At 34.0% G+C, this 72,089-nt stretch overlaps 6 protein-coding genes and 2 pseudogenes across 6 annotated transcripts; 5 read left to right on the top strand and 3 right to left on the bottom strand.

Annotated features, from left to right (window-relative positions):
* The first annotated feature begins 20,358 nt into the window (after positions 1–20,358).
* Positions 20,359–31,927, top strand: LOC132042318 (altered inheritance of mitochondria protein 3-like). Its single transcript, XM_059432902.1, has 10 exons — positions 20,359–20,650; positions 23,362–23,405; positions 23,707–23,806; positions 24,088–24,202; positions 25,198–25,820; positions 26,501–26,774; positions 27,776–28,043; positions 29,321–29,482; positions 30,093–30,560; positions 31,319–31,927. Exons 1-10 carry the CDS (start codon positions 20,476–20,478, stop codon positions 31,592–31,594), a joined length of 2,505 nt encoding a protein of 834 aa, XP_059288885.1. The 5' UTR covers positions 20,359–20,475; the 3' UTR covers positions 31,595–31,927.
* Positions 31,928–32,860: 933 nt separating this feature from the next.
* Positions 32,861–33,903, bottom strand: LOC132042319 (chlorophyll a-b binding protein 3C, chloroplastic-like). Its single transcript, XM_059432903.1, has one exon. The coding sequence runs from the start codon at positions 33,841–33,843 to the stop codon at positions 33,040–33,042; it is 804 nt and encodes a 267-aa protein (XP_059288886.1). The 5' UTR covers positions 33,844–33,903; the 3' UTR covers positions 32,861–33,039.
* A 1,664-nt stretch (positions 33,904–35,567) lies between these two features.
* Positions 35,568–39,433, top strand: LOC132042325 (uncharacterized). The gene is made up of 2 exons (XM_059432908.1): positions 35,568–36,431; positions 38,529–39,433. The coding sequence occupies exons 1-2, from the start codon at positions 35,632–35,634 to the stop codon at positions 39,394–39,396; spliced, it is 1,668 nt and encodes a 555-aa protein (XP_059288891.1). The 5' UTR covers positions 35,568–35,631; the 3' UTR covers positions 39,397–39,433.
* A 4,933-nt stretch (positions 39,434–44,366) lies between these two features.
* Positions 44,367–48,220, top strand: LOC132042324 (uncharacterized; annotated as a pseudogene).
* A 3,028-nt stretch (positions 48,221–51,248) lies between these two features.
* Positions 51,249–52,083, top strand: LOC132042323 (chlorophyll a-b binding protein 40, chloroplastic-like). Its single transcript, XM_059432906.1, has one exon. It carries the CDS (start codon positions 51,276–51,278, stop codon positions 52,077–52,079), a length of 804 nt encoding a protein of 267 aa, XP_059288889.1. The 5' UTR covers positions 51,249–51,275; the 3' UTR covers positions 52,080–52,083.
* Positions 52,084–57,351: 5,268 nt separating this feature from the next.
* Positions 57,352–61,038, top strand: LOC132042322 (uncharacterized). Its single transcript, XM_059432905.1, has 5 exons — positions 57,352–58,181; positions 58,270–58,409; positions 59,412–59,558; positions 59,691–59,750; positions 60,554–61,038. The coding sequence occupies exons 1-5, from the start codon at positions 58,004–58,006 to the stop codon at positions 60,728–60,730; spliced, it is 702 nt and encodes a 233-aa protein (XP_059288888.1). The 5' UTR covers positions 57,352–58,003; the 3' UTR covers positions 60,731–61,038.
* Positions 61,039–62,153: 1,115 nt separating this feature from the next.
* Positions 62,154–63,383, bottom strand: LOC132042326 (F-box protein At5g62510-like). The gene has a single exon (XM_059432909.1). The coding sequence runs from the start codon at positions 63,284–63,286 to the stop codon at positions 62,252–62,254; it is 1,035 nt and encodes a 344-aa protein (XP_059288892.1). The 5' UTR covers positions 63,287–63,383; the 3' UTR covers positions 62,154–62,251.
* Positions 63,384–64,419: 1,036 nt separating this feature from the next.
* On the bottom strand, positions 64,420–67,331 carry LOC132042317 (purine permease 21-like; annotated as a pseudogene).
* Between the last annotated feature and the right edge of the window lie 4,758 nt (positions 67,332–72,089).

Raw genomic sequence — 72,089 nt, 5'->3', positions numbered from 1 at the left:
AAAATTAGAATTTTCTAAAGAATTGTTTGTTTATGTTTCTCATCAGCTAAATATATATTTCATTGATCATTTTTTCTCTTAATTTTAGCAATTTAATGTAAAAAGTACTTATGTACGAAGAGTTAAAATTTACAACAAAAATAGCTTATTCTTTGTACATTTATTAATTTTTTTTTTTTTTTTGGATAAAGTAATTACTTGATGGCTTATTCTCAAATAATTCAGTTGGACATTTATCGTACACATTGTAATAGGGGTGGGCGTTCGGTTCGATTTTTTCAAACTTCGGTTCGGCTATTTCGGTTTCGATTTTTTGAAGGTGGACACGGAACACCGAACCCAACTAGTTCGGTTCTTTCGGTTTCGGTTTTTTGACGTTCGGTTCGGTTTCGGTTTTTTCAATTCGGTTTTTTTGATATGATATTAGAAGCGATTCCATTTACACTAATTCATATTCTCAAAAGCAATAAAACATAAAACTGATAAATTGAAATCAAAATCAAATAAACAGGATACACAAGAACAAAAAACCATAACCATGATATAGGATTACTAGGTGTTATATACATACCCACATGACTTTTCTTTAAGTATATGCGTTTAACCAAGGAACATCAAGGAATTAATGGCAACACAATTATTATTAGAGGGTCAAGGAGCGGGATGACCCACATGACTTTTCTTTAATTATATGCATTTACCGAGGAGTGGGTCCGCACACATGGTCAACACAATTATTATTAGAGTCAAGGAGTGGGATGGCACACATGACTTTTCTTTAACTATATGTGTTTAATCAAGGAATGGGTCCGTACACATGGTCAACACATTTTAAACGCGCTTAAAGAATCTACCGTTAAAAAGGTTGCTTGTCTCTTAAATCCGAGATGCTTGTTCTTTTTATTTTTATTTTTTTTTCAAACTTTTTAACTCTTTTGACAACGAGTTTTGAATAAATTTGCAACTCATCTCGCTCCCTCACAATTGATTTTTCCACTCTTTTGTTTTCCTTTACAACGGGATTTAAAATAAGTTCGCAGCCCATCTCACTCATCTAACATGTATTTAATAAATTAGGCCTTCAAAAATTAATCTAGGCCCCAAAGCAATATTCTTTAGAATTCGTCGGACTAAACTTCTCGATCATCACATGATTTCATCTATCACCATATTTTTACGATTAAAACCCATAAACATTCAACTGATTATCTATAAATACCAGGAGCGTTTAAATGAAGAAGTACAATGACTAATCCACCCAATGGGCAAAACTAACGTCAAATGGACTAAATTTTCTAACATGTGTTCGATACCAGCTAATTTATCAATCTGAAATGCTCACATGCCTTAAAACCAAAATGATATAGATGTTCTAGATAAAATTAGTCATAAATTCCACTATATGCATAATGAGTAGAATATTATAATCTCCCCACAATGAGCCTTGGCAAACCAAAATGGCTACTTTTATACGTAAACTTTGAATATGTACAAAGAAGTGATTTTTATACTCTCAAAGACATGCTAACACACACGAAACAAAAGAAAGATCACTGCTCATGGCATCTTATATCACTCCTATGAAACACTATACGCCCAACGACAGGATCAACTACATAAACATATGCTAAAACAGCCAAAACCACTAAACTCTCAATAAAAATAACTAAAAATGTCAACATGCAGACAAGCATTTTTGCCATATAAAATAGTGATTACTTTCAGAAATTGAGAGTCTTCTAGAAATGGACGACAGAAATCTGGAACCATGGCTACGACTAGACCGATACAGCTCAGAAGACTAAGGATCTCAAAGTTGCGGGAAAGAAATCGATGGAATCTCTTAGTGACAACAATGAACGGGTCTGATGATGGTTCAGAGCTGGTTTTCACGTGAACAAGTGGTTTCTATGGTGGTTTTATACGAGTTCATGTTGGAGCTACGATGGAAGAAGGTTGAGACGTGGTGGTGCTCTTTTTTTTTTTTTTTTTTTTTTTTTTTGGTTGTTTTCTTTAGCTGCTAAAATCCCTATCCCATTCCCTTATGACTTTGTACCTCCATTTTTGTCAATGGGAGTTCAAGAGGTGAAGAAAGGACGTGAGATGCTTCTTGGTTTTATTAGGAAAATCAACAGAAATGGTTCTTGAGGCTCATGCTGACGTAAAAATTTAATTGTTTTCCGTTTTAAGGTTAAACACATGCACTCTAAGTTTGTTATTCTGGCAAATTGGCTGATCTTTTCAACAACAAAGAAAGACTGTTTTAAAAAAATAGGCTCGGAACGAAAGATTCCGCGTTCGGTGAGAGGAATATAATATAGGAAAGACTGCTATGTTCTTAACTTTAGTTTTACTAACAAAAAATATTTTCTTATTTTTAGTTTTGACTTCTTAGATAAATAAAGGAGAAAGAAAGTGAGTGAACCATGTTCTATTCCAAAGCAACCAAATGATTTGCTCAATAATTATGTATAATTCAATCTTATGCATTCGTGCACGTGTTTAATTAGGGTGATGAACATTATGATAATGTTGCTCCGGACATAAGTAGATTCAGAATTTAAAGTTTATGAATTTCTATACTTATGGGTTCTCGTAAACTCATGGGTTAAGATCTATAGATCTGCGACTGGCTTCAAATGTTTTTACAAAATTAAAAACCATATCCAGGACATGGTATGCACTCACATCGCAAGATAGTTTTTTTTTTTTTTTTTTTTTGTTACCATTGAACCAATTAAATCAAATCGTTTCGTAGAAATTCATTGTTGCGGATTTTACCAAAGAGGACAACATTCTCAAAAGTCAAAGCTCAAACCCAAGACATTTGGTCAAAGGTAGAAGAACCTTGTCGTTCCACTCCATTCTTTGATGATAATCATTATAGTATAGTTTCTATAGTCTTAAACACACACAAACGCGAGCAAGTGCACTTTAATTTGTGGGGATAATTTAAAAGATCATATTATATTCTAACTCTCCATCACATTTTCATATAAAACTATTACTATTTGTTTGAAGTAAAACGATAATGGAATCTATATTTAAAGAAGCGCGAGGAAAATTAGGTAATTTAATCTTCACAATCCTAACTTGTACAGGTGTTTGGTAGGAAGAAAAATGTGTTTTCCTAAAAAATAAGAGATGCTCTCAGTTATTTTTTTTAGTGTTTAATTAGGTAGTCAAAAGATATGTTTATATAATATCTAATCTAAGCAAAAATGGAGGGGGTGGGGGAGGAAGGTGGTAGGCGGGGGTTGGGTTGGGGTATTTGGGGCGGGAAGGAGATAAATGCACTTATGAAACTTATTTTTCCTATTCCCATTAGCAAAGTCATTTTCCTGATTTTTAAGAAATTTGTTTTCCTAAAAAAAACGTTCTCAGAAATATTTTAACTAACCATACATGAAAAAATTGGAAAGCATTTTTCAGAAAATATTTTCCTCCCTACCAAACACACCCTTAATCTACATGATATGCTATCACGTCAATATATAGCACCCATAGACTATTAGTTAAATACCTAATTAAACAGTCCAAGATCAACCATAGTCAACCTATAAACCAATAAACATTGCACAAATATACATTTATAGAAACAAATAAATAATATGGCCCCTCCTAATAAGTACGAAAATAATTAAACTATTGTTACATGCAATTCTCGTATACCACTTTTTATTTTTTATTAAGACTAAACCAATAAACATTGCACAAATATACATTTATAGAAACAAATAAATAATATGGCCCCTCCTAATAAGTACGAAAATAATTAAACTATTGTTACATGCAATTCTCGTATACCACTTTTTATTTTTTATTAAGACTAAACCAATAAACATTGCACAAATATACATTTATAGAAACAAATAAATAATATGGCCCCTCCAAATAAATATGTAAATAATTAAACTATTGTGACATGCAATTCTCGTGTACCACGTTTTATTTTTTATTAAGACAAAGCTAGCTCCTTCATTGAGTATAAATTCTACCTCTTTTGCACTCTTGTAGCACACAAAGCAATTTTCTAAAATCTCATCTATATACTTTTTATAGAAGAATGGCTTCTCTTCAAAAGCAGTTAGCTGTTTTCATGCTCCTTTTCTGGGTCGCTACAATTGGTGAGTATGCATACTTATTTATACACACTACAAATAACAAGTATTAGAGACGATCAGTTCTTTTACTAAACAGTAAAATTTCACCGCTAATATCTTATTTGATGACGGTTTAGCTAATGACTATACAAAAGAATCATGTTAGCTACACACACATATATATACATATCGGATTAGCCATTTAGAAAGAACATAACATTTTAGTTAATTACTCGACTGTGTCTTCCTGCACTGATTCTTTTCAATGGACCAAACATGTGCTCTTTATTTTCAATAATCTCTGGTGACTCGAACCCCGATAACCTCTGGTCTTTGGGTGCAATGTTGAAATATGTGTGACTATCTAATCACCCTTTTTTTATTGAGAGCGCACACTTTTTATTTTCAGTAATATTTCAATGTAAATAACTAATTTAGGTGGAGACTTACGAGTTATTTTGTAATAATTCATGTAAATACTAGTTTAGGTGGAGACTCACGTTTCTCCATGAGGAAGCAGATCTCTTTCAACATAGGAATTATCACGAAACGAGAGAATTCCTTGATTTACACGACTAAATATATATCCTCTAGAAGATGCAAAGAATTCTCTTCATAAGGTGGTCATCTCTTAATGAAAAACATCTTTCGTTTCTTTGATACCACTATGGGGTATCTATATCTTAAGTAGGGTTTCGGAGGAGGTCTGACCTGGAGAACAGGGCATGAAGCACCCCTTATGAATCCTCATCCAATAATAATTTTTCAACATATTAATACTCAATTATGTCTTCAACAACGTAAGATTATACGTGTCAATTTTTTATTTAATTACCTGACTTAATATTTTTTTGTTATATATAATTACAGCCAAATATTCAGGATCACCAAACATGATGGTTATGGCTGTACGTGACTTGCCTTTGGATGTGGCTATCATGGAACAAGCTCTTTTTCCAAGTGGAATTATCACTTGCCAGAGATCATGTAAAACAAACAATGATTGCTCAGATGGTATTATTTGCAGGACATGCCATTATTTTCCAGAAGATAAAGCCCGTATTTGTCTTGCTGCTTAATTACGTATTTTCGCCTAATTAAGGTACTAATAATGATGTGCTATGTGTCGTTTAATAATAAATAAGGCGATTTGCAATTGCTTCGGCTCTGTATGTTGCAAATTGTCAACAAATGTTTGTATTGTAAACATGTCTTGATGTATCGTATGTTATTGTGTCGTCTTTATTTTATGAATTAATGTATGGACTATGGTGTGATAATAAGAAGTGTATTAGTCGAAAAGTTTTTATTATGTTTTTGTTTATCTTTGCATTATAAAAAAGGTCACACGAGTGTCGTGATCCCAACAAAAGAAGAATGAGTATATATGTGCTCACTTATAGAAAATCTAATCATTTTAACGTGTTTATTGCTAAAGAAATATAAAGTGTCAATTGAATATATTAACACCACTTTTGTGATGGCAAATTCTTTGACGAAAGGATTATAGCCAAAACATCTGTCAAAGTCAAACATTGCATGTTGAAAGGAGGACATTATTGATTGCAATGAACAGATATATGGAAAGGTATATGTTTATGCAATTGACACTCTAAGCTCGCTTATCTGTATATTTATGTTGTGACTACCGAGAATGCCGATAATCAGTTATGATTTAGATAATGATATTTTAAGCATTATTGCAGGACCCATAGTGTATTCTAAATGTTGTGTTGTGTAATAAACTAATATTACAGTGCATGAAAGGGATTATATCGCATAAAGTGATGTACGATCGCCATGACTCATAATAGTTAAGGAAATATTTTCACCGCCACAGGCTGCTTAAGAGGAGGCTAGTAAAGCTTTTGCATTAGGCCTCCAAAATTTTTGGGACGCAATTTTTTTTAATTACTCCATGCTGCAAAAATTTATGTATTCCTATAAGTGGCGGAGCACAAAACTTTCAGTAAGGAGATTCAAAATATAAAAAAGTAAACACACGGAAAAAGTAAATCCATATACTACTAGAAAATCGCTAATTTTCGATGGATCGGAATTTGGCTCATCGGTGACATTTTCGATGAGTTTTGACCTTATATATATATACGATGTAATCTTCAACGGATGGGGTTCAAATAAACCCCTTGAGCCCCTCTGCCCCTACATACAATAATACCTAGATTCACTCTAAATTAATCTTTATATATATTTAGTGAATTTCTTAATACCTACTCTTTTTAATAGCGTCACAAATAGAAAGTGTAAAAATAACAACCATAATTTGTTCTTGTATCTTTCTTCGCTATTCCGTTTTAGAGAACGGTTTTTCATCAGCATCAACTTCTTCGGTAATGATTGTATCCTTCACCATTTTTCTGCAGACGCCTCATATAACAAAAGAGAAAATCATTAATAAACAGAGGTTTTGAACACTGTGAAGTTAAAAGAAATTCACAGTTACTAAATTTTCAGTTAGTTACGGAAAATCTTACTAAAACTTACTAAATTTACTAAATTTTCAGTTAGTAACGGAAAATCTTGAGCTTTATTATTAGTTGTAACTTGTAATCGACTGTCACGTTTATCAAAAAGGCCCTTTGAGTTCTATTTACATTTGTACTTAATATCAAAATATATTTCAATAAGAAGCTCTAATTATCTTTTGATTTATAAATTGTGATTGATTTATCGGTTTCGTCTTCGTTTAGTTGCTGATTTGTTTTCCAATTGAAACTAGGAGGATGTGCTCAAGTTTTAATATATTTAAGTATCTAAATCCTTTTTATATGTTTGAGGGGATTGTTTTACTACAAGTATACGTCATATCTACGTCATTACATAATTATTACTCTCTCCTCCCAATTTATGTGGCACTTTTTATTTTTCGAGAGTGAATTTTGAAGCTAAATTGCATTAGATTAACTTAATATTAATTTAAGATTAAAATTTATATTTTTGAAAACTACATGAAAAGTAATACCGTATAATTTGTAACTTTTCTCATATCAATTTGGTGAAAAAATATATCTTAAAATGTTGGTCAAAGTTCATGCAGTTTGAATTTCGGAAAACGAAAAGTGCCACATAAATTGAAACAGGGGGAGTACGATTTAACTGGAAGACATAAGTAATTTTAAAATTTGATTTGTGACATTCAAATTTTGCAATGAAATGGTTTGAAAACTGAACTAATTCGTTTTGCAGGAGATCTTTTACCAGATCTATTCGGCTTAGCTCTGATTAGTCTAAAAAATATGGTTAGGAGAAGAAAATTATATGTGGAACAATTTAGCAAAATTGATTTTTTTTTTTTGTTGGTAAAATAGATACTACTTATATATTAATATCTACAAAATTACATAATAGTTTGGACATTCCAGCCATTTAATTACTTGTTCCGAGTTACCATCTGTTGGGTCGTTACATTGCAAAATCATATAATCATAGACAGTTCCTAACATGTCTGTCCAGAATATTCTATTAACAAACATAGGAGGAACTGAAAAATATTTTTGCCCTGCCAAAAAGCTGTTGCTTCCCACCTTCATTAGCCAAGTGGTCCGCTACTTTGTTCTGCTCCCAGTAGCTATGCTTTAGTAACGGATGTACCAACTCTTCCATTATGGGCCTGCATTCAGAAATAATGGGGTTATAAGCCAGATGTCCATTAGTTATCATTGATATTACCTCAGTCGAGTCAGTGGTGATTTCTATAGGCATCGGATTATTCTCCAGTACAATTCTTAATCCCTACTTAATGACTGTTAGTTCAACAAGATTGTTAGCGGTACAAGAAAGTCCTTTCATAAATTGATAACAATTCCTCAAAGTTTGGTAACTTTAAACTCTGCAAATAACTACTTCTCAATAATTTTTCGGATTCACACCCAATATCTAAGTTTTAGATTAAACTAATTCAGTAACATGAATATTAACATGAGAAGCTAAGTCAGATACATATCCATGTGGTTACTAATTAACATAAATGCTTAAGTAGAGAGAGTTTTGAATCACCATCTAGGATAATATATTTTGAACTTTTGGGAAATAGCTTTCACAAAAATTATGAACAATTGATATAATGCATTAATTAAACAGTTACGAATGTGCCACGTGTCAGTCCAGTGACTTAATTCTTTTTCACAAGAGCATGTTTGTTAATAGTTAAATGATCTCACATTATATATTCTAGTTAAATATGCAAAATTAAAAGGAAAGCTTCAGTTAGTTATTCTTCTGTTAGCAACAACATTGGAAAATGAACTATAGTATAGCTATATGAATCTTAGCCACCAAAAATCAATTACGTGTACAAAGCCTATGATTTTGGACCTTTTGGCATTGGTTTAGCGCTCATATAAAGGAATTTTACGAGTAAAGTACTGGATTTGACAAGTGGTTTTTTTTTTTTTTTTAAATTATTAAAACGGGTTGACTTGAATATTTTTTTATTTTTGGCTTAAAAAATAAGTGCTACGTCATTAAAAAGTGGTTGCATATATCGCTTTCTAGCTTGAATGATATGTTCAGTGAAATAATAAAAGATAAGTGATTTTTCTGAAACAAAAGAAAGAAAAATAACCTTTTGATGTGAAGTAGCAAAGACTAAGGCCTCATTTGTTTACGTTAAGATTAAGACGTACAATATGAATACATATCTGAATATTAAGATTTGCATTAAGATTGAGGTGTCTGAATCTGAATACACATATGAATTATTAAAATATTGTCTCTAGATCTGAATACTGAATGATTAAGACTGTTTGTTTTCAATATCTGAATATGCAAAATTATCATTTTAGACATAATTATATAAAGTTCATATAAAATTAGGAATTAAACATATCAATAAAATATTATACAAAATCTCATTTCAGAAAAATAAAATTATTTTGTGATAGAAAATAATATTGCGAAAAATATAAATGAATATTTAATATTTCAACGACACTTTTGCACGAAATATCAAAATTTATCAAATTCGTCGAATAACCAAACTGGCAAAACGGTTATCATAACTTAATCTTGGGAGTACAATATTACTTAATAACATTGAAATTGTGTATGTACGTGATTACTGAAAAGGAATACTGGCATTTTATCTTATATACCTCGCTAAAAAGAAACAAAGAAACAACTTTTAACAAGCAAAATAGATGAGGAAAGCAATTGAATGAAGATCTTATCTAGGAATGTAATTCCACGTACTACTATTACTTGATAATATTGCCACCGGTTTTTCGGAAAACCGATTTTTTTTTTTTTTGAAAATTTACTACATGAATACAATTTTTTTTTTTTTGATAGACAATAATATTATAATATTTACATATCAGCAAAAAATGTTATTAAACATTACATGACAAGTTAAATGTTTTAGAATCATATATATAACGAAACCCTTCAAGAAGAAAAAGATTTGATTGCCCATACAATTTCATACTTCCTCCTTATTCGGATTTTTTTCCAAATTTTTTTCTTACCTTTTCTACTTCCTCCTTATTCTCAACTTCTTTCATTGTTCCATAAAAAATAAATTTTTTTATTTAACACGGGATATTGAATACAAGTATGAATAATTTGGTGTTGATTTTTATTATATATAGTATAATAAAAATGTTATACATAGAAAATTTCATATAATTTGTTTCAGTTAGATATAACTCACATAATTTAATTATACACTATATAAAATTTTATATACCTCGTGATTTTAAGACTTTGTTATTTTGTATAGATCTTATTCATGTCGGATGATCACATTAAGAGCTTTTAAAAGGGAATAAACAAATCATTTAATCGAATTAAAAAACCGAAACCGAACCGAAAAAAACCGAACCGAACCGAACGAGATTCGGTGTCCACTTTCAAAAAAACAAAAACACACTTAAAAAACCGAACCGAAAACCGAAATTCCATTAACTATTACTTGATTCGGCCACCTCCATTAAGTGCAAACAAATGAGGCCTAAGTGACTTTTCTGATACAAAGAAAGAAAGTGACTTTGTTCACCTATTTTCAATAATTCGGAGCTTTTAAAAGGGAATAAACAAATGCATTTAATCGACCATTTAAGCAAAGAACTCGCTTATTTTCCATTAAGGTAAGTACTTTTCCGATACAAAGAAAGAAAGTGACAATTATCCGGAACTCGCTATATATGTACAAGTTTAATTTGGAGAACTCTCACTTAAGACTCCTTGTGTTCTCTTTCACTAATCTAGTATTCCATATATGTCGTTCATGTTTCACTTGACACACTTCTTAAAAAGCGATAAATAAAATTGTAATATTATTATATTACCCCTTAAAGTTTTCAAATATACCCCTGTCTTGATGGAAATTATCCCCCAAATAACCCGAAATTATTTTTTAAACCCGCTCACTACAAGAAAAAAGACATTTGGCAACAAAATTCAATTATTGTTGCAAAAGGTACTTTTGGCAACAATATTTTTTTTGTTATTGCATAAACTTTTCTCAACGGTTGTTATTGCAACGGCGTGCAACAACTTTTTCTTTTAGTTGTCAAAAGTACTTTTTGCAACAATAGTCAATACTATATGGCAACAAAATTAAATTTTTGGCAACAAAAAAAAAGTTCATTTTTAAAAGATTCATCATATATGCCAACAATAAAACTAAATTGTTGCCAAATATTGACTTTTGCCAACTATATTATTTTTGTTGCCAAAAGAGCTGTTGCAATTTTTATACTTTCTTGTAGTGGCTCCATCATTTAAACCCGACCTAACTAAATAATAACACATAAGATCCCCTTATTCCCCCAATACGTAGGTTTGAAATTTGAGGGAATTGGAGGAATAAGGGGATCTTATGGGCTATTATTTAGTTGGGTCGGGTTTAAATGATGGAGTGGATCTAAAAAATAATTTCGGGTTATTTTGGGGGACAATTTCCATCAAGACAGGGGTATATTTAAAAACTTTAAGGATGAGAGGGGTATTTTTGACCCAAAATAAGTTCAGAGGATATTTTTAGCGCCTTTTCCAAAGTAGAGGGTATTTTTGACCCTTTTCCCTTTTTATTATCTATGGTATGGGAGCAAAAATGACAAGGAAATTAGTTAGAAGGGCTCTTTACAAAATGAATAGAGGTATATGACCCTCTGTATACCTGGGCAATTATGAAATAACACAGAAATGATCTATTATATTTTGTAGAGGGTCATTTAATTAATTGACCTAGAAATGACTACGGAAGATGCAATTAAATTAGGAGTGTGTTTTTACTATTTTACCCTTCATTGGTATTTGAAAAAGGGAAAAAGCTCAAATATGCCATGAAACTATATATCCGAAATGGCTCATTTATGTCCCTCGTTAATAATACGTGAAAAGGTCAGATTTGCTCCTATACTCTTCAAAAAGGAGCCCTTAGTTGTATTTTGTTTTGATATATTTGCCCTTACCATCCAACTTTAAGCATATATTTAATTACCTTTGTCCCCACCTTCAAACGAATCAGACCCCATCCACAAAAAAAAAAAAAAAAAAAAAAACGTGGCTTTAAAAAAGTAAGTCTATTAAAAATATGGGTAGATTTTGTTTTAAGTCACATGGAATTTTTTCAATTTAAAAACAAGCCAAATAATTTATTTATTTTTTAAAAAAACAGTCAACGAAAATAGTACATTTATTATATACACCATTTTGTTTAATAAGGACATCTCCTCTAAATTACAAAATTGAGGGTTGTATTTGCACCTTTTTCTCAAAATCAAAGACCATGCATTAAGGACCACTTTGATCATTTTTCTCTTTCGGAACAAGACGGAAATTACGATAGGTATGCCGCTTTTTACTAGAAATCTATATTTTTCTAGTAAATCTGAGTTTTTTTTTTTTTTTTTTTTTTTTTTATCTTCTTGTTATACTTACTCTGTAGATCATTTGCTATTAATGCTTTTTGATTATCTAAAGTATTGGAGAAATGACAAGGGAAAATGTAGTTAAATTAGAGTGATTTTTTACTATTTTATCCTTCATTGTTATCTAATCATAACCTTACCCCATAATTGAGGCGTTGGTAATTTTCTAGAAACAACAATTACTACCAAGGCTAAATGAAAAAAAATTTTTTTTTTACTAACTTTGTTTGAACAACTATTTTTAGAAGACAAGTGAGGGATGGCCACATGCATAAGCACCTCCAGTGTCAACCAACACCCTTCGTTGAAAAATTACCTGGAGTAAATATGTAAAAATAATAAATTATGTATATATTCTATGGGTGGGAAAAAAAAAAAAAAAAAAAAAAAAAAACTATTTTTAGAAAGCACGACAGATACCAAATTAATCACTTTTTAAAATACACTAAGAACCATTTTCATCAAAATTTATATATTTAAGGACCAAAAAGAATCAAAACCCATGCATTAAGGACCATTTTGATCATTTTTTCTCTTTCGGTAACTGCTAATCTATTATTTCTCCTATATATTTTTTTTCTAGTAAATAAAATCTAAGGGTTCTTGATCTTCTTGTTTTATTTCAACTGTGTATATCATCTGTTAGACTGTTACTAACGTTTTGGTTCTTGATTATTCTTAAGCATGGGAGAAATGACTATGGAAAATTCAGTTAACGGAGGAATTAACGAAACACCAACAACGTCAATTCAAGAAGATATTAAGTAAGATGCGTCAACATATTGGTGTTGCTTCTGCTATATCGTACGAGCATGCTTTTGTTTTTAGAAGGAAAAAGGAACGACGTGAATGTATTGTTCTAGGTATGTATCTCATTAGATTGTTTTGCTGTTGAGTACGTACAATTAAATTGTGATACAGTTTGGATTTCGAGAGTCAAATAAGAAAATCTTTGACTGCGATTTATTCGTATGCCCTTTAAATTATTAATTATTGTGACTTATACTCCTTCCGTTTCAATTAGTTTGTCTGGTACTTGAGTTGGCACGGAGTTAAGAATGTAAAGATGACTTTTGAATCTTGTGGTATTTAAATTAAAGATATGTAAAATATACCAAAATGTCCTTTAATTTTGTGATCGTAAACATGTGATGTGGAAAGTTGGAACTAAAGAGTTGCCAAAAAAGAAAAGATCTGTGAACATATTGGTGTTGGTGCTGGTATATTGTTCGTTCATGCTTTTGTTTTGTTGTTGAGTAGTAGTTTATATTGTGGAAGTTAACCAAGTTCTTGGCGAATATGATTATTTTTAGTTTGTCTAGTACTTTATGTTCGATCATCTATCCCTGGATGAGAGTTATAATAATATGATACTCTCTCGGTTTCAATTTGTTTGTAAGTATTACTTTCCTTTTTAGTCCGTTTAAAAAAGAATGTCTCTATCCTTTTTTGGCAACTCATTAATTTCAACTTTCCACATACTTTTAAGAACAAGCTTAAATGGCATTTTGGTACATTTTACATATCTTTAGTTTAAGAACACAAGAGTAAAAAATCTTCTTTACTTTCTATCATTTGGTACATGTTAGTATATATAAAGTGGGACAACGAATTACTAGTAGTATCATCTATCATTTGTAGTTCTGTATCATTGATGCCATTCCAATCCCAAATTGTATCCTCTGTGGCTTTGTGTCTATGTTCTGTACTCAGACTCAGAGGTAGGTCATTTATATTTAAAAACAGATTTACTTTGACTTCCCATTTTCTTTTAAGGGTGTGTTTGGTATGATGGAAAATGTTTTCAACAGAAAATAAGTGATTTTCCTACTCATTTTCTTGTGTTCAGTACGCAAGTGTGAAAATATCATTTTAAGAACATTTGCATATATTCAAAGCAAAACACTATGAGGATTTGAATACGGGGTGCAACTTTTGGTGGTGGGGGAGGTGGGGTGGGGTATGGATTTAATTAGATTGTTTTGCTGTTGAGTAGTAGTATATTTTTGCAAGTTAACCTTAGTTCTTGGCTAATGTGAGAGATAATTCATGTTTCAATGAGGGTTAAATAGGGGGATGAATTAGAAGTCAGAGTAATTGATTCATAGAAATAAAAATGTGGAAAAAAAATTCATATATGGCTGTATTGCAGCAGTCCACTAGTTCTACTTTATTAAGTGATGATCCAACATCTTATTTGCATTGCACAATGCTATATAATGATAAGTACCTCTGTATCATGCAACATTTGCACTAAAATTTTGGGTGAAGCTGCTACCTTAAACATGGAAAACATGGTTGGAGAAATGTCAAAAGGAGACTGGATAAAACCATTAGTATCAAATTGTCAACATCTGAGCATATCACTCTTGAAGAATGATTCCCTAGCTTAGAATAGCTCTTGTTGGACTCAACCGGTAAAAGAAAAAAAAGAAAACTCATGTTGGAATTGGTACTTGTTCAAGGTTTAGTCTAGCTAGAATCGTGAAACAAAGAAACATCAGCAACTGAGAGTCATCTCCAGAAGTCGACCACTTTCTTCTGTGCTAGGTAACTTAGGAATTTTTGTAGATTATCAATTTTTAGATAGATAGTTTATGTACTCAAATACATCTGAATGCGTTTTAGTGAAAATTCTTGTTTTTCTTGCGACAGAACTTCAGTTTTAGTTTTCAATTGTCATTTCCAACTCTACTTTAGACTTTTAAAATCCTTATTATTCATAAAAAGAGATACAAAATATCATTAATTTTTTACATAGAGAACCTACGGTCATGATAGCATCAGTTGCATCTTTTGCTTCTTTCTGGTCTATCTCCAAAGCATGTGAATCATGTGAAAGCTGGCCTGATCACCACGGTTTATTAAAAACTTTTTTATGCAAAACGGACATGGTGTTAAGGTGTCTCTGGGAGCTATTGGATCAGTTTTGTGACTAAACAGGCATCCAAGAATCCGACCTGCCCCTGCCCTGTCCAGTTAAATCTCAAAAACCATCAGTAATTTAAGATATTGGGCAAAATGCACAAATGATCTTTGTACTTTTCACCTATAGTGATATGCTGGTAGCACTTTCAGGTGTTGGCTGGTTAAATATTCCAGCAATGATGTGAAAGGTCAATCATGTACTCCTGATGAAATTCAATAGGGTTTAGTTTTCATGAGGAAGCTAGAAACATATGAGTGGAGTAATCAGCATATTGAGGCCTTTATGAAGCAACAATCTGCTTTGTTACAAAAGGTTATGAACTGCTACTGTTAGCTGGACATTGAAGTAATGTGAAGTAGGATATCTTGTTTCTCTTTTTTGCATGGCGAGACAAAAAAAAAAAAAAAACTAATAATCTGCTGAGTTGTATGAAAAATTATTTGGAACTTTAAGAAAAACATCAAGAAATATAACAAACAATTTTTCAGTTACCAGTGAGAAAAGTGTATGCGGGTAGCTAACTTATGAAGGGAAACTGGTGAGGCTGATGCATTGAGGATCATGAGAATCAAAAAAGAAATATAGATGTACTAATGACTTTCTTCACGAAAGTTGTTTGGTTCTTTGAGCAAGATGATGATGAATTTGATTTAGATAGAAGCTATTTCATCTCTATCTCTCCTTGAATTCTTGCATGATTTCCGCCTGTCTTGCTGTTGTTAATGATTTAGCAAGTTAAATGGAGCACCTGCTTTTGGATCTTTTTTGGAATGTTTCTATTTGTTTGTATGTCTTTTTCCACTCATACTTTTACACCTGATAAATGTTCTCTGCCCCGCCTCATCCTAATTATGGACTTTCTCCCGCTTGCTGATCTTCATGATTTGGTCGAAAAGTTAATTCAAATAATCTGTAACAGTGTTTTTCTTATGAACTGAAGTTAATAGAGAATTTTGGTTGATTGGTTAATTCCGACAAGTAACTTTTATTGACTTCAGAGCCACGGCAGACAATGACGGATGTTGATACTGAGAAAAATCTGAAGTTGAAGGATGGTGAGCTACAAGGAAAGGGTAAGTGTCTTCACATAATGGACGCTCACGGGCCTTAGTTCTATACTTTTCTATTGATGAAAAATAGTGACTTCCATTTTATTTGAGTGTGTTGTAATTCAACTCTGTTTTAAGATTTCAACCTTGCATATGTTGTCATAAACTTTATCTTTACTCCCACCTCATAATTACTTTGACTGATATTTATCTGGTTTCTAAAAAATCCTTCTAATAAATTTGTTTATTTTCAATGCAGAGTCTTCCCAAGAGGTTGCACAGACCCTGACTGTCATGAAAACTGAGAAGAATACTGCAGAGAGAAGAACTATGTTCTGATAACGAAGCATGGCGATGAGCAATGTGAAGGTATTGCTTATTCTTACTATGAATGTAATGTGTATTGTACTTGAATATCCAAAGACAAATGCATGTTATTGGTTGCAGATTTAGTTGTCTTTTAGAATTCGATGATATAATAACTTCTGAGTTATTCATTTACAAAGTGTTTGCTCATCTTGGTATGGGCTTGAAGTTTCTCTCATATTGTACTAAACATATAATAGTCCTTCTATCTAAAGTAGTCATGAGACTGGGTTCATCTTTATTTCGTTTCTACTTTAATATATCATTTGACATCTTTAATTTGTTAATTTATTTTGAAGAATTTGCTTTGTAACATAATTCCAATAACTATTTATATTAATTTTCTTTCATAGATTAATTATCTGAACAATGCTAATTCTTTATAGTGCTTGTTTGTGAATATCAGAGACATTAAACGGGGATAGGAGGACCATGGCCGATAAAGGAACTGGGAAAAATGCGGCTGACAAGAAATTGAACGTTGACGAGCTACAAAGTGAAGGTATGTGGATATCTAATGTATGTTCACAGGGCTTAGTTCTATATTTTCCAATTGCTCAGTTAGTGACCTTCCAAATTTGTTGGTCTGTGCAGCAACTCAGCTCTGTCGCACAGTAATTTCTTTGACTGCTTGATCAATCCGATGTCTAAAAATCCTTGTAATGAATACTTTTTTTTTGTTCAGAGTCATTCCAGACCATGACGGACATGAAAACTGATGAGAAGAACAATGTTCTAAAAAGGAAGCATGGCAATCAGCAAGGTGTAGGTATAGCCTCCTTTCTATGGCACTATAATCTGTATGTGTTTTTGAATATCCTAAGGTGCATGCAAATATGGATACAGATTTAGGTGTCTTTAACAGTTTTATGATGCACACTAAGTTCAGAATTTTTTGTTTTACCAAGTTTTTGGTCATAATGATGTGCTTGAAATTTCTCCCAGGCCTTCTAAGTGGTCGTCGTAGGTTCATCTTAACATCTTTTTACTCTTACATATCATTTGATCTTTAATTTGAACAGTTTGCTTCAAGGCTTATGTAACACGATATCAAGAACTATTTTTTGACTTAGTAATTTTCTTTGATTTGATTGAATCTGAAATATACTACTCGATGATGCTCTTGTTTTATATATCAGAGACATTCAAAGAGGAAATAGAGACACAAAATAGTGACAGTGGAAGAACCAAACGTCATGTAGACCATGCAATTAGGATGATGAGAGCATTACATGGTTCTAATTCCGATGATGATTATGCGGTTTTCAAAAACCTTAAAGGTGGCTTCGATGATCATTTCCGCGAGTTGCTATTTGGGAGTGGTGCTATAGGATCGACAGAAGCTACAGCGGAAGGTGGAAAGAAAGGAGACTGAATGTGTCATTCAAAGTCTTGCAAAGCCCGTAATCAAAGATTTGGAACTGACATTCTTTGGTTCTGATACTGAGTATGACCCCTCTGACGACCTTGATATTAAGACTGGCAAAATCTTGGAACGCATGGAGTATACTCCATGCGCGAGTTGTTTCATCTGCACCTTGCTGAAGAATCAGAGAAAGATAAAATGGCGAGTAATGGCGCTGATCTGAAAAGGAGAGAGACGGAGAACATCACTGATTGTGACGTAAAGAGTAGCCTGGAAAAGGAGGAAGGAGGCAAGAGTGAAGCATAGAAGTTGGAAAGAGATCCTTAGGCCTTTTTACAGTATGCAAATAAAGTAGTGAAGAACCAATTGTTTTGTACTTAATTTTGCTTTAGTATTCTTGCACTAGAATGCTTAGATAATCAAGTACAGTCACCTTGTGACAATGCATTAGTTTTTAGCCATCAATTTCAGTACACCCCTTAGCCTAATATTTTCACCATTTTCCACTCTTTTCTCAAAGCTCACTCAACTGTTATTTGTTTTTTGATATTCTTTTTTTGTCTTTTTGGTTTCCTACCCGGCATTCAGTACCCAAGTAGGGCCTGATTAAATCTAGATTCATGCAGGGAAATCCTGCTATTGGGGCTAAAGCGCTTTCTGAAAAAGGGTACTTCATACCTAAGGCTCGAACCTCGATTTCTGATTAAGGATGAATGAGTACTTACCGCTCCATCCCAATCATTATTGGTTGTTCATTTTGATTATTTTGCCTGTCTAAGCCCATCCACTCTCCGAATTATACATTTTTTTCTCCATGCATTTTGAATTACTATTGAACACCATTGCATGGAAGAGAATGTTTCCTGCTTTACCAATTCTCTGTTTCTGCCTATTAGATTAGTAATTATGTGCACATCATTTAGGGAAAATCTTTTTTGGTTGTTTAATTGATTAGTTGTTCCTATTTTTCTTACAGTTCCAGATTTAATTTTTGATGTTCTTAATTAGTTGGGTTCTTAGAAAAGTGAGAGATACTCAACCATCTAGTTTCTACATGGTGTTGAGCCATGAAACTGCTGCAAACAATCAATTTCCACTTGTACTTTAATTAATTGAAAGTTAAATGAGATTAACTCGGTATCGTAAGGATCATAATCGTATTTAAATTTTATGGAATCTATAGATTTTTTAGCATTGAACCCATTATATTTTAAAGTTAGGATATCTATTATTTATTATAATTTTAATAATTTTTTACATATAAATTTAGATTCCGCATCCAAAGTTTGGGGTTCAGTTGAACCCCAACCTTATTGGCTACATACGCCTCTGATCATAATAATGGAGGGACTAAAAATGCAATTTTCTCTTATTTTTGTAAGACCATAGTAGTGATTAATTACCAAATAAATATAAACAGAATCTTGAGTTATAATTGAGATACACATATATATTAATCAACTTCGTTATGGCTATAGTTGTAGTCAACGTTTAAGCTTGCTATCAACTTTCACTCTCATCAATTATCAATCACTTATCTACTCGCAATTAGGATTCAAGACTTATGATTTTTGAATTTAGGCCAAGCCACTAATTTTTCGAGCTATAATCAATTACTGTAAAGTTTAATTCTAATAGTCTGCTACTTGTACAAATTTAAGAGAGATCTCGAAGGCTCGAAACTTTTTGCTAGCTTTGAAACATCGGCCAAAGGATAGAAGAAGACTAAACATTTACTGTACAATTCCATCCTCCAAATACCTTTTTTGGGCTTCAATTAATACATTTTTTTTTTATTTTATTATTTCAACCAAATATTGGCCTATATGCCTATTGAAAGTGGAAGTTACCAAAATTTATCGGAAAAAAGGTCAATAAAAAATAGTTTAAATTTAAACTCATCTATATTTCAGTCTAACTACCCATCCCATTATACTTTTACGTATTTCGAATAAAATTTATGCTTAAACACAATTTCAACTTTTAAGTACAGGGGATATTAATAGCTCAATTAGTTGGCTACTTACTTTTTTGGTCACCGATCAATTTCTCGCTTTGTAATTTCCTTCCCTTACCTCTATGTAATAAAATTTTAAAGAAAATTTCAAATACCTTTTTCAATTCCAACACTAAGAGCCCGTTTGGATTAGCTGAAAAAAAGTGACTTTTAAGCATAAGTGCTGAAAGTTATTTTATAAATAAATAGTTACTTGTTTGGTTAAAAGTACTTAAAGGGGTTTTAGAAGTAAGGGTAGTATTAGAATTAACAGAAAATATATGGGATAAAAGGGTAAAATTATTGGTCAAACTAAAATAGCTTTTAAACTAAAAAAATAAGTTGGGGTTGTGCAACTTCTTGATTTTGACTTATTTTAAACATTTTAAACTTATTTTAAACATTTTTAATTTAATTTAAATTATTTTTTATTTTTAAACTAAAAAAAGTAAATCTGTAAAAAAGTTAAAAATAACTTATTTTAAACTTAATTTATGATCAACTTAAAAAAAATTAAAAATGAATGTTTTGTCCGACAACTCTAAATACTCTTTTTCCTCCGACTAAATAAAAAAAGAAAAGAAGTGTTATTTTTTTTCCAAAAAAGAAAAAAAGAAATTCCTCTTAGATATCTCCTGTTCCACACGGATTCTTTTTTTCACCATTATAGAGAAACAAAAAGAGCCGTCACTGTGTGTTTCTTTCTTTACATAAAGAAATCAACTCAAACAGATCTGAAAAACCCAAAATATTTACTGTGTCACAGTAAATATGAGTAGCAGAGGAGGTAAAAACAGTAACAATAATGGAGGAATTCCAATTGGTTCAAAAAAGATGATACAAAACTTAAAGGAAATAGTAAATTGTCCTGAAGCTGAGATCTATGCTATGCTTAAAGAATGTAATATGGACCCTAATGAAGCTGTTAATAGGCTTCTTACTCAAGGTCTGTTTTAAACTCTTTTTTTGGCTATTTTTTGTAATTAATTTGTGGGTATTAAAAATTCTTTGGTTATTAGCTTTGTGTGCATGTAATTTTAGCTGTTAATAGGCTTCTTACTCAAGGTCTGTTTAACTCTTTTTTGGCTATTTTTTGTAATTTAGTTTGTGGGTGTTAAAGATTCTTTGGTTATTAGCTTTGTGTGCATGCAATTTTAGCTGTTAATAGGCTTCTTACTCAAGGTCTGTTTTAAACTCTTTTTTGGCTATTTTTTGTAATTTAGTTTGTGGGTGTTAAAGATTCTTTGGTTATTAGCTTTGTGTGCATGCAGTTTTTCAAATTTCAGATTATATACTAGGCTTATTACTCAAGGTCCCTTTAAGCTATAAACCCTTAAAGCTGAGATTATTTTGGTTATTTTTTGTAATTAATTTATGGGTATTGGGATTTTTTGGTTTCTTACTCAAGGTCTGTTTTAACCATTATAAACCCTTTAAAGTTAGCTCTTTTTTTTTTTTTGGTTATTTTGAGTAATTAGTTTCAGTTTTCTGAGGATTATAGAGTACCCTAATGAAGCCCTATAAAGCCTTTAAATTGAACCTTTTTTTTTTTTTTTGGCTTTAGGGCACTAGTTTTATTGAGCCGCCCTTGAAATTGTTCACTGTCTGCAATTATGGGTATTTTTTGGTTCTTTAGTGTTGTGTGCATGCAATTTTTCAAATTACAGATTATATAGTACCTTAATGAAGTTCTCAAGGTCAGTTTGAAGCTATAAACCATTAAAGCTGAACTCTTTTTGGGTTCTTTTTCGTAATTAATATCTAGGTATTGGGGATTCTTTGGTTATTTAGTTTTGTGTGCATGCAATTTTTCAAATTTCATATTATATAGTAGGCTTATTACTCAAGGTCCCTTTAAACTATAAACCCTTAAAGCTGAGCTCTTTTTTGTAATTAATTTTTGGGTATTAGGGAAAATTTGGCTATTTAGTATTGTGTGGATGCAATTTTTCAGTTTTCAGATTATATAGTTAGTACCCTAATGAAGCCGTCAATAGGCTTCCCTTTAATTATAAACCCTTAAAGCTGAAGTCTTTTTTGTAATTAATTTCTGGGTGTTGGGGATTTTTCGGTTCTTTAGTGTTGTGTGCATGTGTTTTTGCAGTTTTTGTATTATATAGCACAATGAAGCAGTCAATAGGCTACTTTTAAGCTATAAACCCTTTAAACTAAGCTCTTTCTTGTAATTAATCTCTGGGTATTAGGTAAAGTTTGGTTCTTTAGTGTTGTGTGCGTGCTATTTTTTGGTCTTTTGATTATATAGGCTTCTTACTCAAGGTCCGTTTGAACTATGAACCCTTAAAGCTGAACTCTTTTTTGGTTCTTTTTTAGTATTTAGTTTCTGGATATTGGGGATTATTTTTTTGGTAACTTTAGTTTTGTGTGCTTGCAATTTAGTTTTCAGATTATATTGCAAAGAAATGGCTTTTCCAGTTATCTTCTGTTGTCATTCTAAATAACATGATCGAGAATTGTAGCAACAATTATGTTCAAAATTTATTGTTCGTTTGAATACAGAGAGAGAGAGAGACGAAGGTATGGGTTGTAAGAATATGGATAAAGCAAAGAAGAATGAAGTATTTCCCTTTTTATGCTTTGCAAATTTCTATCTTTGTTTCGGAGAATGGTGTCCTGTGTCTGTGTTTAATGCTCTTTTTATTCAAGCTTTGTCTAAGAAAACAAAATTAATCTAATGGATTGTGTAGATGTGAAATTTCCTGTTTGTAATGCGTTGTAACTTTTATTAGTAGACATACTCATTTGGTCAGCTTTATTTTTTGGTGTACATTGTGTTCGGCCTGATCCTTGAGTCATCTTTATGTTTCATGGACCTTGTGGTATTTCAGTTTGAGATGACTACCTTTTCACTTGTATTTTCTTTGGTATTTGTGGATTGCCAATCTAAATGTTGATGTAGGTACTAAATGTTTTGGAGGGAATAGAAGATGTTTTGATGGTATCACAACTAATCATGTCCTTAAAACCAAGTATTTTAAGGATATATAGTCTAACTGTTACCATTCTTAAAAAAAACCAAGTGTTTAATAAACCTGTTTTGCTGGTCAAACCAGGCACATGTAGCTAGTTGTGAACTTTTTTTGGATTGTATCTGCTCCCTAATGTTAATGTAAACTGTTGTATATGAGCTGATACATCTCTATAATGTAATTTTTGCTGTGCATCTACTTGATGCCTTTTGAAAAATCTTTTACTTCATCAAAAAAAAACATAGGAACTAAATATAGCTATTTGTGAGCCATTACGACTTTGTACTCACCAGTCAGATGGGAGGTGGAATTTTGATACTATTTGTAAAATGCCATACTTGTAACATTATTTAGAACTTACCTTCAGATAGCATAGGCTGCCTTTGGAAACAAGGTTTAAGCAAGAAACAAGTGTTGGGATCTGAAAAAGCTTCAGATTGATTCTGCTGGTGATTTTAGCACTATTATATGCCTAAGCTGCATAAATTTTGAATTTCTGTTGCTAATCATGTTCTCCCTATGCTTTCACTATTTTATACTGTGACAGTTAATTGAAGTGATATCTTTGTAGTTATCTTGCTAAAAATGCAGTTAATATTTTGTCAATAATTCCCTGCTTGAATAGGTTGATATTTCTTACCCCTTCTAATTGAGTTTGTTTATTGACTAGATACTTTTCATGAGGTGAAGAGCAAACGAGAGAAGCGAAAAGAGGTACATAATCATTACTAAAACATAAATTCCAAAACCAATTTATTTCTAGAATTTTTTGAACTTTATATCTATAAAGTCATGTTTTCTATATTCTTGATGTTCCAAGTTCTTTTTTTATTTGATATACATTGGTGCAATCCTGAGGGCCCTTCATTACACACTCCACTTGATATGTAACTATGTTTCAATGACCTTGAAATGTTTCAACGACCTTGAAAAGGTGCTTTAATTGGATTGTTATGTTGGTTTCTCAAATTGCTTTTCATATTTATAACTTTACTTCTATTCATCTTTGGTTCAGAGTAAGGATACAACTGAATCTAGGTCCTGGACTACTAGTAGCACTCCAAGCCGTGGCAGTAGGGCTGGTGGGGAACGATATGTTGGGCGTGGTGGATCAGGTATGTGCATGTTAATGCACAATTTTAAGAAAATGAAAAATGGTCCCTTATGTTTGAGGGTAGGTTCAAAATAGTCCCTTAAGTATGCACTGAACAGTTTGGGCCCTTTAAGTTTGTCAAACATAAGGGACCATTTTTGTCAAACTATTGAACCTACCCTCAAACATAAGGGACCATTTTTGTCATTTTCTCGCATAATTTCTTCAAGAGAGATTAGATTGAGTTGTGTAAGTCATGTTATCTGATATTGGGTTATTTTGATTTATAACCATCTCTGACAGAGTCTACCAAGCCCGCTCCTGCTTACAGGAAGGAGAGTGGATCACGTACGAACAACTTCTCTTCAACCCCTTTAATTGCAGGAAGTAATACAGATAGGAGAACAACTGCCATCAGGTTAGTACTGTTGTCTTGTCAGAGGGTTTAGGTTCTGTCAGGTTAGTACTGTAGGTGGTAACAGTGTAATAATCCTTCGAACCCCTACTGTATGGTTCATTATTAGCTTGTTTGGCCAAGCTTCCAAAATCTGCTTATTTGAAAAATGCTTTTCAAAAAAGTACTCTTGGAGAGTAGCAATTTGTGTTTGGCTAATTAATTTGAAAAGCATTTTTGCTAATATTGGAGCAGTACTTTGTGCTTGGCCAATATTCCAAAAGTACTTCTGCTTCTACTCAAAAGCACTTATTTGTTCTCTAAAAGCTTTGAACAAACACGTCAACTTTCTAAAATAAGCACTTATTGAAAAAAATAAGCACTTTTGGCTTCTCAGAAGCTTGGCCAAACAAGCTCTTAGTTTGTCAATGTCTCTTTTCCACTAGAGAGAAGCTATTATCATAATCAAGCTGTAATTGAACAACCAAATTTAATTTGCGGTAACTATTTTGAATTGCCGGATCAAATTACTAATTTGAATGTAGTTATCAAAGAAAACAAATATTCCGGATCAAATTACTAATTTGAATATACTTATCAAACAAAACAAATATTAAGTTGAATATTCTCGTCACTATTTGTTGTTTCTTGTACTTTGATTATCGTATTATTTTGTAGTAGTTACTGCTTCTTTGTTTTTCAGCCAGCTTTCTTTTTCATGCTTTTTACAGTATTTTCCATATCTTTTTTTACTGCTTTGAACTGCTTGTCCTTGAGCCGAGGGTATACTGGAAACAGCCTCCCTACCTCTCAAGGTAGGGGTAAGGTCTGCGTACACTCTACCCTCCCCAGACCCGCTATGTGGGATTTCACTGGTTATGTTGTTGTTACTATCCTTTTAACCATGCATGTTAAGTTATTCAGGGATTACATGTATTCATATGTGCAGAGGGAGCGTGTTATTTGAGATCTTTCACTTGTTTTTAAATTTCCTTTTTATGCTTTGAATGGTGTTGCAGTGATTCTACTGGAAACGAAAGTAAAAGATTGGCACCAGCAGCAGTTGATGGTTATTCAGCTGCTTCACAGCCTTCTTCTGGATATCAACCTACTTGGGGCGGGGTGCCAGGTCAAGTATCAATGGCTGATATTGTCAAGATGGGTAGGCCACAAAGTAAAGTGCCTAGTGTGGCCAATAAATCTCACCATACTGTTGGTGAGGTACATCAGGAACAAAGGGATTATTCATCTGCGAATGATGAATGGCCTTCAATTGAGCAGCCATCAGCTGCTAGCCAGCCTGCTGTCTCGGTTTCATGGCCTTCAATTGAGCAGCCACCAGCTGCTAGCCAGCCTGCTGTCTCGGTTTCATGGCCTTCAATTGAGCAGCCATCAGCTGCTAGCCAGCCTGCTGTCTCGGTTTCCGTGTCGCATCCTGAGCTGTCTAACATGTCTTTTGACAGAATTGATCATCAAACTCAGATGGACGAGGCTCAAGAGGCAGATGACAGTGTGTCTAATGAAGACATTGGTTCTCTTTCCAGTAGAAAGTTGCAGGAGGATAATGCGGATAGTGCTTCTCTCTATGACAATGACCTCTACGGATATCAGCACCAGAATCACACTTTTGACAATCCACAAGGTGAATAGATGTGGAAGTTTTGTTTTGGCATGAGATATGCATATCTAGGATGTCACAACTGCATTCCTAAAACAAAAATGTCGAGATCTACTTCTAGCATGCCATATTAAATAACCTTATAGTAATAAAGTAGACCCGCCAAATCAATTCCAGAGACTCGATGCTAAAGCGCCAACCAATACCAACTCAGTTAAACTAATAGCTTGTTTGGCCAAGCTTCCAGAATCTGCTTATTTGGAAAAGTGCTTTTGGAAAAGTACTTCTGTTGAGTAGCAGTTTGTGTTTGGCTAACCAATTTGAAAAGCACTTTTCCCAATATTAGAGCAGTACCTTGTGCTTGACCAATGTTCTAAAACTGCTTTTGGGGAAAAATATTTTTTTTAGCTTGTGAAAAAACAACTCCTGCTACTACTCAAAAACACTTATTTTTCCACTAAAAACTTGGACAAACACCTGAACTTTCTAAAATAAGCTCTTTTTGAAAAAAATCAGTGCTTCCCAGAAGCTTGGGCAAAGAGGCAATAAGCTTTATCAAGAAAAGTAGCATCTCTAGTAAGCTGTTGCAACTTGTACTTTTAAGTAAATATTATTCCTTGGTACAACAGTAGTTTTGTTTCTTAAATGTTTTAAAGTACTACCCTCCCTCGTTTATATAAGAATGTTCTTTTATCTTGTGGCAGTTGAAGATGTTAATGTCTCAGTTTCATCAGTTGCTGAAAACTTGCAACAACTAAATGTAAAGGATGATCGGGCTTTACCGTCTGATATGGATGGTCCATCCGTTGTGATTCCAGACCATCTTCAAGTTCAAACAGCTGACCTTTCTCACCTAAGTTTTGGTAGCTTTGGTGGTGTGTCCTTTTCTGGATCACTGGCCTCTGCCCCTGTGAAAACTAGCTTGGAAGATTCATCCAAAGACGCAGATAGTTCTTCAGTTGGGCATTTGGGCACCAGGTTTACCTTCTTTTAAGTTGGATGTTTCCTTAGTTTGCTGATTTGCTAATTTAAGAGCCTGTTTGGATTAGCTGATAAAATTTAAGTGTTGAAAAGCATTTTAAAGTGCTGAAACTGATTTTATAAATAAGCAGTTACGTGTTTGGATGAAATCGTTGAAACTTTTAATAAGTAGTTGATGTGTTTGATAAAAAATTGCTCATAAGCATTGAGCTGTTCTTTTGTTATAATGACTAAAGAACCCTTAAAAATTTTGCAAAAATAAATTTTAAAGTATCCGTGTAAAGAAAAGGAGGAACGATGGGTACAAATTGAAGAGGAAGTTAGGATTTTGTTTTGGGAAAGATATTTTGAGAAAGATATTTTGAGAATATTAATACTTGGTCAAACAAAAAGTGCTTATAAGCTGAAAAACCATAAGTTGGGGATAACCAACTTATGGCTTTTGGCTGATTTTGACTTGTAAGCACTTTGGTGTTTATCAAACGCGTAGATAAGCTAAAAAGTGCTTATTAGCCAGTTTGGCTAGCTTATAAGCTTTGCCAAACACCCTCTGATTTGCATATATTGCAGAAGTTGTGTGTTATGATACGCTAATTGAAAACTCTGTTCAACTCTTTCTCGACGTGGACAATGATGTCAAAAAGTTTTTCAATCAATTTTTTTTCACGTAGGTATATCTTCTTTATCGGTTGCTTATACATTCTCATTTTATAAATAAATGACGTCAATTGAATATCCTTGCATCAAACTCGTTTTGTTTTACTAATTCGGTTTTCAAGAATTGTTCCATATTTTAGTCAATCAAATAGTAATGTTAGCCTGCAACTCTCTTTCATTAATGAAATCTTTGTTTATACTAAAATGATAATGGTGCAGTAGTAAATACACAATGTTCTCTGTCATTATTTGAAACTTAGATGCCTTTACTAGAAATAATTTTTCTTGTATAGATATATAAAAGGCTAGTTCTTTAATTAGCTTCTTACATTATTTTACAGGGCCGGTGAATACTATGGTGATGAGACTCTCAGAAATGAGTCCGATAATAATTTATTCCATAGAAATAATGCAAGTCCTGGAAATTATGAATTGCCAGCTGCTTCACAACCAGAATCTCTGAAAGCAGAAACTAGCGATGGACATTATTCATATCCGTCCTCTGCTGCTGGCTATTCATACGAAAGTGCTCAACAATTAAATGCAGCATTTAGTCAGCCACAGACTAGTTCTCATATGCAAAATCTTGCTCCTTATTCCAATGAGACAGTAAGAATACTTTTCTGCCTTTTGTTCAGGATATATTGTTTTGTGTACTCTCCTTGGGATGAACTACCTGTTGTTAGCTTTGCAAAAGACTTCCCAATTGTTAAAACTTCGATAATATTACATTTCCAAGTTTGAAATGACTTTAGTCTAACGGTGTGTTCGGTATGAAAGAAAATATTTTTTTGGAAAATGTTATCCAGGAAAATAAGTGGGTTTCTTATTTGTTTTCTTGTGTTTGGTATATAAGCAAAACATATTATCCTAAAAGCATTTGTATATAATCTAGACAAATCCTATAGGAGGTGGGGGTGGGGGGTAGGGGTGTGGAGATGTGGGGCTATGGGGGTGGGGTGAAGATGAAGTGTGTTGGAGGGTGGGGAAGACACAACCAATGTGGAATGCCACTTGCAGAACTTGTTTTATCTACTTCCACTAAGGAAATCATTATTTTTAAGGAACTTGTTTTCCTAGAGAAAATGTTTTTCAAAAATTCTAACCAACCGAACATGGGAAAATTGGAAAGAAAATGTTTTCCTCCATACCAAACAACTTATTCTGTGAATGAGACAAGGAAAACGCTGCAGCAGGAGTTTCAGAGCTGGTAATTGCTATTCTGTTAATTTTTGAGTTATATGAGTGGTGTCAAGACAAGGCATGGCTGCACCGCGAGTTGCAGAGTTGGTAACTGCTTTTCTGTATATTTGAGTGACGAGTGGCGTCTAATATGGAGCGTAGTTGGCTTTGTATTCTGCCACTATCTGATTGTATAGGCTTTCTTTTCCAGTGGAGGGATGCATATATAAGCAAAGTTTTAGCATGGTTCTAGGGACCTCTTCTGGTTAGGTGGTCATTGGCGCTTGAGTGCTTTGGTATATGTTCCACATTAGAAGAAAAGACTTTGTATAGCTACGAGTCCCAAGCAGTAGCTAAGCTACTCTTTTTTTTTTTTTTTTTTTTTGTTGTTGTTGAAACTGGAACTATTCTAAGTAGCTAAACTATTTGTGAACTTTGTATAGCGAATAAGTGCCTGCTTGGTGCTCTTTGATGAACAATATCTTAGCCAAAAAAAAGATGTTCCAAGTAGCTGAATATCTGTACTGCCCCCAACAGAACAGTAAAGAAGCATGTCACTTGTCCACCAAAAAAAAAAAAAAAAAAAAAAAAAAAGAAGAGAGTTACTACAGAAGCATGCCAACCTGATCTGAGTTACCATTATTTGCTAGAGCATAATATCCGTGTTTGCCTAATTTGCTCTCTTGCTATTTTTGTTTGAGTAGGTCTACACAAATTCTTTGCAGAGTAACTTGTTGGCTGCTAACATTCATCCTGGTCGAGAGTCTGAGCTTTCATATTCCCCGTTTTCAACAACACAAGCAATGCCCACACAATATGGCAACTCAATTTCATCTATCAGTGGTTCAACAACTTCCATGCCTGAGGTAATGTTTCTGCATGTCTAATGAACGTTGCACATTACATTTCTATTTCCTGATGATGTGCTCCTGATATATCAGTTTGTTACTGTATTTTGTGCTAACTCATGCTTGTATAATAAGAACAAATATGTGGTTTCCTACTTATTTAGAATCGATTATTCTCGTAGAGAGAAAATGACAAAAATGGTCCCTTATGTATGATGGTAGGTTCAAAAGAGTCCCTTAAGTATGCTTTGAACATTTTGTCCTTTAAGTTTGTCAAAAGTTAAACACTATTGTTACCTTCTCCAAAAAAAAAAAAAAAAAAAAAAAAAAAGGAGAGAAGAAAAGAAGAAGAAAGTTAACACTTTTAGTCTTCGTCAAATATTTAATTAACTAGTGTAAAAGAATTTCCACGTGCTTGGCCCATGAAAAAAAGAATCAGACCCGCACGTGAGGGAGCATGTTGAGAATATAATTAAGAAAATAAAAGCATGCCCTCTCTAACAGCTTAAGCTTTTAGAAAGATGGTCACACATTTCAACATCCCCTTTCAGAGTTGGTGAATAATTTTTCTCCCTTCTCTCTTGTTTTAATGGTATGTAATAGTTGATTGTGTTCGTCTTTCCTGCAGGCTTTGAAGACCGTTGGTTTTTCATCAGGAGCACAGCCTACTCAGCAGATGCTTTCTGGAACTAATGTCGCCACGGGACCCACAGTACCTCAACATCTAGCCGTACACCCGTATTCTCAACCAACGGTTCCTCTAGGAGGACCATTTGCCAACATGATAAGTTACCCCTTTATGCATCAGAATTATCCATATATGCCATCTGCATTCCAACAAGCGTTTCCTGGTAACAGCACTTATCATCAGTCGCTTGCAGCAATGCTTCCCCAATATAAGAATACCGTTTCCGCGAGCAGCTTGCCTCAGTCTGCCAGTGTTCCTTCTGGATATGGTGCTTTTGGAAATACAAATACTATCCCTGGGAACTTCCCGATCAACCCCCCTGCTGCTCCTTCTGGCACTAACTTAAGTTACGATGATTTATTAAGCTCTCAGTACAAGGATACCAATCATTTGATGTCTCTTCAGCAGGTAACATGTTCTTTTTGCAAGTACATCTGTTCCTACTGAATTCTCTCTCCAAGAAATTGAATGTCATCAATATGTCAAACGGCCATTTTGATAGCTACTGTTTTTGTTTGGTCAATTAGAGAAAACGAAAAAAGTGGTCCCTTATCTTTGATAGTGGGTTTAAATAGTCCCTTAAGTATCATTTGAGCAGTTTTGGTCCTTTAAGTTTGCCAAAAATGAGCACTTTTGGTGTCCATAAGATATTTACCCAACTCCGGTTGTTAACAATGAAAATATAAAATATTTAACGGGAACCCACATTTGGAAGTTAAGTTTTGTAGTGTTTGTTATTTTTGGTCAATTTCAGGAGTCTGGTGCAACTTTTGAGGTGCAATTTCTATATTTTTGGTCGATTTTTTTGTGTGGTAGGTGTAGTTATGTATGTTGCGGTTTCTGAAATTTTGACCCCAAAATTTCTAGTGTTGGTTAAATTCTTCTTTCACAAGTTTGATCAATATTTAACGGAGACCAAAAGTGCTCACTTTTTCGCTAACTTAAGGGACCAAATTTGCCCTGTTGATACTTAGGGGACTAATTTCAACCTTCTACCAAAGATGAAGGACCATTTTTGTCATTTTCTCGGTCAATTACATATATCAAGATCCACCTTGGTGGTTGGCACAAAACTTTAGAAATGCACTGTAATTTCAATTTTGTCACTGGCTCTATCTGCCATGTGCGTCGCTTTATTTGACAATCCTGTTTCCGTCCTCTTTCAGAATGAGAACTCGGCTTTATGGCTTCATGGACATGGTTCAAGAACAATGCCAGCTGTTCCTGCCAACACATATTATGGCTTTCAGGGACAAAATCGTCAACAGCCGTCACAGAGCTATGGATCTTTGGGGGGCTACCCGCAGCATTTCTACAATTCTCAGGCTGGTATCTCATTGGATCAACAACAGCAACAACAAAACCTTCGGGATGGATCGTTGGCGGGCCCACAAGTCCAGCCGAAGCAGTCTCAACAACAGATATGGCAAAACAGCTACTAATCTTTACTGCCTCCTCGTTTTTCCGGGGTCTTGTAATGAGTGTGTGATAGTGGCCTTTCGAGCTGTTTCTGTGGAAATAACCATCGTTCACGATCCCTGAAGAGACTTGACTGGCTGCTGCCCTATGCCACGAGGCTGTACGTTTACGTGTTTATCTCAGAGTTAAATGTAACGTAGGAATGTCTGTGTTAACGCAGTGCTAGTGGTCTCGTCTGTGTTTTCTTTTTAACTCTTATTAACACGGTTAACCCCCTTTTCACCGTTTTTAATCTATAGTTAGAAGTTGTGTTCTGTTTCCCACTGGTAATATATTTCTCAAGTATCTGTTTTCTACTTTCTTGCCCAGTTTAGCCCTCTATCGCATAAATGATCTGAAATATTGGCAAGTTTAATGTGGTTGCTAATAATTGTATTAGCAAATCTGAGAATGCAAGGTACAAAGGAGATGAGTTTGTGGTTTTGTCCTTTAAGAATGGTGTTAAGAGTACTTGGTGCATGTGCTGGTGGGAGGTGACATGTATTTGGTGGAATAGACGACGTGTGCACAAGCTAATTTGGACATCGTAAGAAGCGGAAAAGATCTGTCAACTTTTTTTCCTGAATTACTACTTCCTAAGTCCAAGAAAAAAAAAATGGAGAATCCAAACTAAAATCGTTTGCAGAATTAGGTGACCAATAATGAAACCTTATAAAAGGAGAGAGTACTGCTATGTGATCAAATAGAGTTTAGGTTTTATGCATTAATGGGTGTAAATTATGTTTATATAATCGAATCATTTTAAGATAATCATAACAGATGAATCTTTCATCAACATTAATTGATAACTTGTTAAAAATGATAATCAAACAACTATTGTAAATTAAAATTTACCGATAGTGTGAGGAAATCTTTACATTATCGATATATATAATAATTTTAATCCAAACGGATATATTCAAGATGACATCACGGAATATCTAAAAATTGATGAAAAGCAGACTCTGTTGCTCAGCATCATGCTAAGAATCTTTTTATGTTAAACACTATGAAATAATAAAGAATAAGAGAATCTTTCTATATGAACCACAAATATTTTTCAAAATTCAGAAAAAAGAAAAATGTCCACTAGCCACTGAAAGTGAGCGCACACTAAACATTTTCAGTTACTTTACACCCAAATGTTTTTTTTTTTTCGTTATAAGAAATTTTCAATTCTGTATTTTTCTCATTCATTTTTAATCCATTGAACTAAGTACAATATTAAATATTAGAAGTGCCACAAAAAATATGAAAAGATTCACATGTACTTCATTAATTAATCCAAACCAATTTACACCACATTACAATCTCTGAACCCATAACCCAGAATACTTAAAAAATTGACCCCTTCTATAGATTCATCTCTCACAAGCTAAAAACTCATCTCACACTACTTAGAAGATTAGAGATCAACATTTTGTTAAATTCACTTTCCGGGAACAAAGTTTGTGGCAAAGGCCCAGGCGTTGTTGTTAACTGGGTCAGCAAGGTGGTCGGCTAGGTTCTCCAATGGACCCTTTCCGGTAACAATAGCCTGAACGAAGAATCCAAACATGGAGAACATAGCAAGTCTGCCATTCTTGATCTCCTTCACCTTAAGCTCAGCAAAAGCCTCTGGATCTTCAGCAAGGCCCAATGGGTCGAAGCTACCACCTGGGTAAAGTGGGTCAACAACCTCACCGAGTGGCCCACCAGCAACACGGTAACCCTCAACAGCTCCCATCAACACAACTTGGCAAGCCCAGATGGCCAAGATGCTCTGTGCATGGACCAAACTTGGGTTGCCCAAGTAGTCAAGTCCACCCTCGCTGAAAATCTGAGATCCAGCCTTAAACCATACAGCTTCACCAAACTTGACACCATTACGGGCCAAGAGTTCAGGGAAGACACAACCAAGGGCTCCGAGCATGGCCCATCTGCAGTGGATCACCTCCAACTCACGGTTCTTGGCGAAAGTTTCTGGATCAGCTGAAAGTCCAGCAGTGTCCCATCCGTAATCACCAGGGAACTCACCAGTCAAGTAACTTGGGGATTCACCAGAGAATGGGCCCAAATACTTGACACGGTCAGGACCGTACCATGGGCTGCCAGAGGAGATAGGCTTGGCCTTGCTAGCAGTCTTCCTCATGGTGAATCTCCCATTTCCAGTGATCTCAGAGGAAGATGGTGAGAGTTTTACTGCCTTTCCGGCGAAGGTAGAGGAAGAAAGAGCCATTGTAGAAGCAGCCATTGTTTAATAAGAAGAAAATTAACTGTTTTTTGATGGCTGTTGTGGTAATATATGATCAGTTGGGATTAATAACCATTTATATAGGGAGGGAGGGAAAGAGTTCTTATCTTATGATATCTCTATCTACAATCTCATTGGCTTTCAAGATTCTATTATTAGCCTTATGTCTAGTCGACTCGGCAATTTGTAATCCATCAATGTTTCAAGATATTTTTACTTATGGTCCAACAAATATGTGGCTTTGAATATTGCAAACTGTCCTACATGCTCTCAGTAAGATTCTGTGGGGGGTTCTTTGATATTTTTTATGCAAGTGTTGCTCTGGAAACTGAAAGAAACAAATTCAAGAAATGTAAAACTTATAAATTTTCTGAAGTTATTTATCTCTATATATGTTGAAGAAAATATCTATACACCCTACAGTAGTGGAGCTACGTAGTTCAATCTGAATCTTTTTCATTGGAAAATTAGGTCATGTCGTGTAAATAAGGTAAAAACATACTATATTTCTATTTGTTATATATAAACAGTTGAATGCCCTCGATATAAGGAAAAGTCAAGTGAAGTCGCAAATTCAGAGTTCGATTTAGGTTAACTACAAGAAAGAAGAAATTGGCAGCAATTTTTTTTTTTTTTTTGTCATAGATAGGTTATTATTCTGAAAAGAAATTTTGACTAACATTTTTTTTGTTGTTGCGTGAATTTAACTTTTCCAATTTGTTATTAACGACGTCGAACAACTTTTTGTTTTTTAGTTGTTTTTAAAAGATCTTTTTTACCTTGAACAATAAATAACCCTATATACAACAAAAAAAGTTCATTTAGAAGATTAGTCATATATGCCAACAATAAAAAGCCCAGTTGATATCTTAAATATTGACTTTTGCCAACAATATTATTTTTGTTGCCAAAAGAGTTGTTGCAATTTCTATACTTTTTTGTAATAATAGAATATATCACATAAGGTTTGAAGTTAATTAACTTCAAATCTTATGTGTTATATTCTATTATTTTTTTGAATTTTTTTGTATAAATTTGTCACTCCACCATTGCTCGTGGGCGGAGTTAGGCGGCGGAAGGGGTTCATCAAAATTCTTCGCTGTAAAATTACACTGGGTATATAAGGTCAATTTTTTTTTTACCATATATAAATTTATAACTAAAGTAAGACATAAACTTCTCTACGAGTTTTTTGTGAATATGAAGGATACAAAATTAACCAGTCTTTTCCATTTCCTTTGTTTTAATCTGAATATACATGAATGAATTTTAATGTTCCACCCTCTCTCTCCCCCTCCCTATCATACTCATATTCAAGAAATTTATTAAGTTACATACATCTCAACGAAGAGCCTATAGATATGTATTATCATGCAAATTAAATTCAGACATTATTGTCTCATTGTCAATTGCCACTCATACAAGTGTGTGAACTATTTGCATGGCCATGAGTTACTCAAGTGGATATTATATTGCAATAATCCACAATCACACGTGGCGACTATGGATTGGTTGTAAGAAAGGAAATCTACAATGTGTTAGATATCTTATGCATAATGTATCTAAAAGTATCTAGTCATCTTCAACGGTGCTGAGCTTTGCCAAATGGACAGTAACGCAAAAGGTTACACCTTGCCATCCACCAATGAAAAGGCAGATATAGATATTCAAGGATAAGGATATTGGGCCCTTCGAGTCATTTATATACATTTGCTACAAGTCCCATGAAATTCAAGCCTCAAACCAACTCTTCTTTGGAATTCTAAGAGCTTTAATTCTACTTCTACAATGGCTGCTGCTACAATGGCTCTTTCTTCCTCTACCTTCGCCGGAAAGGCAGTAAAACTCTCACCATCTTCCTTTGAAATCACAGGAAATGGGAGATTCACCATGAGAAAAACTGCTAGCAAGGCCAAGCCCGTCTCTTCTGGCAGCCCATGGTACGGTCCTGACCGTGTCAAGTACTTGGGCCCATTCTCTGGTGAAGCCCCAAGCTACTTGACCGGTGAGTTCCCTGGTGACTACGGGTGGGACACTGCAGGACTTTCAGCTGACCCAGAAACCTTCGCCAAAAACCGTGAGCTTGAGGTGATCCACTGCAGATGGGCCATGCTTGGAGCTCTTGGTTGTGTATTCCCCGAACTCTTGGCCCGTAACGGTGTTAAGTTCGGCGAAGCTGTATGGTTCAAGGCTGGATCACAAATTTTCAGCGAAGGTGGACTTGACTACTTGGGTAACCCAAGTTTGGTCCATGCACAAAGCATCTTGGCCATCTGGGCTTGCCAAGTTGTCTTGATGGGAGCTGTTGAGGGTTACCGTGTTGCTGGTGGACCTCTCGGTGAGGTTGTTGACCCACTTTATCCTGGTGGTAGCTTCGACCCATTAGGCCTTGCTGATGACCCAGAGGCTTTTGCTGAGCTCAAGGTAAAAGAGATCAAGAATGGCAGACTTGCCATGTTCTCCATGTTTGGATTCTTTGTTCAGGCTATCGTCACCGGGAAGGGTCCATTGGAAAATCTTGCTGACCACCTTGCCGACCCAGTTAACAACAATGCCTGGGCCTTTGCCACAAACTTTGTTCCTGGAAAGTGAGTTTGACAAAAGCTGATTAGATCTCTAATCTCTAAGTAGTGTGAGATTGAATTTGTAGTGATGAATCTATAGAAGGGGTCAATTTTTTAAGCATTCTGGGTTATGGGTTCAGAGATTGTAATGTGGTGTAAATTGGTTTGGATTAATGAAGAACATGTGAATCTTTTCATATTCTTTCTTGCACTTCTAATTTTTAATGTTGTATTCCTTTATATGGATTTGGGGAGGCAACCCATTTTATTATTAAGATTATAAATTACATATTTTGAGGAAGTTTATTTATAGATATCTTTTAGATAGTTTAATAGTATATTTTTTTTTTGTTTACAGTGACGGTGTACATTATTTAAACTTTTAAAATAGTTTGATGAACAATATATCGGTGCGCTATTGTATAGGAATTTTTCAGTTGCATAAAATGAGAGTGTCTATTCGCTTTTGGATACTCTAAGTAGTATTAATAACAAATACTTTAAACAATAATCTTATGAATGACGTTCATTTTAATACTTCGTAATTTGTTCGTATAGAAATTCTCAAATCGTATATTATTCTGGCTGCTTAACCTTAGTGTATGACTTCCAAGTAAACTAAAATTTCCTCCTCTTTAAGTTTACTCCTTCATGAAAGAAAACAATTACTTATATACGTTTGGTTTTCTTATTCTCCTGTTTTTCTAAATGACTCTCAGAGTATTATTCGTCCCAACATTTATCAATGGCATATATAAATTGTTATAAATTATAGCCATTGAAATAATTGCTAGAAATTATTTTCCAAAAACAAAAAGCCCATAAAAAAGTTGATGCAATCGGAAATCTTAGAAATACGATTATTGAGTCGCAAGTTTTACAGATATGTCCCAAAATTTCCAATCCATCTAATTCCACGTCTTACTGTTAATATTATTTTGCCTATAACTAATACGTGATAAAGATTTTATTTGTGCTATTAGTTACTAAACGGATAAATTAAATAATACTATGCATTTTAGATCGTCGTGAAAAATCTCTCAATAACATTGAGTTATTCGTAGTTAATATTGAGGTGCTTGTGTTTTAAGGTTGTTTGACATTTATGTTCGTAAAGGGATGATTTGGAAAAATAAGATCATTTAAGGCTGATTTTGAATTTTGTCCCTCATTTCAAGAAACTTGTAGTATAAAAATAACTTCGAGGGCGGGTAACTTTTTCACAAGTTACGTGGGCTGAAGAAGGAAACAGTAAGCTTACAGCCTTACACAAGTTATGAAGGACATGTCATAACGTAGGTAGAATTATTCACATGTTTTATGTTTGACAAAAATAACCTCACGGATCATAAAGCTATCACAAGTTATGTCGATGGACAGGGTGATAATTTTGATAGAAATCGTTCGCATATTCTCTCAGATAGCAAAACTTGTCTTGTTCACACGTTATGACTGAGGGGCATAATAACTTTAGTATAAATTATTCACAGCTTTTGTTGGATTGACAAAATAGTAGTACTTGGTAAGTTGTTCAAAAGTTCACAAATTTTCCGAACTATACCTACACTTCTTACCATCTCCATTCAACCTATCTCTCTAGCCATTTCTAGTCCACTTCTGAATATATAAAAAAGAAGTTATTATGTATATTGCATGAAACGTCCAATTGACGCATGCAAGTTAATTACGGGAGCTTAGCTACTAGGACAATTGGACTTGCATCAACTTAATTTCAATTTCTTTCTTATTTTGTCTCATTGCAAAGTTGCAACTCATACAAATGGTCCAATTTACAGGCCAGTCAGCCAATTTTTACAGATGTGTGTGAACAATGCATGGCCATGAGCTCTCTTATGCTCTAGTCAAGTGGATATTACTTATATTGCAATAATCCACAATCATACGTGGCAACTCTGATTGGCTGAAGAGAGGAAATCTTTATTGGGTTAGATTTTTTATATATCTAAAAATATCTAGTCATGTTTAACGGTGCTGAACTTTGCGAAATGGGTCCAAATTTTACAAATTGTCATCCACCAATGAAAAATTAGATATAGATATTCAAGGATAAGGATATTAGGCTTGTAGAGTCATTTATATACAGTTGGTGCAAGGCCCATGAAACTCAAGCCTCAAATCAACTCTTAATTTTGTGCATTCTAAGAGTTTTCATTCTACTTCTAGGATGGCTGCTGCTACAATGGCTCTTTCTTCCTCTACCTTTGCCGGAAAGGCAGTGAAACTCTCGCCATCTTTCTCTGAAATCACCGGAAATGGTAGAGCCACCATGAGGAAGACTGCTAGCAAGGCCAAGCCCGTTTCTTCTGGCAGCCCATGGTATGGTCCTGACCGTGTCAAGTACTTGGGCCCATTCTCTGGTGAAGCCCCAAGCTACTTAACTGGTGAGTTTCCTGGTGACTACGGGTGGGATACTGCTGGACTCTCAGCTGATCCAGAAACCTTCGCTAAGAACCGTGAGCTAGAGGTGATCCACTGCAGATGGGCTATGCTTGGAGCTCTTGGTTGTGTCTTCCCCGAACTCTTGGCCCGTAATGGTGCCAAGTTTGGCGAAGCTGTATGGTTCAAGGCTGGATCACAAATATTTAGCGAAGGTGGACTTGACTACTTGGGCAACCCAAGTTTGGTCCATGCACAAAGCATCTTGGCCATTTGGGCTTGCCAAGTTGTGCTGATGGGAGCCGTTGAGGGTTACCGTATTGCTGGTGGACCTCTCGGTGAGGTTGTTGACCCACTTTACCCCGGTGGTAGCTTCGACCCATTAGGCCTTGCTGATGACCCAGAAGCCTTTGCTGAGCTCAAGGTGAAGGAGATCAAGAATGGTAGACTTGCCATGTTCTCCATGTTTGGATTCTTTGTTCAGGCTATTGTCACCGGAAAGGGTCCATTGGAGAACCTTGCTGACCACCTTGCCGACCCAGTTAACAACAACGCGTGGGCTTTTGCCACAAACTTTTTTCCCGGAAAGTGAATTTAACAAAAGTTAGTTAGATTTCTATACTTCAAGTAGGGTGAGATGAGTTTGTAGCTCTAATATGAGAGATGAATCTATAGAAGGGTCAGTTTTTTAAGCATTCTGGATTATGAGTTCAGTCAAGAAATTGTAATGTGGTGTAAATTGGTTTGGATTAATGAAAAACATGTAGGTCTTTTCATATTCTTTCTTTCACTTTCAATCTTTAATATTATTTCAATCTTTAATATTATACTTTTTCATGCAAGTTTGTAGCACGTTATTGATATAAATCTCATGTTTTAAGAAGACGTTATCTACAAATATTGTTTTGGTTAATCTGATAGTACAGAAAATTTCTTAACTGATGGTTGATATAACTTAAACTCTTAAATTGGTTTGAGTAACAATATACAAGTGCACTCTTGGATAGGAGTTTTAAGTTGCATAAATTGAGGAAAGTTTCTTTATTGTTGTATATCGTACGCAATAATAATAATGCCACTCCTGATCAATAAGGAAATAATTTAAGAAATATTCTAATTAATGATGTTCATGACTTTTAGTATTTTCTAATTTGTTCTTATAGAAGTCCTCGAATGATAATATCAACATCTTATATATATTATTCTAGTTACTTAACCTTAGTGTATGGCTTCCTAACAAACTAATTTTACTCCACCATGAGATTTTTTTTATTTTTATATATACGTTTAATTTTCTTATTATTCTCCTGTTTTTCTAATTAGCGTTCGTAGTGTTATTCGTCCCAAACATTCATCAATGACATACGTAAATTGTTATAATTATAGCAATTGAAATAATTGCTAGAAATTAGTTTCCAAGAAAACCCCCTAAAGAAGTTGATGTAATCCAAAATCTTAGAAATAGGATTATTGAGTCCCAAGTTTACAAAAAAAATAAAAATAAAAATATATAAAAAAAAGAGTCCTAAGTTTACAGATATGTCCAAGTATTTCCAATCCATCTAATTCCACGTCTTACTGTGAATATTGTTTTAATTTACCATAACTAATACGTGATTTTATTGTGCTATTAGTTTACTAAACACATAGAGAAATTTTATTTTGTGAGTCATATAACTAACACTACTTGTGTTACTACTTGAGAAGATGGACACTTGCTTGTTTTAAGCATAAACAAAAAAGGCAATGTTAAAGTCCACATTTTTCCTTAATTAATTTAATTTCCTAGCTAGAAACAAAAAATAAAAAAAATAGAAATATAACAATTGAAAATATCTCTAAAATCTGCAAGTAGAGAATGGTAACCAAATTGGCATTACGATATCTTTTAATTGCAGTGTTCTAAAACATTTGCTTTCGTAATATAATTTTTGTTATTGTTTTCATCAAATATTCAATTGTAAATATTAAAAATCATTGTACAGTCAAATCTATTTGTATGTTTATACACAAGTGCAACTGGTTCATGATCATGTGTTCTTAATCATAACTCTATTCAGTTTTCTTTTAGCAAAAAAAAAATAAAAAAAAATAAAGAAGAAGACCAATAGCACTTAAGACAAAGTTTTGGAATTTTAACACTAATCATTTAGATCTAGAAGTTCATTTCTCCATTAATATAACAGAAATTAGATTATTACATATTATACAATAGCATAAAATAATATAAAATGATCAATATATATTTTTACCATTCTCTAATTGTCAATTTTGAAGATATTTTAAGTTTTCTTTTATTTTTTATTTTTTAGCTAAGCATTTTAATTAAGGAAAAAAAATTAACATTGCCTTTTTTGTTTATGCTTAAAACAAGCAAGTGTCCACTTGTCAAGTAGTAAAGTATCCTCACTTAAGTAGTGTTGGTTATGTGACTTACAAAATAAAATTTCTCAAGCAGATAAATATATATGCACTTTTAGATCGCAGTGACAAATTTCTCGATACCATAAGGTTATGCGTAGTTAATGTTGAGCTGCTTGTGTTTTATGATTGTTTTAGATTTATGTAATGATTTGCAAAAAAAAGATTATTTAAGGCTGATATTTGAAGAGTTGATTTCTCAGAAAGTCACTTAACTATCCTCATTGTAACACAAAAGTCACTTAAGTTTGTTTTGTAACTAGAAAGTCACTCAACTTTACAAAGATCACTCAACTCATTTTAGTCAACTTTTGGTGACGTGACATTTTTTAAAAGTTAAATCCTTATTTAATATAAACTCACCCATTTTTACCATTTGGTGATCCACCCACTAAACAGACCCGCTATCCAAATTTTTATAACAAAACACTAAAGACTGAAATTTTACTCGTAATTTTTTATTGGTGACGTGACTGGATTCTCCTCCCTACTCAGACCTTAAAATTTTTCCTCAAGGTTCATCTGCTTAATATGACACCACTGCTAAGCTATTTGCAAGTAGTACAAGTTCTTCAAGGAAATTTATACATTATATTCACAAAATATTATGCAAATCAACTGAGTCTAGTTGTACCTTTATTCTTCTTTTCATCTATGATGTACTCAGAATATAATTTCCTTGAGCAAGCAGCTTGAATTTTTCAAAGAATACCATAAGAAGTTGGTAGTGATTGCAGGGAAAGTAAATGCCACATCGATAGTCAATGTTTCAATTCACTTAGTTAATGCAGGAGACTTGAAGTAGTGATTTTGTTCAAAATTACTATATTAATCTTCTGCTCTACAAAATTTACACCATTAATCAGTTCTCAGATATCTTCATCAAGTCCTACACTATATTCATTGGATATGGTCGATGAACGGATCACTAAATGGTAAAAATGGGTGAGTTTATATTAAATAAGGATTTAACTTTTTTAAAAAATGCCATCCACCAAAGTTGACTAAAATGAGTTGAATGATATTCCAGATGAAAGGCGAAGGACTTTCGATTCTAAACAAAGTTAAGTGACTTTTGTGTTGCAAAGATGAAAGTTGAGTAACTTTCCAGTTACAAAACAATGTTAAGTGACTTTTAAGTGTAAAACAAAGCAAGTTCACTTTCGTGTTTTGAAAGTTGAGTGACTTTTCACAATGGCTGATGTTAAGTTTGTTGACTTGATAGTTGAGTGACCTTTTGAGAAATCAACTCAATATTTGAATGTTGTCACTCATTTAAGAAACTTGTATAAAATTAACTTCGCGGGTCAACTTTTTCACAAGTTATGTGGGCTGAAGAAGGAAACCTTAAGCTTTCACGAGTTATGAGAAGGACATGTCATAACATTGGTAGAAATTATTCACGTGTTTTTATGATTGACAAAAATAACTTGACGGATCATAACTTTCACAACTCATTCATAACCTTTTCACAAGTTACGCCGCACAGAAGAATGAAATAGTAAGCTATCACAAGTTACATCGACGGACAGGGTGATCATAATTTGATAGAAATCGTTTGCAAAGTTCTCTCGGATAGCAAACTTGTCTTGTTCACTAGTTATGACGGACGTGCATAACTTTAGTATATATTGTTCACCGGTTTTGTTGGATTGACAAAATGGTACTTGCATGTGTGTTGTTCAAAAGGTTACAAATTTTTCGAAATAGCAAGACTAATCAGGGGTGGCTTTAGGGTGAAGCCACTTACCCCAAGGCTTTAGGTCTCTCAATTTTGGGGGTCCCAGTTTTTATCAATATAGGTTATATTTTTTTTTATAAAGTGCTATGAGTACTTTGTCATTAAAAAAAATAGCTAATTGACAGAAAAGAACGCCCATAAATCAATAAGTAATGTATAGTACAAATACTCAATCTATTTTTAGTATATTGACAAAAAAGAAATTTCCTGATTGATTTCTCTACAATACTCAATCTATTTTTAGCATTTCTCTCTAAAACTTTAGTAGACTCTACGCTTTTATATTTCTTCTTTGTTTCTTCAAGAAAGTCTGTGACTAAATTCCTCTAAAAAACAAGAGCTAATGTATGAATTTGTTATTTTTGCTTTTTTCCAGGATCACATATTGCAAGAAGTATATTGAATCACCAACAAGTATTCTCAAATCAGGTTATTGTTTTCATCTTAAACTTGCCTGTTTTGATATTTTACGATGTAATATGTATTGTCTTTTAACCATTTATTAGAGTTAAAATATGTCAACTAGAAAATATGAATTCTGTAGTTCAAAACTCAAAAAAGAAGAAGATAAGAACTGAAAATTTGATACAATCTCAAAAAGGACCTCTTGAGAAAGTTAATGAGATATCTGATATAGATTCTCAAAAATTAGACTTCAGATGAAAAATATATATGAATTTTTTTCTTTTCTTGTTATTGTGACAAAAAAAAAAAAAAATTAAGGTCCTTCATTATAGTTTGGCTTTAAGCCCCTAACAGAGTTGAGCCCCCCGCCTCTACAAGACTTCTTACTATCTTCATTTAACCTATCTTTCTGATATCCGAACTCAAAAGCAATTTCTAGTTTACTTCCAAATATGTAAAAAAGAAGTTATTATGTATCTTTCGTCAAACGTCCAATAGAACATGAAAGTTAGTTACGGGAGCTTAGCTATTAAGACAATTGGACTTGCATCAACTTAATTTCAATTTCTTTCTTATCTTGTCTAATTGTAAAGTTGCAACTCATATAAATGGTCCTTTTTACAGGTCAGCCAATTTTACAGATGTGCGTGAACAATGCATGGCCTTGAGCTATTGTTATGCTCTAGTCAAGTGGATATTATATTACATAAATCCACAATCATACGTGGGATCTCTGATTGGCTGATCAAGAAAGGAAATCTTTATTGGGTTAGATTTTTTTATGTATCAAAAAATATCTAGTCATGTTTAACGGTGCTGAACTTTGCCAAATGGGTAAATTTTTTTACAAATTGTCATCCACCAATGAAAAATTAGATATAGATATTCAAGGATAAGGATATTAGGCTTGTAGAGTCATTTATATACAGTTGGTGCAAGGCCCATGAAACTCAAGCCTCAAATCAACTCTTAATTTTGTGCATTCTAAGAGTTTTCATTCTACTTCTACAATGGCAGCTGCTACAATGTCTCTTTCTTCCTCTACCTTTGCCGGAAAGGCAGTAAAACTCTCGCCATCTTCCTCTGAAATCACTGGAAATGGTAGAATCACCATGAGGAAGGCTGCTACCAAGGCCAAACCTGTTTCTTCTGGCAGCCCATGGTATGGTCCTGACCGTGTCAAATACTTGGGCCCATTCTCTGGTGAAGGCACCAAGCTACTTAACTGGTGAGTTTCCTGGTGACTACGGGTGGGATACTGCCGGACTCTCAGCTGATCCAGAAACATTCGCTAAGAACCGTGAGCTAGAGGTAATCCATTGCAGATGGGCCATGCTTGGGGCTCTTGGTTGTGTCTTCCCTGAGCTCTTGGCCCGTAATGGTGTCAAGTTCGGCGAAGCTGTATGGTTCAAGGCTGGATCACAAATTTTCAGCGAAGGTGGACTTGACTACTTGGGCAACCCAAGTTTGGTCCATGCACAAAGCATCTTGGCCATCTGGGCTTGCCAAGTTGTGCTGATGGGAGCCGTTGAGGGTTACCGTGTTGCTGGTGGACCTCTCGGTGAGGTTGTTGACCCACTTTACCCCGGTGGTAGCTTCGACCCCTTGGGCCTTGCTGATGACCCAGAGGCTTTTGCTGAGCTCAAGGTGAAGGAGATCAAGAATGGTAGACTAGCCATGTTCTCCATGTTTGGATTCTTCGTTCAAGCTATCGTCACCGGAAAGGGTCCATTGGAGAATCTTGCGGACCACCTTGCCGACCCAGTTAACAACAACGCTTGGGCCTTTGCGACAAACTTCGTTCCCGGAAAGTGAAGTTCTTAAAATTAAGTCACCTCTAGTTTGATTGTTTGATGGCCCTAGGCAGTAAAGCTAGCAAATGTAAATTACTTGGACTATATATGATTTTTTTTTTTTTTTGATGATCTCCACTAATTGTGTAGTTTCATATACTCCTATATATTTTAGCTGTACTTTGTGCAACATCTACATCAGGCTAAACTGCCAGGTTGTATGTACTTACATATTTATATTTCAGAATGGCATGTCCAATCATAAGTCATTACAAATTAAAGTTTTATCTTCAATGTTGAGCTATGTAACATTGTTTTTATAGGCAATTCACAGTATTAATATATTTTTTTTTTAAATATAAAACACTATTGAGAGGTGAAAAATCATCATCACAAGTTGATTGAAGAACCGAATACGAGATTGCTCTAATTTCAATAGGAAGAAAACTTTACAAGAGTAAACATAAAAGATGAAAAAGACAAGAAAGAAAAATATTAATTCGTTCACAATTATCTTTCTTCTTTTCTTAAATTCTGTACCCAATCATAGTGGATCAATATATTAGGAAGTAAGGAGTAGTATATTTTATGGATAAAGAAATCTTGTTGCAAGAATTCTGGAACTGCCAAATTTTCTAAAAGCAAATATATGGGAATATTCATTATCCTAACCATGGTTAAGACCTAGTGTTTGTTGATTATCTAAATCATTAATTCAAATCAAAGATTTTCTTTGAGGAGTCAAATCAAAGATTTTCTTTATGCTATTAATTACTAAACAGATAAATAAGATATGCCCTTTTAAATCTCAGTGGCAAATTTCTCAATAATATACGGTTATACTCTTAATATTGAGGTCTTGTGTTTTAAGGTTGTTTGATATTTATATTAGAATGGGTGATTTGTACAAATGGGATCATTTAAGGTTGACGTTTAAACTTTGTCCTCCGTTTAAGGAATTTGTGAGAAAATAACGTCGCAAGTCATAAGTTTCACGAGCTTTCATAACTACTTCACAAGTCATGTCGTGCAAAAGGAAGAAAAATTAAAGTTTTCACAAGTTATGTAGGGTGGAAAAATGAAAAATTAAGTTTTCACAAGTTATGTCAGGCAGGTCATAAGTACGAATTGTTCACAAGTTTTTGCAAATGGACAAAACTTGTTTTGTTCACAGGTTATGACGAGCGGACATAACTTTAATATAAATTGTTTACAAATTTACTTAGATTAACAAAACTTGCATACAACAATAACATATCCAGTGTAGTCCCTCAAGTAGGGGTTTGGGGAGGATAGGATAGGATATACGCAGATTATCCCTACCTTTATGGGGTAGATTAACAAAACTTGCATATGTTATTCAATTGTTCATAAATTTAATCAAACTGGGAAGACTTCGTACTATTCCTTTTACCTATCTCCTGTACCCCCAAAACAACTTCTATTTCATTTCATGTATGATGAGCTGTTGGACTTGTAATATGAAACGTTCATCAAGTTCTTTCTTATTTTATCTCATTGTCAATTTGCAACTCATAAAAGTGGTCCAATTTCATATGTCAGCCAAATAAACAAATGTCCGTGAACAATGCACGGCCATGAGCTATTCTTATGCTCAGGCCAAGTGGATATTGTATTGCAATAATTTACAATCACACGTGGCAGCTATAGATTGGCCTGTACGAGAGAAAATCAACATTGAGTAAGATTTCTTTAAACATATCAAGTATCTAATATCTAGTCATCTCTAACGGTGCTGAACTTTGCCAAATGGACAAGAATGCTACACAATTGTCATCCACCAATGAAAAAGAAGATAATGATATTCATGGATAAGGATTTTGGGCCTGTTGAGTCATTTATATGCACTTGGTGCAAAGCCAATGAAACTCAAGCCTCAAATTAACTCTTCTTTTTGTGTATTCTAAGAGTTTTCATCCTACTTCTACCATGGCTGCTTCTGCAATGGCTCTTTCTTCCTCTACCTTTGCTGGAAAGGCAGTGAAACTGTCACCATCTTCTTCTGAAATCACTGGAAATGGCAGAGTCACCATGAGGAAGACTGCTAACAAGGCCAAGCCCGTCTCCTCTGGCAGCCCATGGTACGGTCCTGACCGTGTCAAGTACTTGGGCCCATTCTCTGGTGAGGCCCCAAGCTACTTGACTGGTGAGTTCCCCGGTGACTACGGATGGGACACTGCTGGACTTTCAGCTGATCCAGAAACATTCGCCAAGAACCGTGAGTTGGAGGTGATCCATTGTAGATGGGCCATGCTTGGAGCTCTTGGTTGTGTCTTCCCCGAGCTCTTGGCCCGTAATGGTGTTAAGTTCGGTGAGGCTGTATGGTTCAAGGCTGGATCACAAATTTTCAGCGAGGGTGGGCTTGACTACTTGGGTAACCCAAGTTTGGTCCATGCACAGAGCATCTTGGCCATTTGGGCTTGCCAAGTTGTGCTGATGGGAGCCGTTGAGGGTTACCGTGTTGCTGGTGGACCTCTCGGTGAGGTTGTTGACCCACTTTACCCCGGTGGTAGCTTCGATCCGTTGGGCCTTGCTGATGACCCAGAGGCATTTGCTGAGCTCAAGGTGAAGGAAATCAAGAATGGTAGACTTGCTATGTTCTCTATGTTTGGATTCTTTGTCCAGGCTATTGTCACAGGAAAAGGTCCATTAGAAAACCTTGCCGACCATCTTGCAGATCCAGTTAACAACAACGCATGGGCTTTTGCCACAAACTTTGTTCCCGGAAAGTGAAGTTCTCAAAATAGAGTTTCTTCTAGTTTTTGATTGTTTGATAGCAGCATTTTAAAGCTAGCCATTAAATTACAGGAGATTATATTTTAATTTTTATTTGATCTTCAATAATTGTGTAGTTCCCTATATTCTTATATCTACATTTTGCAACAATAGTATCCCATTGTATGTATCCGTATAAAGTTTTATTTTGTGACCTTCAATAGGTGGAGATTATATAAGTGTAGATCTGCCTATATTGTAGATGCTCCCATATCATGTGAAAATTAAAGGAAAAAGAGAGAAAATCCCTTATTAAAATAGTTAAGAATGTACAAGTGTGCTCTTGTATGTATAGTAGGAGTTTTTAAGTTGCATAAAATGGGAAAGTTTCTTAACTGCCGGATATTCTACGCAATATTAATAATGAAACTTTTGACCAATAATGATATAATTATTAAGAATGTTTTAGGGCAAATATATAAATTATCCTTGAACTTGCCTAGAAAAACGAGCACTCCAATTTTACGGACAACCTTTTATGTTAAACAGTTTTGGTTGGTGTTAAGGGGGAGGTTGGGAGCAAATATTTAGAAAGAGATGAAAAAAAGGGGTAACTACTTACCTGCATTCTGTTTACACCAAATTAATGCAACTTATCATAGTTAAGTGATTTAATGAAGTGTATATATACATTAATTAACCATGGTCAAATGATAGTCGTATATATTCAAACACATGTCATGTATTTATTGATTTGGTGTAAACACCGAATATGAGTAAGTCTTTACCAAAAAGAGAGTGGAAAAACAAGAAAAGAAGTGGAAAAAAGGCGAAAAAGAGAGAATAAGAAAGTGGATTTAAATGGTATTTGACGTGTCAATAACATGGAAAGATATATGACGAGCATAAAACATCTTCCACCGTGGGACTAGTTATATATGTCTTCGAGGGTTCTTAAGTGCACTTCGTGTTTTTAAACTCACCTTCTTGTGCTTTCTTTTAATTTCATAAAGACTATTTGGACTAATGTTTTCATTAGAGAATGAAGGTGTTTGACTAAACTTTAAGTGAAGATTTACGTGTTTTGAACTTTTGAGTAGTAGCAAAATCAATTTTTTATCTTTTAAGGAGAAGCTGAAGAAGTAGCTTCTCCCAAAAGTAAATGCTTTTGATTTTCTAAGGACACAATTACACATATCAAAAGTTCATGTTATCAAATTAAATTTAGTGATAACTTTTCTTTTCGTAATTTAACACTTGAAAATACTCTTTGAAAATACTGTCCAAACACAAACTATTTACAAAAATACTTCTCAAAACATTTGGCCAAACAAAAACTGTTTGTCAACCAAAACATTTTTTTTCAAAGCCACTTTTAACAAAAAATATTTTTTTTTTAAAATAAGATGCTTTCGACTGCTTGGCCAAATAATGCCATAATGATCATTAGATCCTTATGGTAAAACGTACGTAAAGTTTTGGTAGGTAAATTAAAGAAAATTTCTCTATAATGGTCTGTAGAAAATATCAATGGCAATACACTTTTTCAGTTTCCATGCATACAATATTGCTCATATTATCTGGTCAAATGGATATTGCAAAAATCAACTATCACACGTGGCAACTTGGCGTTGGCTTTAGTTGAGGAAATCTACATTGGGTTGGATTTTTTTTAATATAATGTATCCAAAAATAATCTAGTCATATTTAATGGTGCTGAACTAAGCCCAATGGACATGAAACAAAAAAGAAAATAACAAATTGTCATCCACCAATGAGAAAACAGATAATGATATTCCAGGATAAGGACTTTGACTCATTTAAATACACTGGGTGCTAGACCATGAAACTCAAGCCACAAATCAAATATTCATTCAGTGTAGTAGCAGCATTCAAGAGTATTTCATTTTACTTATACAATGGCTGCGTTGGTTTGTGACTTGATGAGTTTGATGGTCTTGCATCAAGTGTACTTAAATGGCTCAAACTCCTATCCTAAAATATCATTATCTGTTTCCTCATTGGTGGATGAAAATTTATTAAACATGACTAGTATTTTTAGATACATTATTGTCCAAAAAATCTAACTTGCTCAATGTTCATTTCCTATCTTATAGCAATCTAGAGTTGCCATGTCTGATAGTAGATTATTGCAAAATCCACATCTAAGAAATCATGGCCATGCAATAGTAGACACTTCTGTTTGGCTGGCCTATGAAATAGGACCAGTTGGATGAGTGGTGTATATACCTCTTCATCACAATGAGACAAATAAATATACTTGAAGTTAATGTAATTCAAGTCTAAGGGTCCCAACAGCTGTATCAAGCCAGCAAACTTGTCCTGTCGGTAGAGGATTTAATTCTTAGTTTCTCTTCATCATCATCTGGTATTCGGAATATTGGACTAATTCAGATTCGTGTCGTATAAATCTCATTTAAGAAAAAGTTTCCTATTAAAAGTTTCTTCATTCTCACTCCCTCAGACTAATTCAGTTAAAATTAAGTATTGAAGTACCACTGCACAGAATTGCTCTTGGTTGAGGATGTCCAAGTTATAACATATAGTTGATGTATAATATATGCAGAGACCAAATTTCATTCAAAACAACTTTTCAACTACTGCAAATTAAATTTGATTTCCATGAGCATTAATTTTAGTTGCATACAAGTAGTTTCATATCCACAATCAGGAGGTTATGGTTTCAATCTTCAAAATGACGTGTGATCAGGGAGGTTCATACTTCACAAATTTGCAAAACCAACCTTCTAAAAAAAAATCCGATCCCTTCTACTGACTTTCTACAAGTCCACTTCTGAGAATATAAAAAAGCACTAGATTTTTTTTTTTTTTTTTAAATGTTTTTCTACCTCCATTACAGTGAAGCATCCAAATTACTCATGGGAAGTAGGAACTTAGTCGCTAGGACACTAGGACTTACATTTTCTTTATTTCAAGTTACTTTTTTAAAAAAAATGTCTTTTGTCACATGAAGTGGGATATACCCCACTCAATTACAAGTGTCCTATTTGATGAGCCAGCCTAACAGAGGTATATGAACTTTCATACGTGGCAACTCGGGATTGGCTGTAAGAGAGGAAATCTGCATTGAGTTAGATGTTTTTAAAAATCCACAATGTATCTAAAAAATCTGGTCATGTTTAGTGGTTTTTGAACTTTGCCATATGGACATGAACCAAGTTAAAAATTGTTATCCACCAATCAAAAAACAGATAGTGATATTCTAGGATAAGGACTTTGGTCATTCCAAGTCATTTAAATGCTGTTGGTGCAAGCCCATGAAACTCAAGCAACAAACCAACTCTTCTTCTTGTGTAGTAGCTGCATTCAAGATTTTTTCATCTTACTTCGACAATGGCAGCTACTACAATGTCTCTCTCTTCTCCTTCTTTTGCCGGAAAGGCAGTAAAACTCTCACCATCTTCCTCTGAAATCACTGGAAATGGGAAAATCACCATGAGGAAGGCTGCTACCAAGGCCAAACCTGTATCCTCTGGCAGCCAATGGTACGGTCCTGACCGTGTCAAATACTTAGGCCCATTCTCTGGTGAGGCACCAAGCTACTTAACTGGTGAATTCCCTGGTGACTACGGATGGGACACTGCTGGACTTTCAGCTGATCCAGAAACATTCGCCAAGAACCGTGAGCTGGAGGTGATCCACTGTAGATGGGCCATGCTTGGAGCTCTTGGATGTGTCTTCCCCGAACTCTTGGCCCGTAATGGTGTCAAGTTCGGCGAAGCTGTATGGTTCAAGGCTGGATCCCAGATTTTCAGCGAGGGTGGACTTGACTACTTGGGCAACCCAAGTTTGGTCCATGCACAAAGCATCTTGGCCATCTGGGCTTGCCAAGTTGTGTTGATGGGAGCCGTTGAGGGTTACCGTGTTGCTGGTGGACCTCTTGGTGAGGTTGTCGACCCACTCTATCCTGGTGGTAGCTTTGACCCATTAGGCCTTGCTGACGATCCTGAGGCTTTTGCTGAGCTCAAGGTAAAAGAGATCAAGAATGGGAGACTTGCTATGTTCTCCATGTTTGGATTCTTTGTTCAAGCTATTGTCACTGGAAAGGGTCCATTGGAGAACCTTGCCGACCACCTTGCAGATCCAGTTAACAACAACGCCTGGGCCTTCGCCACAAACTTTGCCCCTGGAAAGTGAAGTTCTTGAAGAGTAGTCGCTTCTATTAGCTGATTGTTTGATGGCCTTGTAAAAGCTATTGTGAATTATAAGATTATATATGAATTTTGTTATAATCTCCAATAATTGTGTATCTCTCGGTTGCCTTTTCAGTACTTATCATATTAATTAAATACAGGTTAAAAGTGGGAGAAAAGGGCTCCCAAGTTGGCAATTCACAACTCTTGGAACAAACAACAAGGGAATTTGAATTTGAAATCGAAATCTGGAAAAAGGGGAATGACTCTTGTTCCAGATCTATGTAAAATATCATGTGTGCAAACAATTTAATTAGACATTAATTTTCTACTATGTTCTGTTTACTAGCTTTTTAGCACTGTGAGAAGTATTTACAAACAACACGTATTGATTTGTCATTCAGTCTTCCCTTTTAACTAAAATGCTTACTGATATATATTGACTCTGATCACTTAAAAAGTATGGCGATCAAGATTGTATAATGAGGAAAATTTGACAATTAGGTTATAGGGATGACGGGTTCATTTGTCCAGTAAGTTCAGCTCAAACCCTGTGTATGTATTTAAAAAATTACTAAAGAAGTACAAACAATAGATTTCGAACCTAGTAAATTAAATGGGTTGTGGTAAAATCTCGAGCTTGAATCCATAAAGTTCAAATTTTGGATTTGTCTCTCCTCGTATATGAATTTGAATTGCTCAACTTCATTTGATGTTATATACCAGTAATATTTTCAAAATAGCATTTTTTGCCAATTATTGAAGATCTTAAAAGTGCACAAACATGAGCTTCACTGAGAACAGGAGAAAAGTTCCTTTTATAGGATTTTAAAGTTACATATCATTACAAAAGTTAATTCTTGGATATTCTACACCATTATTCGTAATCTTACTCTTTGGTTTTGCACGACATGGGAACTTGGTGAAAAAGAATCCGCATCGTACCCGTGCCGAGAAGGATAAAAGCTTCTATAACACTAATTTCCAGTATATTTACGAATCGTGAAAGCGTGGCCTAACGATCCCTATTTTGTCAAGCACGTGCTCACGCTTGTAGTGACACATTTTGTCTAATAAAGGACTCCCCCCTCTCACTTTATGTTGCGGTCTTTGATGTGCACGAATTTAAGAAAAAATGAAAAACTTCTAAAATTTGTGGTGTAAAACAATGATAGATATATCTTAAATATGTGGCTATAAATTATGTCATTAAGATTAAAATGAAACATTTAAAGGTAATTTATTTTATATAAGTTAAATAATAGTCGGTAAATGTATTTTTTATATATATATAAATATATATAGACACACACACAATATACATTATGCATAACTACTATATATACTTGCGAGTTCAAATGTTTCCCTACAAAAATTGTGACGAGGGAAGTAACTATTTTAGAAGTTTTTGCACCAATTTTCCTTCAAATGGGTTGGTCTTTAATTTATGCCCTTTATCAATCGAGTTCTTAAGTCATGCGGGGAACAACTTGTGAGATATTATGATGCTAAGATATAAACTTATGTACCGCAAAAAAGTTACTCCATTTGTTATGAGGGGGAATAATTAAAGACCAACACAAAACAAGGACATAAGTGTCAATGACCCACCATCTTAGGAAAGGAAACATAACTTTTATTGGGCCAGTTGGGTTTGAAGTACTTGGGCCCTTATTCAAATTAGATGGGAAATTGATAAGAGTTAGATATTATTGGCATAACTTTAACCAAAAACGTGGGAGCATAATTTAGCCCTAAAAATATTGGCACTAATTAGCCAATTAAGTAAAGAGGCTCCTTAATAATAGGGACACTATTAATTTTTCCCTTATGTAACGTGTAGGTGTATATCTAAAGAGGTGGCTAAATAATAGGGATGAATATTTTTTTATCCCTTATTTAATGGTAACTAAACAAAGAGGTGGCTATATAATAGGGATTAATATTTTTTATCTCTCATTTAACGTGATATACACTATTTGAATACAGTAGACGTATACAAATGATCAATAAATTGTTTTTATACACATTATGTGTATACAAATCAAATAGCCTATTTAATATACAACACACATAATAAATTTTAAACAAACACCATGAAACTTAAAAAAAAAAAAAAATTATTATTCATGTATTGTATACATATAACTTGAAACTTATGTTATATTTGTACACTAGCCTATGTATACATTAGATGTATACAAATGATCAACATACAATTTTGTACACTTTATGTGTATACAAATTATGGAATATGTGTAAACTAGCCTATTTATACAAATCAGCATGTATATAACTCGTCCCAAATTTATCACTAGCCTATCACCTGTGTATACAGAAATGTTTCACGGATACAAACCAGTGATAAATTGTACTTTTTATGCATTGTATATCATATATATATATATATATATACACACACACATGTATTCATGAATCTGATGTATACATCATATGGATACCGACTTCTATACATGTATTCATGAATCTATTGTATACATCATATGTATACCAACAAAGAATACAAATCGGTGGCAGATCTAGGATTTTCACTTAAGGAGTTCGAAAAAAACAACAAAAGCTAAATATAAAAATCAATGTTGTCCATGGAAATCGAACAAATTTCTGTTTGTTGATAAAATCATTTGGTTTAACTTACCAAAATAAATTTTAATTACATAACAATTTTTAACTTTCAATTTCGAACAACAGTTTCCATGAATACATGCCTTAACTTCCTTTTTCTCAATAATAATTATTGATATACATAAGAGGTATTGGTATACATCACTTTACAAACATGTATCCCAATTTTGATTGTTAATAGAGAGTTTTAGGAGATGAAATTTAAAATAAAAAAAAGGAGAAAATTTTGGAAAAGATAGAATTAAATTGAAACCGTAGAAACTATTTTAGTGGGATAATTTATGGGTTATGGAGTACAAAGGAAAATGGCCTAAAATGTGTGAATGGACCATTCTATACCAACTTTTTAAAACTTGGCTATTGTATGCCAATTGCTTATCTCAGTTGATATGCTGTGCCAAATTTCCATTAAAGACCAACTTCATTTGGCCAATTTGCAGGACTGTCCTTCGCTGGGGATGGTCTTTAATTTTTGTGCCTCAAATTGGTGGTCTTTAACTTTTGTCCTTCGCTAAAAATCTCTTGATTTCAGGTTCGAAACCCCGCTCAATAAAAAAATTTAAAAACTTCGCAAGGTAGAGTTTGGATTCGTTAGGCAGAATTTGCATGGGAAGAATTTTACAAAATTTTGCCTTGCGAATCCAAAGATATGCCTTAATTTTTTTTTTTTTTTAAACTGAGCTGAGATTCGAACCCACAACCTCGGGGTATTATGCGAAGGGCAAAACTTAAAGACCACCAATTTGAAGGACAAAAATTAAAGACCACCAATTTGAAGGACAAAAATTAAAGACCACCCCAAATGAAGGCCAATCCGCGCAAAATAAAAATGACTCCATTTTACCCGAACTTGGCACTACATATTTTTATTGGGCCAGTTGGGTTTGAATTACTTGGGCCCGGGCTTAAGATAAGATAAAGGGGCAATTTGCACGATTGACCTTATTCGGGGGTGGTCTTTCACTTTGCCCCTCAAATTGCTGGTCTTTAATTTTTGTCCTTTGCCTAAAATAGCTCGCGGTTCTGGGGTTGAATCCTGATTCAGTCAAAAAAAATATAATTTCGCCCGGCAAAATTTGCAGTAAAATTAGGCATATTCGAGAAAAAGTTAAGACTTTATTTGTGGAATTCTAGCATATTAAAAAAAAAATCCGCCTGACAAAATTTCTCAAGGCATAACTAAATTGTTGTCTTTTAACTGTGCGGACCCAGAACCTCGAGTTATTTTCCACCACTTTTTAAAACGAAGAGCAAAAATTAAAGACCAAAGAATTTGAGGGACAAAAATTAAATGACTATTTTTAGAAAGGAAACATAACTTTAATTGGGCCAGTTGGGTTTGAAGTATTTGGGCCCATATCCAAATATAAAGACCCAACTCCATTTTGACCCGAATTTGACTCTACAGCCTTCAGATTTCAAAATTGACAGATACAATTTTATTTGTAAATCAATGATTTAATGGGTATCTATTTTTCTAAATTTTGTGCTAAATTTTTTTCAATTTTATTTGTAATTTTTGTTCCAATGATTTACAAAATAATAGCATGTAAATTTTATTTGTTTTTTTTGATATTTTTGTTCATCACATCTAATAAAATTTCTATTCCATTCATTTTATTGGTATCTATTTTTCTAAATTAGGTTTGCAAAGTTTTGTTTCTTTTTTCAATCTGCAATAAAAAAGACTCATTTTTCAATTTTATTTGTAATTTTTGTGATATTTTTGTTCATTGATTTAATGGGTATCTATTTTTCTAAATTGGGTTTGCAAAAGTTTTGTTTTTGTTTCAATTTGCATAAAAAAAGACTCATTTTTTTCAATTTTAGTTGTAATTTTTGTGATGTATTAAATGATAAGGGGTTTAAGCTTTGTTGGGTGTACTAATTATCTGCCTGTTTGAGTATTTATTAAGAATTGCTGATCTGCATTTTAATATTATTGATCAATTTTCTAAATACATTTTTTTCTCTCCGAAAAAAGAAAATAAAAAGGCAATAAAGATATGAAATGAATGTACTGTGCAAGGAAATAATAAATTGCAGAGGGAGGAATAATTGTGATGGAATAAGCAGGTAGCATAAGCTTTTAGTTTTTTTTTTTAAACAAAAAAAAAAAAAAAAAAAAAAGGTAGAAGAAAAGAAAGAATAGTATACAGAATTACTAATACTAGATGCAAAGAGAGAAGCTACGAAGGCGATAGGATAAATCCCAAGATGACTTTTAGTAAACTTTAAGGATGCAGGAAGGGAAGAAAGAAATGTATAAGCTAGCATGATTGAGAGAGGGATTTGTGCTGAATTCCGATGTTTGTGAGCTATGTTGCTCAAACTCTCCAAAAATGTTGCTGCCGCTCTTACTGGATTCTCCAAAAGTACACTACTTTTGGAGATCCGACATGTACCCGTCGACATTTTTGAAGAGTCCGAGCAACATAGCTTGTGAGGTGTCTATTTATATTGGTTAACATAGGACAAGTGTAAATGCAGCACGGAGAACCTAAGGGTGTAGTCTAGTGGTCAATGAAGTGGAGGAGAACCATGAGGTCTCAGAGAGACAAAAAATACTAGGTGATTTCTTCTCATCTGCCCAAATTCTCAAGGTGCCCGTAACCTAACTTGGACACTATCATAAAAAAGTAGGAGCTTCTAATTTGAGAGAACTTCAAATTTCCGTAAAGGAAAAATTATCTAAAGATATGAGAATGAAATTAGTCTAATATAGCAAAAGGGATAACAAGAATTCATATTACCGATTCCTAGTGTCTTTTTTTAGTTTTTATTTTGAGGAATAGCTGATTGGTTGATATGAAATGTTCAAGACAAGTATTCTGGATTTGGGATGAAAATTGTAAGTCATTTACGAAATCCTTCTATCAATGCTGTTGATTTTAAATTCAGACCTTTCAAATAAACTGATTTATAGTAACCATAATATCCAAATCTCTATTCAAACAGACATTTGAGTTAATGTTTGTATGTAAAGGGCCTTTGATAGTTATTATCTCATGTAACTAATGGTTATTTATTAGAGAATGTCTTGATTGTGCATAGCTATTCGAGCTTTAGATTTTCAGTTAGGTTACGTAAACAAAACATATTTAATTGTACTCATCTTGTAAGATCAATATTTGAGTTTCCATTTGAAGCATACCTCAGGTTAATGAAAATTATGAATTGAATATTGTTTAGCTTTATAGGCATATGTTTTGGAACTTTTGCTGATTTATTGAAATGTAATTTAGGATTTCTATCTTCAGCTGAGAGGCAGGAATTCTTGTAATGGAGAAGGGTGACTTTTGCATCTCCACCATGGAATCATTAAACATCGCAGTTCTATTAATTATTGGTGTCATCACTATACTTGTGATACGAATTATTTATGTTCTTTATAGGAGCAGCAAACCGATTCATTCCAAACCACCACAATCCCTCAGTACTCTTATTGTTCTGGGTTCAGGTCTCATTTTATGTCTGATAATTCTTTTTCTGTTTTAGTGCCTTGTGTTTATAATTGTTCTAATTCATTAAGTACAAATATTATGTAGGTGGTCACACAGCAGAAATGCTAAATTTATTATATGTTCTTCAAACGGAAAGGTTTAAGCCGAGGTATTATATTGCTGCTGCTACTGATAATATGAGTCTCCAAAAAGCACACGTGTTTGAGGATTCCTTGCTTGGTAAGGTATAGTACATCAGTTTAATTTATTTGGTGGTTTCCTTTGGTTTATCCTTTTATATCAAGACAACAGTGTGTGGTTGCTTGTGTCTATGGACCGAGAGAGGATAACATTTTTGCATTAGGCTGTTATTGTGATTATTGTGACTTTTTCAACACCTTTATTAGTTTTAAAATAGGCTTCTTATTTCCTTTTGGAATTTAACACCTCGTTTACTGTGTTCAATTATTTGATTGCCTTAATTGCCAAGTGACTAAGATAGCCATCAGTCTCCCAGCTCCATCCTTGTTCCGTATTACTTGATCATGCAGTTCTATGCATAATGTTAGACTCGACTTTTCCTACCAGTAGAGGCGTTAACGAGCCAAACCATGTATGCTCAACCTCTGGTGGGAATTTCAGGAAGTTTGGCTTGAATACCATCGTAACCTGAAGATATCTTCAAATTGAAACACACTGCTGCTTGTAGAGCCTAATCTTAGAACTTGACTGGACTGGCCATTCCTATTTTTCAAAATATATCTGAAAAAAAGATTCATAGAAGGCTGCTCAAACACCGTTTAGTCCTAAAAGCTTTTTGAAATTCATGCATCCAGTACGGAAAATCTCATGATTTCTCATAAGATCGAATCAAATTATGTATCTCTATATATCAAACAATTGGTATTTCCTCCACCACGTAGATACATAGATGAAGTACACCAAGTCCTTTTACTTATTGTTTGCAAAGAGATAAAAAATTGTTTTTGAGTATGTATTCCATGTATATATGTTGGAAACATTTAGCTATAAGTTGTCTGCATACTAATATGTACCTCCCATTTTGCCGCTCTGTATGCTCATCAGGATTGTCAATCTTAGGTCCAGAGAACGCTGATTCTCTTCTAGTTGTTTAGATAACTACACATGCATATGCAACACCACAGAATTCTGCTCTTCTCCCTTAACTGATCATGATATTTTATTCCTTATATTGTCTATATTAATAGGGCTACTTCTTATTCTAGGAAACACCTGAGGAAGTAGGAGGAGCTGAATTCATGCAGATATATCGAAGTCGAGAGGTTGGTCAATCGTATATGACCTCAGTCGGAACCACATTGATTGCAATTGCACATGCCTTGTGGTTAATGATCAAGATCAGACCCCAAGTGGTATCAGACGAAACCTCTCATATTACTTTTCACCCCTCTCCCCCTTAAAAATCGAAATTATCAATCTTCAGATACGTTTTAGTTTTTATATCATGATGTCTTGATTTATCTATATTTGGTACTTTGTCTCAGATTCTGTGCAATGGCCCTGGAACGTGTATTCCACTATGTGCAATTGCCTTCCTTTTTAAGGTTTGTGTATTGGAGGGTAATCCTTTGTTCGTTTATATTACTTGTACAGTTTAGTTGACTGCTAGAGTACTGATTACATGCAGAATCTTTGTTAAAGTGCTGATCAGAAAATTTTGGATCATAGTACCTTGATCTTAAAGTCATGTCAGATCCTAGTATTTTCAATTGTATAGGATGACAGCAAACAGGCTATAGACTTGAACTATGTTCTCTTTCCTTGACAGTCCATAATTATTTGTCTTGACGTGTCATGGCAATGTTATTGGGAACTCTTATCCTCTAAAATTGCTTGAGCATTGGTGGACGGAGTTATTGAGAATATCTTAAAGACATGTCCATTCCTGCTAGTGAGAACTCTTATCTACTTGTTGATTTCTTCCCATTGTCCAATCCTTGATGGATAGAATTACCTGGTACCTGTGCTGGTGGGAGTTAACACGCACCTCGTAGAATTAGTTGAAGTGCGCTCAAGCTGGCCCGGACTCCACGGTTATCAACAAAAGATACATTGAGCTTATTTTGTTTTGTGGCCTCTCCAAGCTTGCTTGACACCATCCTTGTTCAAAAAATGAATAAATGTAGTAAAAGGAGGAAGAAAATAGGCGGTGGATCAAAAGAAACGAACTCGACTACTCACAGAGTCACAGTGATGTCGAACTTGCAAACATTTTGAGTTTCTTATCAATCTTTCGCTATTATTCTTTTCTTAACTAAAATCAGAGTTGGATCGATGCTGCTATGTCTTCTCTTAATTTCAAGGTGAAATTTGAGTTGGTGCTAATTGAAAGATCAACTTGCTTCAGGTTTTGGGAATTAAGTGGTCATCGATTTTCTATATGGAGAGCATTGCAAGAGTCAGGAAGTTATCTTTGAGTGGTTTGCTTCTTTACAAGCTACGAATGGCCGATCAGTTATTCGTGCAATGGCCACAACTAAAAGAGAAATATCCCCGAGCTCATTACGTTGGTCGTCTTATGTAATATATATCAGTTTCTGATCTATTATAGCCAGGTAGCACTCGAGCTCTTTTGTTGCTTTTTGAGTGGTTTGCTTCCTTACAAGCTAGGCATAACTTATCAGTTATTTGTGCAACGACGGCAACTAAAAAAGAAGTATCTCTGAGTTCATTATGTTGGTTGTTCGATCAATTTCTAATCTATTATAACGAGGTAGTACTCGAGCTCTGTTGATGCTGTTTGAAGAATTCTATGAATGGATGTAAAGGATCTTCCTTTGAAAGAGAATATAATTGCTATCTTCTTGAGGAAAGGAAAGAAATTAATGGTCATATCGATGTTACTGGCACTGTTATTGTTGTCCTGTTTATGTCATATAGCTAGCCTTTTAATGCTAGTTAAGATTCCAGAGAGAACTAACACATACAAGTGTATTTGCGTTACAAGGTTCCAAAGATTTATGTACGAGAAAGCGTTTTGACATATTTTGATTGTAATTTAGACTCTAAGCTCATAATTAGTTGGTGTTGTTAGATCAAATATTCTTGGAAATCAACTTATTAAGTTGACAAAGCCAACATAATATTGAAGTTGTTCCCTAAATTCATTTGTGTCATTTAAACACAAAACTGATAGTCAACCTAACAACAAAAGGTGCGTATAATCCACATGCCAGAGTGACGAATAAAGTGGAGACACGTGGATTTAAATTAAACAAATAAAAATAACTTTTGAAATGAAAATAAAAGAAAAATGATGGCGTGCCCCTCCCTTTCGTATTTCACATATATATACGCAAAACATAAATATATATGTGACAACCCACTAAAACTTCATCAAATATTAGATATGAACGTAAAATTTTAGTCCACTTGCTTCAACGCTAAAAATCTTAAAGGTCCAATTGATAGTCGACTCATTTCACATGCTTTTTTTTTTTTTTTTTTTTGCTTTTTAAATACTTATTTGGAGACTTTTGAAACAATATGGAAAATCCAAATATGTTGACTTGAGATAATATTTTAGAGATGTGAGGAACATTAGAACCCAAAGGAGGGGGGGGGGGGGGGAAAAACCCAACTAATTTGCAAATGAGACTCTCCACATTGTAAACAGCAGTGGTCTATGAACACAAAATCAGTAACACATTCATCTCCAATTAAACACTTTATTTTCATTTTAAAAGAAAATAGATAGCGGCTTATTATCAGTTTCAGCAATTAATGACAAATAAAGTAGCGAGATGAAAATAGAATTAGTTCGACATATGGTTGAAGCAAAGACAGAGACTTAATTATCGTTGAAACATGTAACATAGTTATATAAGTTAAAGAGTCATTGCAAGCTTAATTGCTAGCAAAAGTGTAATACTATAAAGCCATGTTTATCAAATTTATTTAACGAATAAAATTATCACATAAATTTTATTCAGAGGAAACAAATATTACCCTTTTAAATGCAAAAAAGAATGTTATTAACTGTAGAAAATTAATAGAACAAACAATCAGAAGGAAAAGAATTAAGATGACCACAAGTCCAAAGCACTTATTTTTTTCCTAAGGAAAATAGGCTTTCTACGTAACTATAAATGTCGTCATGAATCCCACCATCATCTTCAAGCCCCCAGAACAAATTATATCTTGAACTTTTTTCCCTAAATTCTTTCCAGCCCTCATTTGGAAGCCCTTGGGTTTCCAAATATCTCCAACTATTTTTCCAAACATCAAACATATAATATGCAAAAATACCTGGCTCGATCACGACGAATACAATCTCTCCATCACAAGAACTGCATATTCTTGTTTTTAAATGAAAAGGTGGTTGTAAAGGAGAGTGAATGATATGACTCTCCCATTCTTCGTTTTCAGCATTTCCTAAAATCCACAAATTCGTACCATCACGGTAACTGTCTAAGACTGCTAATTTTCCCTTCACTTCTAACAACGGATAATAATTCATCATGTTATTTAAAGCATTCGGCAAATTGATAATTCTTAATTTTTCAACTTTAACATCGAATGCAAGTATGATTTTAGTAAAGAGATCCACCATATATAGATAGACTCCACTAATACAAGCTCCCTCGTGATATGGAACAAAACGTTTGGTAACTTTAATCTCTCTCCATGACTCATCTGTACCTAAAGTGAAAACCCAGTGTTTTGTGGACCCGTTTTTATCATTCACGGTCAGCAAAACTTTATAATTCTTTTCTTCGGGTTCATAACCTAGAGCATAGAAATATGGTTGGACGGAATTAGAAGAATAAAATTCTACTTTCAGGAGGGGAAGAACTCTTACTTCTCTTGTACTAGGATTGCAAATCACAACAGGCTGTTGAAATATCCTCCACAAGCAAAACAAACCGTTAGCGCACATTAAGTGGTCGTAGAGAAAATCAAAGTTCCATGTAGAGGCTTTCCCATCTTCCTTTTGTTCTATAACGTAACAACCTTCTCTTTTGGGCACTAGGAATTTCGTGCCACCGGGGCGAATCTTGGAGCGACTTCGATGGAGATCCATGAAATTTGATTCCGAAGTAAGTGAATTACAGAATCTAGAAACGCTCCTGAAACGCATTAAGGACCTAACAGGAAGCCACGAGAATATTTCTGTTGTTACGTCAAGGGGAATCCTAGGGTTTTTTGTCGCTACGTCAAAGGGAATTGTAGGGTTAAGGTCCATGTTGTTATTGTTGTTCTCAAGGAGAATTGCAGGATTTTTTGTTGTATGTAGTAATTTCATCTTCTTCTCAGTGTACAAGGCGGTTGCAAGAACAATAAAAAGAAAAATAAAGTTATTAAAATCGACAGGGTCGCCATTGAAGAGAATGAGTAACATTAAACACTTGAAAACAAGCAATGCCAATTTTTCTATTGTAGGTAATTTCATCTTCAATTCTCTGTGTAGGAGGCTGAAGGACTGAATTAACTAGTAAATAATACATACTTTATAAAATGTTTGGCAAACCTTTTCGTACAATAAGTAGGGTAAATATTTTGCATATATTTTATTTGGTAACTGTTTATATATTTCTCCTTCTTTCATTCCTCATTACAGACTAAAATGTGAAATATGCCCCCCTAAGAAAAGGACAGATGAAATTTTCCTTACTGAATGCCTAGGTTCACTTTATTTACTTTCTGCGATAACCAGTTAAAATTTAGTTACAGCACAAAAAATAATAAATTTTTATTTTATTTTTTGTTAGTTTATACAGAAATTAAATACATATAGTATGAGTGGACGAGCCAAAATCAAGTAATTTTCATATTATTCTTATACTGAAGTTCAAATGAATTACAAATTAATTTCCATATCTACAAATTTAACTTTTTTCAGCGAGATCCCTGAGGCAATAGTAAAGTCATCTCCATGTGACCTGTAGGTCACGGATTCGAGCCGTGGAATCAGCCGTTGATACTTTGTGTCACGTAACCTATCTATGTCACACATGTACACCTCGGTATGCGGCCCTTCCCCGGACCTATAGGTTACAGGTTCAAGCCGTGGAATCAAACGTTGATGCTTGTGTTAGAGTAAGCTGCCTACGTCACGCCCCCTCGGGATTCAGAACTTCCCAGACCTACGGGTCACAGATTTGGTCGTGGAATCAGTTGCTACTTGCGTCAAGTTAAGCAATAAGCAGTCTATGTCATTCCCCAGACCTATAGCTCACGGGTTCGAGCCGTGAAATCAGTCGTTGATACATGCGTCAGGGTAAGGTGCCTGTGTCACGCCCTCTCGGGATGTGGCCCTTCTCGAGACCTATAATTCACGGCTTCAAGCTGTAAAATCAGTCGTTAATACTTGTGTCAGGATAAGTTGCCTACGTCCCTTTCTCTAGACCCTGCATGAATGTTGGATACTTCGTAAACCGAACTGCCCCTTTTCTCAGCCTTGTTTTTCAAATCATCAAGGTAATGTTGATACATATATGACAAGAAACCCCACATAGCCAAAAACATAGGGATCACCTTTATATCACTCATTTTCTCATGAAGAAATAAAACAGAGAAAACAGGGGCCATAGGCACACCAAGAATGCTAATCACATTGGAGAATAATGAATAGACCTTGAAAATCACACCTGTTGAAACAACTGTTAAAATTTACCAAGATATTGCTGTTCCAATCAAATTCATAACATATGAATTTTTCCCAAGTTCAAACTCATTCATCTCTTGTTTCAAATTCTTCCACTCCCCACTTGCAAAAATAGCCATCAAATTCGCGAAGGACGGCATTAAGGACTCATAAATTGTCATTTCTACTATTAATCGAAACTTTCCATCTTAAATATTTTCTCAAAGGATAGCCTTGTGACAGAAAGCATGAGTGTTGGTTTTTTAAAGATGAGACAGCAAAAAGATTTGAAAGTGTTGATTGAAAAAGTCTCTCTGTCATTTTACTAAGCATAAAGGGGCTTTAAATAACCAATTGAACAACAGAAAATCTGCATAAAATCTGCAAAAATAAATAAATTAAAAGCCTAATAAAACTCAACAACCTAATATTTTTCTAAAATTTAAATTCAAATAAAGTAGACTCATCCTAGAACTAATCTACTTATTATTTTAACAAGAAAATTACTGCAGTCACTGAAAGCAATATTCAACAATCAGTCCATAACCAGCGGATGCAGCAAGTGTACATAAAAAACCAATTATGTACTTTCTCTTAGAGTACTTCTTCTTCTACTTCTTGTTGTTGTATTTTTTTTTTTTTTTTTTTTTTTTTTTGTTCTATAAATCAAATATACCACTAAGCATGTTGCTTAGTGGTTATTATTATATATCAAACGAAACCAATCAGCTGTACAAGTAACAATGTCAAAATAAAAGCACAAAAATAAACAAATTCTATGCTATGAAACATTGCCCAGCACCTATCACTATATGAATTTGGTTTGCTTCCATGCATTTGTTTGCTGTTTTCTCTGGCCAATATCATAATATAGCACCTCAAGCTCTCACCAGATACTTGACTGTTGGACCATGTAGAGTTATTCTCGGGAAACCACAAACCAAGGTGTCATCAAACCACTCAATATGTAAGTGCTTTATTGTTCCTCTCAGGTAGTTGTAATGCTATGTAGTTTTGTATTACTATATGTGTCAAACTTAGCACGATATTGCAAGTTTTCAATAGGAATGAGCATAGCTAATACCGCCCATTAAAAACCATACAATAGCGAAAGTTTAGCATGAACACACACATGACATCTCTTCCTTTGTCTGCGCATTATCTTTTATCCATTGGCTCCTCTTTTCGGCATAGCTCTAATTCTAAGGTTGGGAATATGAAACTTATCCATGTTGATAATCCTTCTTCCAGCACTTGGTAGTTACAAAAATGACTGAACTCAACTTCACCTGCAATTGAGTCAATCATTGAGTCATCTTCAATTTTTTGTGACAAAAGGAGTGAAGCAGAAATTGTGAGAAGTACTAAAGAGTTCAGTATAAAAGGGGTGATTGTTTGTTTGTTCAAAAAGGATGAAAAGAAGGCATTGAATCCCAATTGGCTAGTGCATATAAATATATAAGTTGTAATAGGAATATAAATTTGTCCTATAGAGTAAAGCATACAATATTCTCCAAAAAATAAACCAAGTGAAATGTAAAGAGGAACAAGAACCAAGAAAGATGGTTTTTTATATCAAAATTATCAATATTTTTCTTACAATTACTGGTTGATCATATTAAGAGAAAAGGGATTAGAATTGGGAATCCAATATTTTGCACTAATGAAGCTAACCATAAGTTATTTCCTCCTTTATTAAAATATAGTTTACCTAAGAATGTACCAATTGCTTGGCCACATAGAACAAAAGTTGAATAAATAGCCATTTGGATCCACCATTTATATTGTACAAAATTGGGTGCTTCTTTTGACTTAGTTTGATTCTCAGATATCTCTTCCTTTTGAGATTCCTCACCTGTTGCAGTAGACACTCAAATTAAAATCATAAAATTTGCATATATTAGGTCATATTAAATTTGAAGAAATTAATGCATAATTTTAGCTACAAAATAGAATGGAGCAACCTTGTTTTGGTGGCATGATAACATGTACTCATAATATTAATAGATCGAGAAATATAACTTTTTTGTTAGTTAATTTACATTGTTGTTATGGAAAGTAAACTGTATAGGCTACTTCCTTTCCCTTTAGATTGCTTTGTCAATCTCTTTTATAGGTTAGAGGCAAGGTTTCACGTCTCTCTAATCATTGTAAGTTCTTTTGACTTAAATATAACATGGTAGCCAAACCCTGCACACCTTAGGCTCAAAACCTAATGATGATGGCTTAAGTAAAAAAAAAAAAAAGAAAAAAAAAAGAGTTTTATCAAGAAAATAATTACATGTAGGAGCTAAGTTAGACCCAAGATTTTTTTCCTGAACTAGATCCTTTATTGCTGATTTTTCATCCACGGAAAATTTAGGTTGTGTTTAATATGGTTTGATAAGTTAAATGAGCTATAACGACAAATCTCGAAAGTTCTTTGAAAAAAAAATGGGATTTAACAAGGGTTTTCATGAAAGACAATGGCTATTTTTTAATTACATGGGCTAAGAAATGGCTAATTGTTAAATTTTCCCAATATACCAGACAAGGCCATGTATTATTGGGTCATTTGCACAATTGTCCTTCAAAGGCACTGGTCTTTAATATTCCCCTCACATTGGTGGTCATTAATTTTGTCCTTCACTGTACCTTTAAGCTTCGGCTTTAACCCTCACTCGGAAAAATTTTTTTAAAAAAATCGCAAGGTGAAATTTGGATTCGCATGCAAAATTCTACCTCGCTCGGGTATAAGGCAAAACTCGCTCGACATTTTTTTTTTCTACTTAGTTGGAATTTTACAAACCTCTGCCTTAAGGCTTAACTTTTGCCCGAATAGGCTTAATTTTGGGCATAGTTAGGCCTTAAGGCCTAATTTTGGGTAAACGTTTGCCTTAAGGCCTAACTTTTGCTCGAATAGGCCTAACTTTGCTACAAACCTCTGCCTTGCGATTTTTTTTTTTTACGAAATTAAGGGTTCGAACCCCGTAACCCTGGTATTAGGCGAAAGATAAAAATTAAAGACCACCAATTTGAGGGCCAAAAATTAAAGACTAGTGCCTTTGAAGAGCAATCCACACAAAAAAAAAAAAAAAGGAGAATGACGTATATATACATAAGAATAGGGTATATTTATGAAATATGACAATACTTTTCAGTTTACAAAATATAACGATAAATTTTTTACAAAACATATACGAAAATTTTCGCTCAAAATTGTGTATGAAAAACTGTATGAAATGTGTATATCTCGTTTACAGACATAAAAATTTTGTCTTAAAATTTTGTGTATGAAAACTGTATCAAATATGTATATCTTGTTCAGGGCGCTCGAATTTCGCATTTTTCGTATATGAAAAGTCAGTATAAAGGGGATGAAATTTGATAAAATTATGTAAATTTGTATAAATTTCATGTTAGCTTTTTGAAAATTGAAAATAACCGTAGTAACATTGTAATATAGTTTTCATACAATATTCATACAAATTTGATACAACGACAATAATAACACCAACATAGAAAACTTAATATACAATTTTAGTACAAACTCGGCATACAATTATCATACAACTTTAATACAAATTTGAATCTCGCTTCAAAATTTTAAAAAAACGACGCTTCAAATCTCGCGTAGGGTTTAAAATTTCGCACAAATTTTCCTTGTTTTGCCGCTTCGCACCATTTGGAGAACTAGAGATTAATACATTAGCCAGTTCAAGCCACGCTCCGGCGGCATCTCTGAAGAACACATATTTTTGAAAAAACGCAGATCTGAAAAAATCTCAATCCCGCCATTTTTATTAAAGATTTTTTATTTGGTTGATGATCTTTCATTGTATAACAGAAACAAAGAACGGAAAAAAGGGAAGGGAAGGGTGGGGCTATGGAGTTTGGGAGGAAATATAGAACAGGGAGAAGGGGAAGGTAAAGAGAAGGGTGGGGCGGCTCTATACTATATAAAACAGAGAATAGGAAAAAGGGGGAGAGTGGACTTCTAATTTTTTTTCAGATTTGGTATGTTTGTAATTAAATCATATGTTTTATAAATAAGGAAAAAAATATCCTTATATTTTGTAATATATAGTCTTAAAATGGTATTATTAGGTCATTTTACCCTAAAAAAAAAAAAAAAGAAGGTATTTCTTCTGCACCAAATTGAACTTTTTACTTCAACTTGAATATATACACAAGCGATCACATTTATATGTACACCTCTTGAGAAATTGAAAGAAACCATAACTTACAATAGAATAAAAATACAAATTTAATAACTCTTCAACTAGGAGAAATCTCAGAAATGTCTCTAGAATTATGTTCTATTAGTTCTTCTTTGGCCTCCACATGATTGAGATATTGTTGATAAATATGTGAAGCAAATCCCCAAAAGGCTAAAAACATAACTAGCAACTTCAAACCTTTAATCTTATCATGAAGAATGATCACCGCAAAAATTGGAGTAATTGGAGCCCCTAAATTGTTAAGAACATTGGACAAAAGGGGAGTGACTTTAAAAACTAACTTAATAGAAGCCACAACATGTAATTGACATGAAATGGCTATAAAAACAAGATTACAACATAATATAATTTCCCTAAGTTGTAATGTTCCATCTCCATAATTAAAGTCTTCCAATCTCCACTTGCAAAAAGACCTAGTAGGATCATTATGCTTGCAACTAGCGTTTGGTAAATTGACATCTCTATGATATCTATGAATTTACTACCCTTTAATATTTTCTGGTACGAAAATTGGGTTAAGGAAAGCACTAAGGAATAAGTCATGGATCCACTGACCGTATAAAAAAATCCTAGGAGAAACTTCCCACCAGACGTTTCCCCAGAGTCATTGTTATGAAGTACTAGAATAATTGAGGCAGCTGTTACAAGAACTATAGAGTTTACTATACTTGGGGTGAACTTACATGCATTAAGGATGAAAGAGAAGATAGTGGTGAACCCTAGTCTAGTGGTACTGGTGAGAGAGTACGTTGAGACCGGGAGGTATTTTAGACCAGCCGAGTTGAAAACACTAACTCCACCAAGTAATACACCTAGGACAACATAAACTAAAAAGATTATGCAAATGTGGGGTTCTTGATTTCCTTTAATTACCTCAATGTGGCCCTTATTTTTGAGTGATGCATAGCATAGGAAAGGAAGAAGAATTGGAAATCCTGCATTTTGCACAAATGAGGCTAGCCATATACTTTTACCGCCTTTGGTAAAATATGTGTTAACCAAGAGTGATGTCACTACTTCTCCAATTAGAGTAAAAGAGGTAAAAATGGCTACTTGGTAACACCATTTATGCTTGGCAAAGTAGGAATGTTGAGTTGATGATCCACTTGATTCAGTATTGGGATTTTCATCCTCAAATATTTCTTCATCTGTCAAAAAAAAAAAAAGTAAAATGAAACCATAAGATAATTTTTAATAATAGGGCATAGTCATATAAGAAATTGAGTATAAGATGTATAAGGTGACAATTTAAGGAATATTTACTTGATCTTGTCACTTGATAATGCAAATTTTATTTATAAAATGACGGTGTATATAGATAACTTAAACTTTTAAAAAATTCTAACGAAACTAATGAGATGATAGCCGCAAACAAAAGTATTTTTTCTTGTATTGAAATTTACTTGAAAGACTAGAAAGCCTATAGCACAAATAATAGAGCGAAATGTATAATGGAATATGCTTTTGAAAGCTTTATACAGCTTATAACACAGGTAATAGAGTGAAACATAACAAAAGTATTCTATACTAGAAAAATGGATAAAACAACTGGTCTTTTGAAAGCTTTAGGCTTAAGGCATTTTGCTGGCCCTTGGTGCAATCAAAGTATATAAAAAGTATTCTGAGACTTATAGGATGAGAGGCCCACAAAAGCGCTTAAGTATTTAACTTATATATACTGATACTATAAATAATGTTTATCTCATCATCAATATCATACTGATTTCACATGTTATAACAAGTTATTTCTCACCTTTTCCAGCTTACAGTATCATGTTTATTATTAAAAAAAGAGAAAAGACATCATTTACCTCCCCCGAACTCGCGAAAACTTGGAAGAACTCAATCCCCAAGATTGTGATGACATTTCCTTTAACAACTTTCAAGTTTAATTAAATACCCCCCTTACGGCGTTTTGATGAGCTTGAGATACAGGTGTTAATCACTCGCCTGATGATTGGTCCACGTCATTAAATTTTTTTTTAGTTATTTTTATTTATTTTGTTTTTTTCTTTCTTCTTCATTCTTTCCCTATTTTATTATTTTATTAAATAATAAAATGACGTGGACCCCACCACGTTCTCCTCCTCCTAAACTCCCCACCTCCACACTGTCGCCGCCACCACCCCACCACCACCACCACCACACCACCACCATAACCACCGCTGCCACCACCACACCACCACCAAATGATGAGCCAAGCAATGTTTGCATTACCAATCTTTCCTCAGTTGCCTATTTTCAATCGACTTCTCGTCGATACAATACTACTTATTGGGAACTCGGAAAGAGAGCTAGACAAAAGAATGAATCAAGAATGGTTGCTTCACCTAGATTGAGGGCAGATTTTCAATCTACTCACTGGGAATCATATCCTAATTTCCATTTCTATACTTGTCAAGTGGCACTACAATCAACAAAAATAATAACGCAAGCAATAGTGGATCCTTCTTCTAGCAGCACTTCTTCTAGATTCACCATCAATTTTGTTTCTATTTCTCATTCAAATCACCAAATTAAGAAAACCCATAAATTTTGGACTGAAATTCGAATTGATATCAACCCACAAATCTTCAAAATCTCAAATGATTTTTGAAAACTTTCAATGTCATTTTTCAAATCTGATTCGAAAACCTCAGAACACAAGGGGAGAAAATGGAAGAACCAATAAAGCTTGCCCTTCAAATGGAATTATGCAACAACAATGAAGAAATTGCACGAACTACCCTTCAAATATGCTCAGCAATGAAGAAAATGCACGAACTGCCCATCAAGACAAAGAAAGGAGAAAATTTTTTTTTTTAAAAAAAAAAGGAAGAAAGAAGCTGAGGAACATGCAAAACCATTTGGGGGAGGGGGAAAAAAGAGGGACGGGGGGGGGTTAGAAAAAAAAGAAAGAGAAAGAAAAAAAAAAAAAAATAAAATATTGGTATAATTTAAATATAATAAATTGTCTCCAATTGAAGGGCTATGTATCTAATCATTTTGGGGTTTTTTTCCCTTTTCCCCGGCTTTTTAGAAAGTCAAAACCTTTTTGCCCGTCCCCCGTGGGGGTATTTAATTAACCAAAAATTTGG

This window comes from Lycium ferocissimum, unplaced genomic scaffold (assembly GCF_029784015.1).
Source record: "Lycium ferocissimum isolate CSIRO_LF1 unplaced genomic scaffold, AGI_CSIRO_Lferr_CH_V1 ctg1464, whole genome shotgun sequence".
NCBI lineage: Eukaryota > Viridiplantae > Streptophyta > Magnoliopsida > Solanales > Solanaceae > Lycium > Lycium ferocissimum.
Note: the sequence above shows the minus strand (reverse complement) of the source record. Positions and strands in the feature narration are given on the sequence as shown.

Excerpts from the sequence above, each read along its gene's own strand:
- LOC132042318 (XM_059432902.1), top strand. The coding sequence starts at position 20,476 with ATGAGTAGCAGAGGAGGTAAAAACAGTAACAATAATGGAGGAATTCCA. Across the intron at positions 20,651-23,361 it reads TAATAGGCTTCTTACTCAAG|ATACTTTTCATGAGGTGAAG; the intron begins GTCTGTTTTAAA and ends TTTATTGACTAG. Across the intron at positions 23,807-24,087 it reads TGTTGGGCGTGGTGGATCAG|AGTCTACCAAGCCCGCTCCT; the intron begins GTATGTGCATGT and ends CATCTCTGACAG.
- LOC132042319 (XM_059432903.1), bottom strand. The coding sequence starts at position 33,843 with ATGGCTGCTTCTACAATGGCTCTTTCTTCCTCTACCTTCGCCGGAAAG.
- LOC132042325 (XM_059432908.1), top strand. The coding sequence starts at position 35,632 with ATGGCTGCTGCTACAATGGCTCTTTCTTCCTCTACCTTCGCCGGAAAG. Across the intron at positions 36,432-38,528 it reads ACAAACTTTGTTCCTGGAAA|AAACTCAAGCCTCAAATCAA; the intron begins GTGAGTTTGACA and ends GCAAGGCCCATG.
- LOC132042323 (XM_059432906.1), top strand. The coding sequence starts at position 51,276 with ATGGCAGCTACTACAATGTCTCTCTCTTCTCCTTCTTTTGCCGGAAAG.
- LOC132042322 (XM_059432905.1), top strand. The coding sequence starts at position 58,004 with ATGGAGAAGGGTGACTTTTGCATCTCCACCATGGAATCATTAAACATC. Across the intron at positions 59,559-59,690 it reads TCAAGATCAGACCCCAAGTG|ATTCTGTGCAATGGCCCTGG; the intron begins GTATCAGACGAA and ends ACTTTGTCTCAG. Across the intron at positions 59,751-60,553 it reads CAATTGCCTTCCTTTTTAAG|GTTTTGGGAATTAAGTGGTC; the intron begins GTTTGTGTATTG and ends AACTTGCTTCAG.
- LOC132042326 (XM_059432909.1), bottom strand. The coding sequence starts at position 63,286 with ATGCGTTTCAGGAGCGTTTCTAGATTCTGTAATTCACTTACTTCGGAA.